The 72,089-nt window shown below is 35.3% G+C and overlaps 1 non-coding gene and 1 pseudogene across 1 annotated transcript; both read right to left on the bottom strand.

Annotated features, from left to right (window-relative positions):
• Positions 1-23,851: 23,851 nt before the first annotated feature.
• On the bottom strand, positions 23,852-23,954 carry LOC134365513 (U6 spliceosomal RNA). Its single transcript, XR_010022115.1, has one exon. It is a non-coding gene; the product is annotated as a U6 spliceosomal RNA (small nuclear RNA).
• Positions 23,955-24,301: 347 nt separating this feature from the next.
• On the bottom strand, positions 24,302-24,445 carry LOC134364861 (U2 spliceosomal RNA; annotated as a pseudogene).
• Between the last annotated feature and the right edge of the window lie 47,644 nt (positions 24,446-72,089).

A 72,089-nucleotide genomic window follows, 5' to 3' on the forward strand; every position in this document is an offset into this window, starting at 1 on the left:
GTAAGATGATCTCAGGCATGTGTCTTCAAATGCCATGCACTTAACTTCCATGTTATTCTGGCAACTCTAATTCAAGAAGTAAGTTTACTCTAGCATGGAATCAGTAAGAACTTGTAGTTTTTCTATTAAACCATATTCTTGTCCAGTTGGTTCTACAGACCAATCTTGAAAGCATCATTTCCAGTGTTCTCTAGGGTAATGTACATGGATAACACTTTTCATTTCAAAGTTCCAAAATCACACTAGTGACAACTTCATTAAAGATATCACTCTATAATGCATATCCACAGTAAAGATAGTCATCTTGTCAATTAGTGGTTCAGATTCCTAAAAAAAGTAAAACAATTAGCTAAATTGCTTTCTTTTTGTATTCTTCTGGATGTCATCTTGAGATGTCTCCTGGTTTCTGGAGAGGTGTAATTCAAATGACAGGTGAATTTTTTGCTACAGAAGAACTGAAACAGACCAATAGTTATTAACAGACTTTATCACTTTGTTAACCACATAAAGCTATCTTACACTAAAGATAGCTCTTCATTCTTAGCTATTTAATACATTCATATTCTAAAGCCATTGAGTATTCATAACAAAATACATCAGATACTATTTATTTTCTTATGGGGCAAACACTGTAGTTTATTAAAGTCAGGAAGAAGCTGCTATTCAACCAAGGTTGTAATCTAGACTGACTATCAGGTTCATAGTGGTAATCCACAATTTGTCAAGGTATTTACCCTATTCCTCTTGAGCAGCAGCACAGTTTAATAAGAAACACTATTTCCTCTGGCTTCTGTAGCACTTCAATTGTACCACAATTACTGATTTATATCCTGGGTGATTAAACTGCCAATTCCAGTCTTTCACTCTTTCCAACATCATTCTCTTTGCTATGTGACTTTACACTTACTCTCACTAGTAGTGGTGTATGTTTCCCTACCTCACTGATGCTGGATGCTGTGGTGGACTTGATCACTAGAATATGAGTAAAAATGATTGTGGCAATTCCAAATCTAGACTTTTAGCAACATTGAACACTTATGTTTATCCCTTTTGCATTTCTGCATTGCAATTAGAAGAGCATGCCTCTGCAAATCCAGTGATCCACGGAGGATTAGAAACATATGGAATAGACTTTCAATCTGTAGCTTGGTTCCAAGCTTAGCTGAGTCTAACTGCTTAATCCAACTTCCAACTGACCTGCAGCCACAAGAACAGAAATAAATGATTGTAGAAAACGTTAAATGTAAGCCACTAATTTTTAGGGTGGGGTTTGTTGTACGGCATTGTTGTGGCAATTGATGGTTTATATATACACATTCAGAAAATTCCTTTAGGACTCCTATCTGTCAGATAACTCAGCTTGATGGTGATAAAATAGTAGACAAAAGAACAGTGATATATATTCCCATAAACTACAGTCTAAAGAGTGATAGAGATAAGTAGATGGATAATTACAATAAAACATGGCCAAGTGTTTTGATCAGAACATGGTGCTATGGGAGTATATGAGACTGATGCCTCATGTATGACTGTGGGTTTGGTGTAAACTCTCCATAGGAAGTCATGACTATGTAAATAGTAGAAGTTTCTCTTGCAAAAAGTGTATGAAAGAATGACATCTATTCCAAGCGGAGTTAACAGTATAAGTGATCAGAGGATGCTGAAAACTCGATAAGCTGAAAGAAGATGAGTGTGGCTATGATGAATGTTGGATGAAGGGTGGACGGGGGAGCTTATGATCTATGTGAGCTTTAGTTCATGTAGCACCCTGTTAACAGTGCTAAGGTGTTCAGACTTGACTCAAAGAGCAACGGCAATGTAGTGTGGGTAGGAGAGAGTATTAACATACTTTTAGTACACATTTTATTATTTGTTTTTTCAATGAGAAGATGAGAATGTTTATACCTCAGTGACTGACAAAGTGCTTTTTTTCCTGGGGAATGTACTTAATGCATTCAATGTGGTGTTAAATACTATTCGGATGCATTACAGATTTTTATGTGCCAGTTTCAGTTTCTGGAAGGCAAATGCGGAAATGGTTAGTCATGTTTAATACAAGTTTAGGAATACACGATGGATCAACTTATTAGATCATCTTGCATGTCTTCCCCTGCCAATTCAGGATGGGTTAAACTCTGGGCAAGCCATTTCCTGGTAGTTTATCTAGTCTAATTTAAAAATAACCAAATGAAGGGACTTCAATTCTCCAGGGAAATTATTCCATGCTTAATAGATTTTGCTGTTAGGAGATGTTTTTCTGATAGGCTGACCAAATTTTTTCTTCAACAATTTTATCTCATTACTTTTAGTACTGATTTAAAACCATCTGAACTCTCTTTTCCTTTTAAATGCTCACGAAAACACTTAATGTTAAAGTCAGTATTTTGTTTTTGTTGTTTTCTTCTTTCACTTTCCAGACCCTGTTTTTTCCACACATATTGAGCTTGAATATTTTCTCTCCAGATTTATTAGCTCACATTATTTTAGGTCCATTTCATTCTATTTTTCATCTGGGCTTTAAGCATTTATATCCCTTTTTATTATCATCTTCCCCAGTGGTGTTTGCATCACCTCCCTGATGAGGGTAATTAGTGAGCTGTTTGTTCCCTTTCACAACCATGAATAAAGATGTTCTGTAAAATAAAGCTCTCATGCTGATCTTTACTGGCTCCTCTGGGAGACTTCCTCACAGAAACGCACTCTGCCATTATCATGAGTTACTTTTTCCTTTTCTTCCACTTACCAAAATATGTGCACTGCAAAATATGCAAATCTAATGAAAAATTGCAAATGTCTGCTTATAAAATATTCAACAAAAAAGAATCAATTAAAATGTTTTTCTATTTAGATATTACAGAGTTTTAGTACTCATGATTTGTAGTTCTTTATTGTACTCGCAAGAAAGACAGTAATTTCATGACAAATTGCACGTTCAGCAAAACTGTCAAAAGACTGGGTCTCGGAGGTTTTGTTAATGGCGGAAATGTTAATAAGGATTTGACTTTCCCCAATGCTAGGGGTATTGTGTTAGGAGTTGAGGCAGAAAATGTTTTAGGGAAGTGTTTTTGAGTATACATGTCTGGCTACTCCTGACTTGGAAGAACCATTTATTTGATGGTGATGAACCCATTTGCTATGCCCTCTGGATGGTATTGTTAGCCATTCTTCCCTTCTGAAGAACATTTTCCAAAATTGCTTTCCTTTGTGGTAGAAATACAGTGTTATAGGGAAGGGTGACGATGGGGTGGGAGTAGGGAAAGCTAAAAGGTACAGAGTATGCTCAAGTATTTATCTATTATACATATCATATGCATATATATACTTCAAAAAGTTTGTGGAAAAAAAAGAATTAAAAGATCATATGAATCCTTCCATGAACTTTTTGACATATGCTCACGTATATGTATGAAGATGTTCTCCTAAAATGTTAGAAATGGGGAAAAACTGCAGTTCAAGACAACTGTATTATGTAAAGTGTGTTCTGTCCAAATGAACATACACTCCAGGTATAACCAATCATAGAGGACAGACTAAGCAAGATCTACATACTTTTAAAGCTGCCTGGATCACTTTTCTTATACCTTAGGTCAGCCCAGTAAGGGTAGGTCTAGTGGTATTCCCAATTCTCAGATTAGGAGAATAAGGACTTGAGAGTTTGACTCACTTTTCAAAGGACCACTTATGAGTAAATGCTATAGTTAAATTCAAAGCCCGGATTATCGAACAGCTGAATCTGATTTTAACCACCATATGTACTGCACTTAAACGAGGCAATCCATGTAAAATGTCATACCTGGCACATAGTCAGAGCTTATTATTTGCTGGTTATTATTACTAATTTGGATAAATGCTGTGACTTCTTGTTTCTAACCAAAATCCAAGATTATTTAAAACAGTAGCTTTTCCCAAAATACTAAAGGAAAACTCTTCCAGGGTCACTACAGATGTACAAATGTGAAAAAAAAAAATACATCTATTTCCTGCACAAATAAGTTAGTTTTTATTTAGTTAAATAAAAATAAAAACTATTAAAAAATGTTTACAATGGTTTTGGGGTAATCTTACTTTGCCATTAATTAGCTTTGTCACCTCTGTGATGTAAGTCTTCCGGCTTCAGTTGTCTTGTACAATGAGGAGGCTGTGGTAAGCTATAAAATGAGAGGATCTGAGTAAAAGCACATTCAGGAAGATAATGCACTGCAAAACTGCATACAAACATTATTATTACCAATGTAAACTTCCCGCCTAGACTTTTAGGTGTTGAATAGTGGCCCCAAGAAAGATACGTTAATATCCTAATCCCCAGAACCTGGGAATGTTACTTCATTTGGAAAGAGGATGTTGCAGATGTAATTAAGTTAAGGATTTTAATATAAGGGGATCATCCTGGTTTATCTGAATAGAGCTTCAACCCAATGACAAGTGTCCCTCTAAAGGAGAAGGTGATGTGAAGACAGAAGTAGAGCTTGGAGTACTCTACAAATCCAGGAATGTCAGCCACCACTAGAGACTGAAAGAGGCTTTTCTAGCACCTCCAGAGGGACCATGTCCTGGCTACTACCTTAACTTTAGACTTTTTTGTGTCCAGAACTGTTGTTACAGTACCCTCAGAAAACTAATCAAAAATCAAAAATTATATGATTCCAATTCTTCTAATTTTATTATTTAACTAAAGTTTCTAACTTACACATAAAATGATAGATTAAAATGCATGACTCAACTATTACACAATTTTTTAAAAAATTACTAATTTAGCAATGGCATTTTATTGAGTTATTGAACACATTTTTGCTGATCAATAGTGTATAAGACTGAACTTGAAGAGGAACAGGTAAACGGACACAAAAATCAATGACAATGTATATTGAGAAGTTAAAATAAAAAATAAAATAAAAAAGACAACTCATTAGCAAGTATTTTATTTAGGGATAGTAAAATATTTTCACACTGAATTAAAATAACTGAGCAAAAATTGCTTTCCCTGTTAATTTAGATTTGCTCTAATGTGCTAACCCAATAGTTTAATTTTTTGACTCCCAGCCAGCAAAGTTTTTAATGTGTGACATGAAAGCAAAATAAAACAAAACAAAGCAAAAACCAAATACCTGTTAAAAGTTATTTCAGATGACACAAGAAGCCAAGGACAAGAGAATTCTGTGCACAGGTCCTATTCCCTATGTTCTGTTTCCATCTGGAAAAAATGTGAAACTTCTAAGACAAAATTTAACATGGTGGTTGTTTAAGAATAAAACTAATTCTAGTTGCCTGTCTTCAAAATATGCTATTAGAATGCCAAATATTTACTTATTAAAATTTCAAACACAATTTGTGGTAAGGGGCATGCTGCCAGTACAAATCTGGCCTTCATATCTTGGGCACATGGGATGACAGTCACCTCTGTATCTCATGAATATTCATAACCAATAAAAAAAATAAAATTTCTTGTGGATAGTCATGTTTGTCACTTAAGTAACAACTCCTGCTTTTGGATTCTACAATTGATGGATAATAGATACATTGCCAAAAGATTATTTTGATTGGTTGGCAGGTTTATTAATTATTTATTAATGAATTTATTTGTTTACATTATACATGTGTTTTTATTGAACATCTGCTATGTACTAGACCCTGCTGTAGGGGCTAAGAATACAGCAGTGACAAACAGAAGTTTTTGAGAAGCTTCCACTGCAGCAGATGTGCTCACACATAAAGAGATAAGCAAATGCCATTTGCAGCAATATGGATGAACCTGGAGAAAATTATGTTAAGTGAAATAAGACAGACACAGAAAGAGAAATACTGTATGTCCTCACTCATAAGTGGGTGATAAAAAAGAATGAAAGAACAAACAAATGAACAAAAGAAAGAAAGAAAGAAAGAAAGAAAGAAAGAAAGAAAGAAAGAAAGAAAGAAAGAAAGAAAGAAAGAGAAAAAAGACCACAATAATATGTTGATTTTTCAGAAGGAGAGAACAAATCTATGGTTACTAGAGGTGGGGTGGGGTGGGGTGCGAGACGGATGCAGGGAGAAACTGGGTAAGTAGCATAAAGAATAATTATGATTTGTGATAATGAATATTCTAATAATATTGATTTGATCAATTCATGTTGTACACAGGTGATGGTAGTTGATGGTGTTCCCCCCAATTATGCATAATTAATTATGCTTGAATTTTAAAAAAATATATAAAATAAATAAATAAGCTTGCAGAAAGAAAGAGATAAGCAAATCATCACAAAAGCAATGGCAGAGAACGTGACAAGAAGTGTGACTGGGTGGTGATGAGGTAGGGAAGCATAGTGGTGGGTGGGGTGGGGGAAGTAGCTGGGGCTTAGATCAGGGCTTCCAGAACAGGAAATGTGAATTTATGCTGAATGCATTGAGAAACTAATGGTGAGATCCTAAAACCTAAACATAAACTACTATGTATTACAATTTTATTTTCCTGAAGTCACCCCAGCATGTGTAGTGTTAACACCACAGGAAAACAATTATCTTGATTGCAAGGGTTAGTGGGGGCAAGATGTTAGAAAGGAATGAGTTAAAGAAGATCACACACCACCAACCTTCAACCAGAATGTGTATCTTCCCTTTGTGTATCTGTAGAGCAAACTTCAGGTAATCAATTTTATCTCCCAACTATGTTTGGTGAGAGTTTAGCCTTTTTCTTTCTAGCCACATCATTACCTTTCTGTATTTAAATAGCCACATGCTATAGAAACTGCAAATTGGCCTCTCAGGCTCCCTTGATAAACTCAGCAGTTCACACACAGCTCTAAAGACCCCACTAGAATGGAATTCAGGATGCATTTGCTGTGTCAGTTCAGTGAGCACTGTTCCTTTTGGGGGGACAGAGGGCTTGCAACTGGTCTTCTAAAAGAGTCGGCTTGCAAAGGAAAGACACACAAGGAGTCTGTGGAGTCTATGGAGACAGAGTTGGTGAGCAACTAGATGATATGTGTGACAGGCAGCTTCTGAGATGGCTCTCAATAATCCTGCCTCCTGGGAAGCCCATGTCCATACTCCTTGATTGTGGACTGGACTGAGAAACTCATTTATAATGAACAGGATATAGTGAAACTGATGAGATGTTTCTTCTGAGGTTCAGTTAAGGCCAATTATATATTCATATCTTGTGAATTACTTCATCAGATTTCTTCTTAGCTTACATCTAGGCAAATCAGTTAAGCAGGAGGGTAAGTATTCTTCATAGTGTGAGAAAGCTCTATTTCTCTACTTCAGTGAGCACAAAAATGGCTAGGCAACACCTATTACTATCTTATCAACGTACATTGAACCACGTGCACATGCACACACACACACACACACACACACACACACACACACACACACACACACACACACACACACACACACACACACATTACTTGTGGTGATAAAAGTAAGCAATTCTCAAAATACGCAAAGAATTTTCTGTTCACCGCTACGTATTCTAGAAGTAAGCAAGTAGAAATAGATAACTACCATCTCTGTTTATACAAGGCAGCTTCAAACTTGTGATTTGTGAGGCCTCCAATGAAGAAGACCAATAGAAAGTGATCTAAGCAAGAACATAACAACTCATGGCTATTCATTTTCTGTTCATCGCACTAGACGAGCAAGCATGGATATTGTCCCTAATGACATGCGTGTTTCAAGATGAAAAGTAGAACTAAAAAACTCTCATGTTCTTACATTGTAAAAAAATCATATCTTGAAAGAGCTGCTTTTATTAGTTCTTCTGTGATTTACAGCATCCTGATTTGAAATTATGTAGGGGAAGCTAAATAAATCAACTTTTTGTATTCTATGACTTCCTAATTCTTTATGTATGAAACTCAAAAGTAAGACATCTGAATTTGGAGTTTCTCAACAAGTAATACAAAAAAGAAAAATTTCATGGGTAAATTATTAATCTGAGCTTGCTTGCCTTCCTTTCTTTCTTTCTTCCCTCTCTTTCTTCCTTCCTCCTTTCCTTTCTTCCTGTTTCTTTTAGTTGAATTGTAATCATCCATTTTATTTCTGAATATTTTTCCCATTAAGGGTTTTACACACATAACACAAAATGTCATTAGGAGGCAATTTAATTCCCCCAGCAGGAGTAAAACCCTGTGTGATAGGCATTGTTCAAGACAGAAAGACGTATCCTCATTCTCTGGGTGACTACAGTCTACATAGAGACAAAATGCAGGGCACGTGCAATAACACATGGTGTAACTGGGGCACCAAACAGGGCTCGCCAGCATTTACTGAAAGTTGGTATTATTTCCAGTTTTGGAAAATAGGAAACTGCAATTTGAGATGAATAATTGAATGAAGAGCCACATTTCAACAAGTATTAAGGAGGGAGCGTTTTTAGTCTGAGAGCAGAGTAGGAAATGAAGGTAAATATGATGTATTTGAAAGCTCAGTCAATAGTGGGTGACAGTCCAATGATATCAGGTCACAAAAGATGATGTGTGCCACGGGACATGGTGTGGAATCCATCTGGGAATGAGATGGATTTCAGGAAGGTAGCAATGTAAAAGATGAATTAAAGGGTGGAAGGTCAGAAACCTGTTAACAGTCTTTTGTGATATTCCTCACAGGAATTGATAAAAAACTAAACTAAACAAGTGAAAAGAGAAGTGGACAGTGAGTGGAATAATGAATTTGAGAAGTATTGGAGAAATAGAACAACATGATTGACTGAATGATTTATATGAGGAGGGATGAGATGTATTTCTGAAGACTTAGGATACTAGATTGGTGATGATACTGACGACCAAGATAGAAAATATAGGAGGAGAGGCATATTTAAGGAGAAAGTTAACTGGAAACATTTTGGATATTTTGAAGTACCTCTAGAATTTTTCCATGGAGTTATTGCAGTAGACTGATGTCTTTGTTTCTCAGAAGTCATAGACAAAGACTTATGAAGTAGACATATAGATGCGGCAGTCATCGTATGCTACATAGGGGATAGATGACTAAAGAACAGTTACAGAGAGAAGGTGGCTGAGACTAGAATCTTAAATAAGAAGGAGAGAAGATCAGAAAGGATCATCTGCTATGTGGTAGGTTTTTAATTTAATTGGACATGGGAGCAGAGCAAAGGAATAGAAGAGCCAGAACAAAACAATTTAATGAAATCCAGAAATAGATAAAGCTTTAAGAAAGAACAAGAGATCAGTAATGTAAAATGCTGTGGAGTGGGCAAAAAAGAATATGACTGAGAAAACACTATTAAACTGAATCAAAGGTGACTTTTAGTATGTTGGTCTCAGTGGTAAGATGGTCGTGAGAAAGTTGGTGAAGGGGAACCAAATTGCAAGGGTTTACAAAGTGAGTATTTGGTTAAAGTGGAGGCAGACAGTACTGGCTTATTTCACCATGTTTATACATGAAACCAAAAGAGACATAAGCTTAAGAGAAAGCTAGTTAGAGGATATGGACATTTGAGCATGTTTGTGTCTAAAGAGTATAAATCTAGTAGACATGCTAAAAATACAAGGCATAATGTATAATTGGTAGAACATTGTCCCAGGCAGGAAGGTGTTAAATTAAAACATGTAGACACTTGAATTTTGGCATTTATAAAAGGGACAGTCTTCCTCCAAGGAGTCTGGAGTGAAGGAAGAAAAGTCCTGTGAAAATACAAAGAGATTCGTAGGAGAGAAGGGAAGTAGAGAGATCACATGCCAGGTGGTCTTGATAATTTCAGTGAATTGTCGGTGAGATCATCTGTTCATCTGTTAAAATTTATCTCCCAGGGAGGCTGGAGACTTCAAGATGTTTAAGAAGGTTTGCATCCGTTGCTATAGGGAGTGAAATACAGAGTCAACAGTGAAGTTTGAATCACTTGCTTTTCTAATAAAATCAGTAAGTTGGAAGACTTTTTTCCCCCTAGCTATGCATTTTTGTACAGATAGGAGTAAAGGAAGCAGATGATGAGCATTTCTCAGGGCTGGGGTGGTGGGGGGGGGGGAAATGTGGACCCTGCAGGAGTCATTATAGATACATTGCAAGAACTTTCGCAAACTGTTTTAATAAGAAGTTGCAAACTGGGTTGAAAGAAAAGTGAAATCAGATACATACGATGGACTACTATGGCAGGGAGAGAGCAAAGACACGAGGTCAAAACAGAGACAGAAATTAGAGATTCTGCATGCATTCAGGTTGAGACGGTGGTCAGAATCTTAGGACTTGAGCAGAAGCAGTTTCAAGGAATGACACAACTAGGGTGTGGGCATGCTAATAAATGCTTGAGTTGGAGTGGAGATGGAGGTCATTGGAGTTCAATAATTTTAAGAAGTGTGAGGCCACAGTGTGAGAGTGATGACAGGGAAAGGGAGAGAAGGAGGCTGTGAACCAGGTGATGAAGCCAGTGAGAAAACTTTCATGAGAGTTCTCCATGCAAAAAGAGAGCTAGAGAGATGAAAGAGAGAGAGAGAAAATTAGCTATTTAATTATACATATTGGAGTGGGGGATGTTTGGGGAGGAATTATTAACCATGTGAAATATCTGTTTTGATTACTATGCTAAGCCAAGGCCAAGTCCATGAGTTTTACACATAGACATATTCAATGTGTCTTATGGAAACATAGGGTCATAAATTAGAGCATAATGGCTACCAGTCCAATCTAGACTAGAGTATTATGCTCATGTCTTAGAGCTTTAATTTCAGGTAGACTTTTCTTGTTGAAACATATCCAGTATAAAGGAAACAAGATAGCATAGAGAACCCAAAACCATATTGTACTGGGTAGGTAATTCTCTGGGGAAAAAAAAAAAAAAAAAAGATTCAAGGGGGATACATTTCTTGAGTTTAATCTTTCAGGTAAAAGAGAAATTAGATTTAGTTATTGTGATTTTGGAGGATCAATAGATGGATGTTATTGAGAAGCAAATTTTGATTTCATGTAAGGAAATAACAGCTTGCAGAAATTGCTTTTTCTTGAAGTAATGAGTTCCGTGCCATGGAAAGTGTTCCCAGTAGACTAGTTAGATGATTCTTGCGTATACTGAGGTCCACAGAAGGTAGAATTGGTATAGTCTGCGAGCTTATAAGAAATGAAGAATGTCAGGCCTATAGTCTCTTCCTGTTTTGTGACTTTTGTCATATATTCCAATTTTAAAAGCAATTCTCTCTTCCCCAGTTTATCTCTGTCTTTTAGAATTTTAAATCCCAGATGAAAAAGCTTATTGGACTTTGATTCTTCATATTAAGTTTAATATTGTAAGATTATTTTCATATGACATACTCCAAATTTTATCTACATCCTAAGAAATTTGAAATGCTACTTTTTGAAAATAATTTTGTGCCTTATGAATGCTATAGCTAAAATACGATTTTAACAATGCTTTGAAAACAACAAAAACAACAATATCTGAAAACCCCTGCAGCATCCCTCCTGTACCACAGCCTATTCTCATCACTCAGTGTTGAGTATTTGCTTATCACTGTGGATTTTTTTCTTTACTAAGAATTCATTTTAACTAGCTAGTGAACTATTGCTTGTGATGAGTGCATACAGAAGAGTTGTGGCTTTCTTACCTTTGTCTTGTTTTTGCTCCATTTAAAAGCAAGTTGACTCTCTTATTTTTATTACTCAGTTTTGTTTAAGGTCCTGGAATTTCCCTTTGGAGACAACTCAAGCCTTGTTTTAAGTGCCTGCTAAAAGTAACAGACAGTGATTCATTTATCAACATAGCAAAGAAATTGATAAACTGTGGTAGTGATTACTTTTATTTTTTGCTCAGAAAGCACATTCCTTGAGGTTTTTTATTCCCTCCAACTTGAAAGAATTTTTAATTAGCATAAATCTGATACAGCTCCTCTGTAACAGAGAAATCACAGAAATGAATAGAGCTTTGAGCTACAAATCTCTCTCGTGGCTTGATACTGTTTTGTTTGTGTGTAAAATAACTGGGCTTTATAAGAATCTCAGCTGTCAGCAATGGTACATCACAATTTATAAGATCTCCCTTCCAAAGGGAGTATTATCACAACTTAGAAAAGTAGCTGATTTATGGCAAGTGACAACAAGCAAGAAAGCATGGATTTTATAGTGAAAAAAAAAATGGCAGAGTTTGTTGCAAAGTTTCTCTTTGTTGAATTGGAGAGAGATTTGCTATTTGGATGACTAATATGGTTGGCAACCTAACTGAAGGCTTGCTAAGTCAAATTGACTTTTGTCTAATGGCAACTGTGGTATGCACAAAAACATTTAAAGTGTGTTTCTCCTTGCTTTGCAAATACTTCAATAAGACTTTTACATGTGAAGCCCAAATATGAGAGTGATGCCAAACAGTTTACTTTTGTGTCCATTTAATAATCTTAAACCCTACTCACTGATTTTTCTTAATTTACCACTGACTCCCTTGTCTGTCTCTTCCTTACTGTCCCCATTGACACATCTCTAAAGTTTCATTTTTATTCCTTTTTTAAAAAGTAAGCCCAGTGCTGTGTTTGAATACTATGAAAAAAATATCAACACAAATCTCTCAGCAGCATGGAATATTTTTTTTTAATGTTTAGAAAACAAAAACCAAAACACATTTTAAAAACCTGCTGTTTCAACTGGCATTTGTTTAGGTTCATGGGGATTTAAAGCATTTTCTTGTTTGTTTACTTTCTCAAGGGTGAATCTTTTTGAGGTCTTTTGTTATGCAATTCTTTGGATTTGCAACAGGACCCTCTTCTTTTGCTAATCCACTTTTCCAAACATATTTCTCTTTCCTCCTCCTTACTTAGGTCTCTTGCACTCCAGTGTTTGGGGGCTGCTGAACTGGCACTCACATGCTGGCCTACTTCACCTCAGTGTCTTTGCTGACAGTGTCCCTCTTCATGAGGACCCTTTCCTTATATGTCACTTGCCCATAGCATATTCATCTTTCAAGGCCTGTGTCCAATATGTGTTACCTCCCTAACTATTTCAGTGATTTTCAGCTAGAGATTCTCTTCTGCTACTCTCAGGGCTTATTATTATTTCTTTCCCAAGTAAGCCCTCAAAACATGAAGATCCAGCTGATAAGCTCTACTCTTCCACTGCTATGTGTCCATTCATTCATTTATTCATCCATGGCTTTTTTACATATTCATTATTCTATCCATTATTGTATTGTTATATTATATAAGTGCTGAGAACTTTGTGGAAGTCACTCTCTAGAAGGGAAGAAAAGCGTTTGCACAATTAATCCCTGTAAAGTGCAGTGAATGTTACGGTAGAAGATATATGGGTAATCCTGCCTAGTGGCTCTGGTAGATGATACAAATGAAACAGAAAAATATTTACCTGCCATTGATGGGACATGTCACATCTTTTACTTATAAGGTAATAAAACCATGCAAACCAAAAAATGTGTGAGGTTGGCCTATTAGTAATTTTCTCTTTTAATAGGTGTGCTTTCACTTTGCTAGAGAAAGAAATAAGAGGACATAAACCACATCATGATGCAATATGAGAAAAGTGAACTCAAATAAAGGCCAAGTAATGTCCATTTCTACTCTTCTATCTGTGATCTTATTCCCTCAGAGTTGTAGAAACACAAAGAATGTGGCCATGGTCAAAGTAAAAAGGGTGTTGGTGTGGTTTACTGATCAAAGGTCTCCCAAGAAATGACAGAGGGAGTGTAGGTATTGCTTAATCCATAGCAGAATTGACATAAGCAAAGGCATAGCATTAGTTGATCTCCTGTCATGTCAAGACTTATCACTGATTCCCCTGAAATAGTTAAAATATGAATACATGGGATGTGTTAATGTCATTTCACCTCGTCAATAGCTGCCACTGTTGTGATATTTCAACCAAGTGGGGGTATAATTATAAAAATATTACCATTTATTGAGTTCTGTGTATTTCACACTTTTCATTTCTCTATATATATCACGCCAACTCTTAAAAGTAGGCATTATTCCCATTTCATAGCTAAGAAAGTCAAAATTTAGCAAGGTTATGTAAGTTGCCCCGGACTACATCATTAGAAAGTGACAGATTGGAAACCCAGGACTGTCCAATTTTCAGCACTAAACTTGGCATTCTTCTTTACACTGCACTGACTCGCATAGGAAAATATATCACTTAATGTCCATGAGACATATGAGCTAATCCTGTAGGAGCACTGAATATCTTTGTACAGTTTAGGTGTAGTTTACATGTATCATGTAAGATCAGCATTTATAGAAGCTTCATAAATTAAAAAAAGAATTCTTTTGTAAGTTTTTTTCCAAAATTTCTTACTCAACGAAGTAAATTTTTTTCCCTAATAAAGTTCCAAAGGCTTGCCTGTAAAGCAAGGTATTCCTGTTGACAATTTATACAAGTCTGTATTATACAATGTGGCTAGGATCTAGAATGATCTTGTTTTCCTTTAGCTCTGGTATAGCCATGTTTTTTATCATAAGCTCAAATCAGATTTTTAAAATTTTCCCTGTTGGGTAATGGGATTCCCAGTAATATTGATTAGAGTTCATACTGTGATCATAATGTTGACTTGTAACAATTTAACAGGTGTTCTTAATATTAACTCAGGGTGTATATGCCCAATTTGTTTGCATGTCTGCAAAAATGTGAACTCTGCACTTAAAATAAAAAAGAAACTGAATTGATTGTCATCTTCGTCATTGTAAGGCATATAGCTGGTGTAGTGAGAATCGCCTTCTACTTACTGAAACGAGGATAGTAAGAGGATTATAAGAAGGAAAAAAGTGAGAACAGTCAATATGTTAAGCCAAGCAGACAAGGTAAGAGTTATGCAACCCACAGTAACTGAAGAAATCTGGGAAGAAAATAGGTAAGTCAATAAAAGTCTCTTTCAGCCAGAGAGGCCCATGAGTAGAATGGAAATCACAAACAAAGCCAGCTGGGGATTCCCTATACATTTCCTATTAAGAGAATAATTCTCATTATTCTCTCAAAGATGAGAATAGGTAGGGAAAGGGATTAGCTATTCCTGGAAGGTCATGAAAATACAGAAACCATGTTCCAACTTTCCAGGTCCCAAAACTGTATCTTTTTTTTTTTTTTTTTCAGCTTAGCAGAATAGTGTAGATATATACAAGCAAAATACCAACATTTTAATTCACAGGAATATTTGGCTTACACTTAGACCATAACACCATGGCCAGCATGTTCCCTTCCTGCAGTAAAATGTAAATAAAAAGCCAAATGATAACCTTAGAGTTGGTTGAATGCAATGGCAAATGAGACAGAAAAGGTCTTGAGCTCATTTCCTTTAGCAGGGTGAAACTAACGAAAGAAAATATATCATCATATAAACAAGATAATTTTAGATTGTAATGAAGGCTATAAATGAAATAAATTGGGGTAGTATGATAGAGTTAACCAGGATAAAATATTTCTTATTTTAATTTTTTTTTTTTCCTAGAGAAGGCTTCTCTGAAGAAATGTAATTTTACCTAAGACCTGAAAGGTGAGGATGGCCAAGCATATTGACTGCAAGAAGAGAATGCCTAGGCAGAGGGAAAATCAACTTCTCTTCCATAGCTGTTGGTGTTGTATTGTAACTAGAGTTTTGAGGAAATGTTTCTGGCCCTTTCCTCCTCCACACCACCGTCACCATCACCACCATCACTGTCCCCCATCCTCACCTCCATACCAACTACAATAGTAACAATACATCCATTTTTAACTTGTACTGAAGAAAATTTACAGCCTAGATAGAGTGTCCCTAGGATAAGTGTAGCAGGAGCTTAAAAGCTACCTGTAGTGCTCAATAGCTTCCAAAACAGTCTAGACCTTCTCGCAAGACTTGAGAGTCAGCAGGCAAAAATCGCTGATAGAGATGATTATCTGTCATTTTGTTGTGACTTATGTATGTGTCAACTCTAATAGATGAGTTATGTATGGACTTCAAATCAGAGTTTCTTAGTTTGGTTCCTTATTTTTAAAAATTGCTCTAAATAGGATCTAAAGTTACCTGAAAGTAAAGTGTTCAATATAATTTAAAAATAATACATGTTAAATATGTATAATACATAGTTGAAAAATTCTTGAATAGATAGAACAAAGAAACATTTAAGGTAATAATGGATTTTTTTTAAATAAAATGATCTGCAAGTTGAGAAATATGAAGAGTGCTGAAATGAAAATAGCTAGGAACTTTCACTCATGACATAATTTGTGACTATTCACATACTTTCAAACAGTCTGGTATTTGGAGATGTTTTTGGATAAATGAATGATGAGCTATTTCAAATGCTATGTCAATGAATTATGAACATTCACAAAGAGAGATGAAAATCTTGGAATCTGATATTGATGCCTTTATGATCATCTGAAGGAAAATTCATACCAGCAGCAAGATGCTTCTTCATTAGGATTTCAGAACACTTTTTTCGCCTTGGAATTTTTCCCTTCTTATTTTCCTCTTCTAGAAAATATGCCTTTAAAACATCTCTCAACTTTGCATTTTAAAAATGAATGATTACAGCTGCATCTTTTCTACATGTTTCTCAGTCCAAAATTCAACCTGATTTGTAACCTAACACATTACAAAAACATTAGAAATATTAAACCTTTATGAATAGCACACATTTTCAAAAACACTGAATACATTCTAGGACATTAGTGGCCAATAATTAATTTTAAAATTATATTAAAGTGCAAAGTAACTTTTTATGTACATTTTTGGTGCTCTGAATATCTACTGATGACATTTGCCATTGAACCTTTAAAGAAACCATCTCATTGGTTTCTAGCTGAGTGGAATAAATGACTCTTTAGAATTAAAAAATGTAAGTTCTAGAAAATGTTAAGGAGTCTAGAAATACCTGAAAGGTAAAAATTTTAGGTAGAAATATTAACATTTTAGGTAAGGAAAAACAAAAACTTAAAATTTCATTGAAAGGAATAATGTGTTATATATTCTATATTAAATAAACTATTTTCTATTTAGTAAATCACTTGCTATATTTTATGGCATTTTGCTCATGTGATTAAATTACTGGTGTGTTTTTAGCAGAAATGACTCAGAATTCACAGTCAAAGGATTTGGTTTATAATCTCAGTTAGCCTGATAAATTTATCTAATGCAGACCTTGAAATTCTTATGTAAAAATGAGGAGGTTGCATTAGATGACTGCTGTGTTCTCTGTAAGTTTTAAAGCCTATGATTCTGAAATTGATGATGATGAGCAAAAATTCCAGGAATTTGGTTGGGTGTGGTTGGATAACATTACATTTGGCATCTCCCTGCTGTGTATGAGAATATTTCATTTTAATTAGCATCTTTAATAGAGAAAACATAATACACTTTAGAACATAAATGTTATTAATAAATTATACCTTTAAATACTGAGAAATATTAGCTAAAGTACTTTGAAATTAGAAAAAGAAACAAAAGGAGGCTATTCAACAAAGATAAAGAAAATCCAGTGCATCTAAAGAAAGAAAAAAAAGAGACAAATCAGATAATAGAAAAATTCTTGAAAATATTATTGGATATAAAAACATAGAAGTAAAAAAGAATAGGTTGCTTATGAATTGCTGCAAAATATTCCAAGGCAAAGGTACTGCAATTTTAGGCCCAAGAGAAAGGTCCTAATAAACCTGACAATTTTTATAACCAATAATCTCTGTGGTTCAGAGTCCTAGGAAGGCAAGTTTAAGATATATAAACAGATAATAGAGAATTCTGACTTTTGAGGGTTATTAATCACAAAATTATCAATTACTCTCATAATTTCCCCCCAATACATGCCGTTGCATCAGCTAACAATTACTGAGACTGAAAAAATACTATGTGCCAAGCATTGTTTAAACATTTTCTATGCATTCACTCATTCAATTCTACAGTAATACATATGTGTATTTTCACTATAATTATTGCCATTTTTCAGATAAAGAAACAGAAGTTATACAGCCAAGAATTGATGGTGACAGTATTTGGTCTCACATTCTAAGCAGGTTGTCTATGATTCCTTATTTGTTGTGTTTGGATTTTGTAATTACCATATGTTAATGAATAGAACCAGAGTTGCTCAGCATTGATCAAATTTTGCAAAGCAGGGCTTTCTTGGGGTGCATCTCAGATGTACTGCTCAGAGAAAGCAAGTGTCCCTTGGATTTTATATTTAGGCTCAAGAAAAGCATTATTTTTCTAATGAATGAGTCAGAAGGATTGCTCTCTGTGCTGATATTCTTCATTTCTGATTGTGATGAAAAATCTAATTTTTTAGTTGCTAACATTGCATAAAGAATATTGTCTTTTCCAATGTCTTATCATTCTGAGAAATTCTGGCATCACTGAATAAGCAATTTTGTTAAAATATGTTGATCTTCTTACATGTCATTCAATATTATCTTTAAATGTGTTTCACATTCACTTAGAGGCACTTGGCCAATTCAATCCAATCTTTCTTGATTCATTTTTCAGCATGAAGTGATTTTAACTAATAGCAATAGGTATTGAAATAAATATTTTTAGCTCTGCAGAATATTAAATGTGTTAGTGTTACTTGTTTAATCTTCATTATAACTCATAACTATTAAGATAATTACTTCTTATTGCATTTCAGAAACTAATAAGCACCACTCTTCTCTTTCTCACTATTTAATTCTAATCATGAATTAGTTTCAGAATGTTAGGTGCAGAGGCTACGTAAAATACATTTGATTCAAGCTCTCATTTTCAAAGAAACCAGACTATGTAAATTACTTACTCAGATGATAAAAGTAACTATTTCTATTGCAATTATAATAGAAACAACACTATTATTAAAAAACTAATATTTGTTTGATTTTTTAACTTACAAAACATTTTTACATGTGTTATTTCATTGAGGTCCCTGAAAATTCTGTGAGTAATAGAAGAGGTGTGATTATTACAAAAGTGTACAAATGAGAAAAGTCAGGCTTACAGAAGTTAGGTGATTTTTCTCAGGTTCATATATATAGGAGACAGTGATTCAAATTCAGGATTTCTGTTATTTTCATCTTACACTAACGCTCTGTTTTTATTTTTTAAATAATTATACAATATTTCAGTATTTTAAAAGGGATAAAGAATGTAGAATGAGTATTCATAAATTCAGTATTCAGCTTAAGAAAGAAAATGTGACTGAAACCATTGATGACCTCAACAGGCGCTTCCACAATTGATTTATTCCTTCATCTTCTAATGAATATTTTGCTCTTATAGCAATGCTGCAACAAGCATTTTTTGTCTCTATATCTTGATTTGAGTATATATATATGTATATATATACATAGAGACAGAGAGAAAGCAAGCTCACAGAATTTTATTTGATGCACCAACTTGCTGTCAAACTTGGTTGACCCAATTGGCACCTTCATCAGGCATGCATGAGATACTCTGTTGCTTCTTGTAATCAGCCACACTCACAGTAGAGTGTATATGCATGTGTGTGTGCATACGTGTGTGTGTGTGCATGTGTGAGGCAGAGGAAGAGAGAAAGGGAGAGAGGGAGGGAGGGAGAATTTTTAATCTGACCAATTATATGGGGGTATAAAATTATTTTTCTCTTATGATTTTATTTTAAGTGCCTCTGATCACTATAGAAGTTGAACACACATTCAGATAAACACACAGATACACACACACCATTTGGACTTCCTCCTATAGGAATTGTCTGTACATAATCTTTACCTCTCTTTTTTGATAGGCTACTTTTTATCTTATTGATCCATATGCTTTCTTTACATATTTTGGGTACAAATTTTTACAGATTATGTTTTACATATTTTTTTTTTTCTAGTGTTTGGCTTTTATTTTTACTTACATATTGCCTGTTTTAATGAGATGAACTTTTGAAAATGTCTAATTTATTATCCTTGTTTTTCTTGTTTTAGCTATTTAGATCTTGTTTAATAAACATTTCCCTTCCCCAAGATAGAAAGAATTATTTTTACACATTATTTTAGGATTAATGTGACTTGAATTAATTTTATGGGTACTTATCCTGTAGGAATGGATCCAATTTAATTTATCACGTGAACAACTGTCCCAGCACCATTTATTGAATAATGTGTCCTTCTCTCCTGACCTGGCCTCATCTACCACATACTATGTTTCCACTGATTCAGCACTCTGATTCTGAGCTCTCCACTGTGTTCCATTAGTTCACTTATCTGTAGGCTAGAATTTAAATGTTCATTGTGTAACTTTAAATAAAATTTCATTTAGAGAAGGGCAGTTCTTTCTCTCCTCTCCTTAACCCCTCTTCTCCTCTCCCTATTTTTTCTCTTCCTCCTCCTCCCCCTACCCTTTGACCTATGAAATTATCTTGTCAATTTTTAACCATTTGCCTATACAGTAGAGTAAGAAAGACTTACATAAATGTACAGAGGCTACTCCTTTCTGAAAATGGCTTCTCTCTCTATTTACACAAGTCTTTGTAAGTGTCTTTCAATAATTCTACATCATGTTCACCCTACAGGTAATAAAGGAATGAAAAATTTATCATTATTATGGATCCATTGTATCCCTAATAATACTTTTGGATGTAAAATCTGTTTTATTAATATCAATCCAGTTACAATATCTTCAAGTTATGATTCACTTAATGTCTCCCTTGTAAACAACAAAGTCACTTTTTAAATCCAGTTAGATTATACTTGCCTCATAAGTGATGAACTTATTCTACTTATCCGTTTTTATTTCTTCCTATAAATTTTGTGCTTTCTATTTTTCTTTCTTTTGCCCTGTTTTAATTTTCTACTTTACCTCTCTTCTTTTGCAAGTAAAACATGGTTTTTTCCTTTTTTCTTAGTCCCTTTGGGTTGCTATTTTAAAAGGCCGTCTGGATAGTTTATAAACAAGAGAAATTTATTTCTTACAATTCTGGAGGCTGAGGAGTCTAAGCTCAAGGTGCTGGCAGATTCGGAGTCTGGTGAGGATCCATTTCTTGGTTCATAGATGGTGTCCTCACGTTGCAAAGGGTGAAGGATTTCTCTTAGGCCTCTTTTATAAGGGCATTAATTCCATTCACAAGGGCTCCACCCTGATGACTTAATCACCTTTCAAAAGCTCTGCCCCTGCCCCACAATACTGTCATCTTGTGGGTTAGGATTTTAGCATATGAATTTTAGGGGGACACAAACATATAGATCTTAGCACTCTGTTTTCAGGTGGTTACTGAAATTTTAACATGCTTTCTTAAGCAATCTGAAATAAATCATTTTTCTATCTTCTTTCATAACAACTCTCCAAACATATATTGCTCTCAATGTAATTATTCTCTTTAGTGTTGTATATCGTCTTGCTGTCTAACAGTTAATTTAGATTTACTTGCATGTGTACCAATTTCTTTCCTCATTCCTTCTGTGATCATTTTAATTCAATAATTTGAAGAGTGCTAGCCAACTGTTGTGTGGAATGATTATTAATTTGAATTTGTTCAATATTTCTTGATAATTTATTAAGATTGTAAATTTTTGGCAATACTACCACAAAAGCGATGCATCATTTCAGGTGGCAAATACTTACTGTTTGGATTTCTCACTACTGACAATGATAAATTTATCATTTGGTTAAGTCAAAAGGAAGTGTCGTAAAAGGCAAAGAGTGACTGAGAAATTGTCCCTGATTGGAGTAGACTAAGGAAATATAAATGAATGAACTATGTGATCCTAAATTGAATCCTGGACCAGAAAAAGGACTTAGTAGGACAATTGGTGAAAATTAAATAAGGTCTGTAGATTATTTAATAGTGTTGTATCAGTGTTTAATTATTGGTTTTGATAATTATATTGAAGTAGTTTAAATAGGAATTTAAAAATTAAAATTGTGGGCCGAGCCCGTGGCGCACTTGGTAGAGTGCTGCGCTGGCAGCGCGGCGACGCTCCCGCCGCGGGTTCGGATCCTATATGGGACTGACCAGTGCACTCACTGGCTGAGTGCCGGTCACGGAAAAACGACAAAAAAAAAAAAATAAAAATAAATAAATAAATAAAAATTAAAATTGTAAAAATGTCCTCATTTAACCTCTATCCTATGATTATTAAAGTATTGTGTATATATGTATATATTTACATATAAATTTTCAAAAACTAAACACACTGATTGCTTGAACCAAGGTAAATATGCAGAATATTTTGAGCATCATTTGACTCTCATTCTTGAGTTATTGTTTATTTGGGTAATTCTAGATTCGTACATATTTTCTCTCAAAACTTTGAAGTATTTTTCTACTTGAGAAATTTGCAGGCCAATCTAATAGCTAATTTGAAACACATCTACCTTTTCCCCTTTAAAAATATTTTTATTTGATTTCTGTAGTTTTATTATAATACACATAAATATGCACTTATTTTTATCTGAGTGGGAATGTTTTGGGCTTACTGACATAAATATCTGTTTTTGGGTTTTTGTTTGTTTTGTTTTCAAATTAGTTCTGGAAAATTGTCAGCTAGTATCTCTAACTATTAATACTTTTTTTTCTATTCTCTCTATCTCATGCTTATGAAAATCCAATTAGATCTTTTTTCCTTTTTATTGTACTCACTATATCTCTTCAAATCTCCTTCATATTTTCCACTTGTTGGAATTTCTGTGCTTCAGTCAGGCTACAGGCCTCAATCTATCTTCCAGTTTATTGATTTGATGTCTTCACATTCGCTTCATTTGTTTGATTTTTAGTCCATCCATTGAGTTTTCAGAATACCAGTAGTTACATATTTTATTTCTAGGACATTTTTGTTTGCCTTTTTGTTTCATGTTCTGTGCTTGTATTTTAATTAATTTTTGTTCTTTCAAAAATATATGTTGCTTTTTCATATTCTGCATCTAACCATTTTATCCTCTCAAGTCAATGGTGGCCTCATTATATACCACTTCTAGTTTTTGTGGCTTCTTCTGAAGGGTATAGCCCTTATGTGTTTGGGAACTTGAGATTGCCAGTTCATATTTTGCTGGACTTTGTCACTGAGAATCATGTGAGAACTGGTTTGAGGGTTTATCTCCTCAGTAGGGATTTCCATTAGTTACTACCAGGAAAACCAGAATTTTTGCAATTTAAGGCCCATTTACATTAATTTTTTTTGGCTCAGTGTGTCCCAGACAATTCCTTAAAATCAAATTCCAACCCTCTATGAGGACAGGCTCTGTTTACAAATTATTGTGGCAGACATCTTTATATCACTTGGAATTTACGCTGCAATATACAAAATTTTTCGTCTTTGCCATTTTTCATACGTAAACATTTTTTTCTAATTCATGATTTTACTAATGATGTATTCCTCCAAGAGTTTCAGCTTTATGCAGGAGGATCTATTTCTATTTTATTTAGTGGAAGACCACATCCTGAGCTCTGATTTCAGCACATGGTCACTACGTCACAAACATTATATTATTTAGTCTTAACAGCAATTTTCATTCCTCCTTTTTATAGATGAAGAAATGCTCAGAGATGAGACAGAAGGTCATTTGTTCAAATTTGCAAAGGCAAAAATTCAGACCTGAGATTTAAATTTTTTTCTGAAATGCTTATGCTATCATACTGAGTTTTATATAATACATTCTTATGTATGTATACGTATGCATACATACACACACACCTGTATATATAATATACATAATATAATATAGAACAAAAATTGTCAAACAAAAAATAACATTGAGGTTTCCTGTAAATACACTTAAAAATCCACCATCTTTCTTCTAGCATTAACATTTTACTATACCTGTGTAGTCATAAGTTATTTTATTTATGTATTCTTGTATTAATCCATTTTACCTTTGATGCATTTCAAAGTAAATTACAGACATTGGTACATTTTCCTCTAAATGCTTCAGTATGCCATTAGTACTTGCTGTTTTTTCTTTTGATATAAAATATATATACAATGGATACAAATCATGAGTGTATTTGCTGATTTGATAAATGCATAAAATTTGGAACACTTTATGAATTTGCATGTTCTCCTTGTGCAGAGATTATGCCTTCTCTGTATCAATCCAATTTTAGAACATATACTGCCGAAGCAAGCATTCACATACACTTTTTTAAAATTTCAATTCTTGTATTCGGTTTCCAAAAAGATTTGAGGTTACTTACAAGCATACATGAAATACAATGTGATGTCTTTATCATGGGCTGAAAGTCTGTAGAAGGCTTAATTTAAACATGATGATATGTTTTAGGCGGAGTTACAGAAAAGACTAGCATGCATATCACGAGGTGTTTTTATGTAAATATTTATATTAGTACTCAGAATTGGTAGTAGGAGAATGGAAACCTTGGTGATGTGTTGGTGTTACAGAAGCCAGCTTCCCCCCTCCAAAAATAAAACCAAAAAAAAAAAAAAAAAAAAAAGCAAAACCTCCATTTTTGGCCTCTTTTTGAAAACTGAGTAAAATGGGCCTAAATGTGCTAATTTTAACAATCTTATACTCTACAAAGTAAAACATGGCATTTCAAAGTGGAGGAATTTATATATATATATACTACACTTGATCTTAGCCAAAAGGCCGAGAAGCGATATATATATATATATATATACATATATATTTATACATTAGAAATAGTATAAAAATTTCTACGAAAGAGGACTTTCACAAAAGTCTCACTTTACTATATCCTTGGAGAGTCTTTGGGTAAGCACCTCGGGATGGCTGTACTTCCTCACTATTTTGGTAACCTCAGGGCCCACATCTGGGAGTCATAATGCATTTTTATTTTTGTACCAGTTCTCATAGCTGTATTTTCCTCCTCTTTACAAAAATGATTGGGCTGTCAATCTTGGACACTGAGAAAACAGCCTTGGTTTTGGCTATCGAGTAAGACTTGGACATTGTGGCCTGTCTTTGGGTCACATTCTTCAGAGTAAATATTTTCTCAAATCACAAGTTTTAGAAAAGTAACTAAGATGCTCATCACATCTCACATTTTTGTCTCAGTGTAAATCATTGTATACCTTCAGGATCATAGCTATAATCAGGGAATTTAATCAATAACCTGTAGAGGACTAAATTATATAAATAATTAAATATAGGTAAGTCTTGACATTTCTATGCAAACACTGTGACTTAAAACCACAGAATTTCCTTGCTTCACAGATTATGTAGTCCAGAAATCTGGAAAGGCTTGACTGAGTCTTCTGCTTAGGTTCTCCCAAGACACAAATCGTGTTGTCAGTAGGGCTGCTTTCCTTGTTGTAGACTCTAGGGATGAATCTGCTTCCAACCTCATTCAGTTAACAGCCAAATTCAGTTCCTCATGATTGTAGGATCAAGGTCCCTGTTTCATGTTGGCTCTCAGTTGTGGACCAACCTTTGCTTCTAGAGACGGCCAACATTTCTTCTCATGCTATATAGGTGACAACTAGCAACATGGTCTCATTCTTTTCCTACTTTGAATCTCTCTGACTTCTCCTTCCATCTTGGTATCATAAAAACAGTTTTGATATCCCTGGACAACACTGCGAGAGCTGCTTCTTTGTATTAGTGGTTGCTGATTCTATCATTATTCAGTGATTTTTCTCTTTTACTTCAATATCTTATCTGTGCCGTTGCTTCATATTAATGCATGTTGCTAACTAGCATTTTTCACTGCTATATAATGTTACATTGCATACATACATCACAAAATAGTTATTCTGTTTATAGAAATTTGGATGGGTTATTTTATTTTATCTTAAGCATTTACTTATTTTTTTCTACTATAACCACAGTGGTTATATATATCTCTTCATATATCTCTTCATACTTACAAGAACATGTAACACTTTCTTCAGGGCATGAGACAGGTCTCTCTGTTGACTCAAATGATGTAAGCTTATACAATTTTGAAAAGAATATAAAATTATTTTCTATGGTGTTGGTGCCAATTTATATTCAGATCAGCAGTGCATGTGAGTTCCTGTTAGCCCACATTCTTGCAAATTTGGTGTTGCTATTCTTTTCTATTTTCACAATTACTAGTGATTATGTCCTCTAAATTCTAACTTCAAAAATAATTCAAATCTAACCAAAGAAGTCTGATCTCTCACTTGGATAATAAATGAGTATAGACTGTCAGCTAGTCTCAGTGTTTTCGTTCTCATCACAAACTGTCACTCAATTCCCTGTCAAGCCTAGTCCCTTAGGCAGACAGAGCAATCAATTGAATATCAGATCTTGAATATCAGATCAAATCAATATCCTTCCTAAAATATCAGATCAAATCAGTATCCTTCCCAAAATCCTTCAGTGACTTTTCAATGCACTTGGGTTAAAATCTAAGGCCATTCTTTCTACAACCCAAAATAATAAGCTCCCGCTGTAGAAATTTGTTGTTGTTTTTTTAAGTTCCTTGGACTGGCCAACCTTTCTCCCATCACAGGGTCTCTGTACAGACTGATCCTTCTGCCTGGAATACTCCTTTCCTCACTTTCTTTTTTGGCTCATCCTTATCCCTCAGATACAAGCTTACAATATATCTTCTGAAAAGTTTTTCCTGACTGCACTATTTACATTGGATTCCACCTCAAAATACACCTTTGCTATTATTTTTGTCTTCATATAACATAATAATTGGGGATTGTTTATTGTCTGTTCAGTTTTTCATTTTTTTCTTTACTAAACTGTAAGCTCCATGAATAAACTGTGCCTGCCATTTTGTTCTCCTTTGCATTTCCAAACCTAGTACAATGTAGGTGTTCAATCTTCAGATCTTCATATATTAGATGAATAAATAAATATAGCATATGTAGTTTTTCATAGTTATAGCATTGCTAACAGATACACCAGTGGCAATATTTATATTTAAATGTCTTATATTTAAATATCTAAAAAGATATTTTTCTTTATATGAAGCAGATAAAATAACTTCAAATAAAATTAGTATAATGGGGATTGTCCTATAACTATTAGAATATACCGAAAGTAAATATTAAGTAAATTCATAATGTTGACTTAATTACTTAAATACTAAAAGTAGAAACAATTGTAAGGCAGTTTCTCTGGCATGGATTTTCATGGTTTTTTAAATAATCAGACTGATTTACTTGCAATTGGATAACATCTTCATGTTAAAGATAATATTAAAAATCATATGTCCCTATTATATATCACTACTTTCACTATTGGAATTATTTTGATGGTCTTAATTTGTAAGACATTGTGATAAGGGCTCTATGTGCATTATTTTATTTAATCTTCCTACTAATCTCATGAGTTAAACACTGTTATTATCCCTCTTTTATACTTGACTAAAGTAAATCTTAGGAAATTTTATAACCTGCTTAAAGCTATATGGCTAGAAATGGTATAGCTGGGACTTGAACTTGGAGCTATCTTAAGCCAAAGTCTATGTTTTCAAACATTGCACTTGTCTAGGGCCTTCTTTAATTAGCAATTTGAACTCTCAAAACCATGTTATTATTTGAGGGTCACTAGGTGCTCAGTGCCTTTCAGCTTTTTTTCATGTACGTTATCTTGATGATGGTATTTCTTACAGTACAAAATCAGAGACAGAAAGAGTACTAAAAAATGGAAGCATATTAAATGTGCAATATATGGGTTGCAAGGAAGTCGGAGGTTAATAAAAGCAACAAAAATTAGAACTACAAATCAGAAAGCTGTATAGACTATAGTTCTTTTGGAAAGGAGCAAATCTCCCTGAATAATTTAATGCCTGTAATGTCATAACTATACTTGGGAAAAATAATGATTGATGTCAATTATGGTGTTCCAAATCATGAAAAATAATATGCAATGTACTTAATATTTTAAAAAGACCCTTCAAAATCAAACATGTCTGTGAGCTGAAAGCAGAAGCTCGACTTCCTGGAAATTAGCTATAACTGAAATAATTTGTAGGGACTAATAAAAAAAAGTAATAGGAGTCTGTTACAGGTAGAAAAGAAATGATCTCTGTTGTTTATTTCACAATACTGCTCTCTGCCCTAGAGGGTAAGGTAGACATATATTAGATTCTCATTTAACTATATGCACTCCCAAATATACAAACACAGAAAAGCACATGCTCTTCCTTTAAATAAACAATTCTTGTCCGCTGTACAATACCTAATTCCATTTTCCTACCATTGCTCAATTTGAATCTTCTCCTTTTTGGCTCTGAGAGGGTGGGGTTCATATGGAGTTTCTCTTTGCTTTCAATCTTCTGTTTTCCTGCAAGTTTCTGCCTTGTTCTTCAATTGTCCTAGCTGTGAACAAGGTGTTTTCTGCCAACTTGTAGTCAGTTGAGTAGAAATAGGCAAATTATGGAGCATCCCATCAAATTGCCAGGCTAGACTTAATGTCTGTCTTGGATATAGCTTTAGCTAAGATGCAAACCATGGCATGTGTTCTAGCAAGCATGCCAGCAGAGGCCTCCCTCCAGCAGGCCAGAAGGAGAGCTAAGTTTTTACCAATCAGCAGTTGTTTTTAGAAAAACAGAGCCAAATTTGAACAAGGTCCTTTAATGTATGTACTGGGATGGCTTAGAAGGTGTAAAGAACAGCTAGCAAAATAGTGCCCCACTCTTCACTTCTCTGTCTCACATCTGTCCTCCCTCCCTCATCCCCAGAATACTTTCCTATGGGTCTCTATTTCCCCTGTCCAGACTTTCAGGGTGGGAAGAGAAAATGCATTCAGATTGGCTTGCTTATTTACATGTATTCCAGAGTTCATAGACACTAATATATGTGTACGTCATCTGAAAAAAAATCACAATTAGAGTCTACTTTTTTTTTTAATTGGAAAAAGAAGACTAGGATCATTAAAAAAATCCATTGAAAAGTCATTATTGGGAGATTGTATTTATTTTAAAGGTTAAAAACTAACAAAAATAAACAAAAAGGAAAGAAAAAAGGAAGAATGGAATTGTGTGTGTGTGTGTGTGTGTGTGTGTGTGTGTGTGTGTGAGAGAGAGAGAGAGAAAGAGAGAGAGAGAGATAGCAGCCCCTGGGATTCTCAATATTGTTCTGATTCTCCATTAAATAATAGTTCAGACAGTTGCCAAAGACTATAGCCATTTTCTAGTAAAAGATTATGCATCTGGACTTAACTGTGTTTACTCTCTGTATTGGGTCAACTGAACTGAAAAATTGTTTTGAGACTTTAAAAAGGTTGGCAAATCAATCAAACTCATGTGGTAGAAACATCGTAACATTTGCAGTCAGATACAGCTAAGTTTGCTTAGAACTTAATATAATCTTGGGAAAATTACTTAACTTTTCTGATTCTCATTATCTGTAAAATGGAGATTTAAAAGAACTTATTTCATGAGACTTAAAAACAAATCAATTAGATAGCTTACATATGTACATAAAGATGGCATATTATTCATGCCCAATAAGTGTTTATTCTTTTTCCTTATTCTCTTCTCTCTCTTCTGTAACTGCGTACATAGGTGCTTTGGGGGTGTGAATGGCCTATATTGATTTCTTTCACCTCCCAGCTGAACTCATCATTTTCCTGATTTTTCTCTTTCATTTAAAAGTGGACCAAGGACTTGCACTTGGTTTATATTTTAAATTGTATATTATAATATTATTTCACATTTTGCTAGCTAAATTTTATAGATATTCAATAGTGATTGCTACAGTGTTTTCCAAATCCAGGAAAAATATGTAACTTTGATAGCCCCAATGTGCCTACAGATTTGTAGGTAGAAAGACTGATTGTTTTATGATTGAGGGGCTGCAATAACTTGTTTTTAATTTATTTAACTTGCAGGTTGTTAATGATTGAGCTAAGTAATTGAGGAAAGATCAACTTAACTTCATGACTTAACTCTGCTATGAGTTTCATAAACACATTTTAACAATTTTGTGAGAATTGTTATTATAGCCTAAATGTGTATGTTCCTAAGAAATGTGTAATATTCAGTATAAATTTTATAAAAACCCACCAAAACATATTTTTCCTGTGATGTAGGCCCTTTAGCACTCATAAAAAGTAGATTAAATGTTCTCTTTATTTCAAAAGGATATTATTCATAATATCAGGTCAAATATAAAAATTAAATATACCTAAAATATAGCAGCAGTTTAATCGTGTAGCTCAGTTTTGTTTTTGGAATTGTTTTGAGTAATGATGTAATTCTAAGACTGTAGAAAGTTAAGGGAATATATGTAGATAATGCGTGGTGGGGGGAAGGTCAGTTGCATGAGATCGGAATCAACAGGCTGAAAATAATTTCAGGGCAATGAATTGAAGTTTACAGTTTCCTGGCTGATGTAACTAGTGGGAATAAGCTTTATGGAGCCATGTCTGGCAAAGACCACTTGTTCCTCATGATTAGTCTTATGATTTTGCTACCTCTTTTAAAATAAAGGGATTTATTCCTACTAGTTTAATACAATTGCTCAACTCAGCTCATACTTGAATACCTTTGGAGATTTAATTGTATTTGATTACATTTGTAAGGTGATGGAAAGAGTTTCAATTTTCACTCTCATTTTATTTTCCATTTATTTGTAATTAGAGATAATACCATGTAATTCAACTACATCTCTCTGGAGTACATATCAGATCCTGCCACCTCCCTGACTTATCTGAATCAATCTTTACTAGAAATGATAACAATCTGACAGGGTTCTGTAAAAGAGAGTATATCCAGCAGTCAATCTCTACTACAATGTCCTATAAATAGAAGTTAAGCCGATTTTGAAACAAAACTGCTAGTGCTTCTATTCTTATTTGTTCAGCCTGGGCCCAAACACCTTATATATAAGGTGTTAAATATACCTCAAATGACGTTGCAGTAAAAACTATTTTAGGAATTTCCTTGTCTGCCACTAAGATCCCCCAACGCACTACTGGAAAACATATTCTTGCTGTCATAGCTACTTAAAGAGAAACTTAAAGAGAAATACTTTAATTTTCTTGTAAACTCTAGTTATATGAAAAATTGTTTTGTATGCCTGTCTGAAATACAGTTTTTTTTCCCATCTGTACCAAAATTACAATAGGTTTAATAATATCTATAAAGAATTGGGGCTGAGATGGTATCAGTACCTAGATTTCTTAAGTAAATGGTCTCTGACCTATACAGCATTTCAATGTTTAATCAGCATATAGTAGGGTACTTCAAAAAGTTCATAGAAAAATAGAATTTAAATATAATACTAATCTTTCCATAAACTTTTCGAACTACCCTCGTGCAGATACAGAAACAACCCAAAAGTTTATTTTAAGGGAAATTGAAATATTCAATGAAACTTTAGTTGATTCCTTCAGGATAAAAACAAAACAAAAATAACACACCTTTGTTTTAAATGGTTTATTGCTATTTTTAGATTTTTGCATTTTACTTAGGTTTACCCCTCAGTCCAAATAGCAGTGGGCAATAACATAGATAATTACGATTTTTTCAACATGAATTTATGATGTGTTCATTTAATAATTTTAATCACATCAGAAAATACAGGTTATCCTTTGAATTTATGAACTGATATATTTAGTCGTGAAAAATGGTTCCTGCTTATACTTTTTATTTTGTTTCTTTTCTCCTTTCTTCTTTTCTTCCATCTAGCCTCCTTTCCTCCCTCCCTTCCTTCCTTCCTCTTATTTATTCCTGCTCTGCTCCTTATTTTTCTTCATCTCCCTCTCTCTTTTATCCATTCAGTAACTTAACTTATCTGAACCTCTTTCTGCAGGATGGTATTATAGGAAAATATTCCCCTTTCTGAAGGATCTAAAATTGAACTTACTATTCATCCCATTTAAAACTATTGAGCAAAGACATTGGATTTTGACTTTCTCTTCTATTCTCATGGTTAATCACAATTCCATACCAGGAGGAAGATAATTTTCTTAAGGTCCAGTTCAAATAACATATTTCACTCCACGGAGTGACAACACTTAGGCTTGAGAGATTTCTGTATCCAAAGAAAATAGCTCAACTAAATTGTTGTCATCACTTGTACCTAATGGAATTTGTGCATTTTTTTTCTGTGATATGACTTTTAAAAATTCACTCAATGTGATAAACTGCCCTTCATTGTCTATGTTATGTTCAGGGAAAATGTAAGGTGTTTCTGAATCTGGTTAACTATTTTATTATTTTGAAAAACAAAACAAAACAAAAAAAAAGTAACCCCTTCTCAAACCTGGAAAGCATGCATGAGTGTGTGTGTGTGTGTGTGTATACACCAGTGTGAAGTTATTTTCATGTCACTAATTTACTTCACTTATTGTTTAAATTTATACTAATTAAAATAATAACTAATCATGTTCTTCAGTTTATATTAAGGCCTTTATATCATTCTATTTGTTTCTCACAATTGTGTGGTGAACATAATATTATTATCATTATTTTAAATTTGAGGAACCTAAATCTCAGATAAGATAATTTTCTACTGCCGCATGAAATAGTCACTAGAGCAAAGATCCTGGAACCCATATTTCAAGATTCCTTATTTAGTATTTCTTCTATAGCTACCTCATAGAGGTATGGCAAGGTGCCTACTTCACTCTATCTCTTGTCTTTCTTCAATTTGTTCTTTATACTGTCCCTTTAACAATGCAAATCTGATCATGTCACTCTGCTGTTCAAAGCCTGTCTTTGGGCTCCCTTTGCTCTCAAGATCAAGACCAACGTCATTATCATGGTCCATAAATTCCTGCAGTATTTTTTTCCTTCTTTCCAGACCAACTTTCTTTCACTTGCCCTGGTGTTCTCTGCACTCTAGTCACACTGGCATTTACTCAATATTTGGATTTCACCACAGGGATTTCCAACATTGTGGTAACACTTTGTAGAATGCTACCTTAAGCCATTCTCAAATTGCCATCACTGTCTTTCTCACTTCAGTCTTCAGTTAATACCACATTGCTGCATCCCTGAAATTCCTTCATAGCCCTGGAATCTTTCTACACAGTGTAGATGGCCTACTTCAGCCACACAAACCATCACTTGGTTTATTGTTTCCACAAAGTGAGTTTTGAAGAGATGATGTAACCTAATTACATACTCATATCTTATCATTTTGAGTTGAGGTCCACCTCTTTGCCTCTGCTACCCGCTACCTGTCTTGGTACTGGTGAAATATAATTGAATACAAGCCATAGGGTATTCTTCAGACATGTGCCCCTTGCAGGGTACAATGAGACACTTCTGTTTTGTAGTAAAATAAGCTATACTATTTGTTTATTTTGCTCTTTCTTTTCATTAAACTGATATATTCTCTCTATAACTTTCATGTCAAATATTTTTTTAAAGTATGGATGTAATTGATAAATATTCTGTCTTTAAAAGCACTAAAAATTTATGATATCTTACGAAGATTTTCCCACTCTGTAAACAATCACTTTGATTAGCTACAAGTGGCTACTGTTTTATGGCATGAACTTATACATGATTCTGTGCTCCACTGTACAATCCTGTTTGGTAGGAATTTCAGCACTGTTTTCTAGACTCAGTAGACATTGTATTAGAGTTTCCAAGTGAGTTTCCAAACCTTGTTGACTTTAACAATAAATCTCGTGAATAGCTATTTTCTGGAAAGAAGATTTTCTTTACCATTTAAAAGTATACATCTGTTTTTCTCAGTTTGGTAGACTTCATATACATTGTTCCCCATTGTGTGGTGACTACAAACTCAAATGTAGCCAAGGGTAAAATGAACACTAGCCAAGTTGGTCAGCCAAAATCTAAATGCATTTACCAAATTGCATCTTGCGAGGAATTTCAAATGTATTGGCTTTTTGAACTGGTTTTCAATTATTTACTAAGTAGTATGTATGAATACTCAATAAGGGACATTATTAATTGGGATATGGGTTGCCAGGCCAATAGTAAGTGATGAATTAAAATTTGTTTAATGAAACATACCAGCATGAAATAGAGGAATCTCACAAACAGTGCTGAGCTGAAAAAAGCTAGACACAGGAAAGTGATATTATATTATGACTTAAATGAAGTACAAAAACAGGCTGAACTAATGTATGCTGGATACAAGATATCAATTAACCATTGGGGGAGGCAATGTCTGATGAGAATTACAAGGGGCGGAGGTAGCCTCTATGGGGCTAGTGACTTTCTGCTTCTCCATCTGCATGCTGATTACAAGGCTGTGCTCAGCTTATGAAAATTCAAACAGCTGAGCACTTACAATATGAATATCTACTATAATTTTATAAAAATTGAATGACTAAATAAATAAAGATGTGATATTTTCTATAACTGTAGTGTCAACAAAGAAATATATGTTAGGTTTATGATAAAAGGAATTAAATGTATCTTTTCCCACAGCTGAAAAATGCAATGAATTCTTGCATGTTGCCAATTCTCTAAAATCAAATATGGACATAGATCATTAATTGACTTTATTGACATTTGACAAATGTTGTTGATTCAGTGGCATAATAGTTTCTGGATGACAATAGCAAACAAATCCATGTTCAGTTCTACTTTCCATACTTCGCCAAATATCTATAAGAACACATTTACTAATGATTCTGGCCCTTTGGTTCCTTGATGACAATAAATTGTAGATAAGGTAATCTGACACCAGTTCCTGGGGAAATTTTGTATACATTTTTTGGGTAAGAATTATATAGATAACAAAATATTTATTTTTTTAATAGCACATCATCTTCCAGCATAAAATTCTATTTTCATTCATCTCTTAATAAAAATGAAACTACTCATACGGTATAAATGATCAAAAGCCTAAAAACTGTTAAAAACTTACTTGTTTAGCTGAGGTAATGGGCATTGCTCAAGAGGATGCACATAGAAATAAAGATACAGCCAACTCTGTTAAAAACAACTGTAAAATCAGGTATCTAGGAGGCTGAGATGGAATTTGAGAAAAGAAAACTGGTTCGTAATCATAGGGAGTTTGAGGTGGCTACTGTGGTGGCTTTCCAGATTCGCCATTTGGGATGGAGGCAGTCACTCTCCCAGCTACTGGGAGTGTTGTCTGTTTTGGTTCCTGGCTGAGCTGCTCTCCAGAATTTCCCTCAGCTAAAGAGAACTGCTTTGCCCAAAGTCAGGGCTCCTCAGGTTAAAGTATATCTCATGTAATGACTGATTGAAGCAGCATATGAAGGTCTGTCTTCTTTAGCTTAGTGAATGTCAACTCTGTAGGGCCAGCTCATCTCCAGAGCTCCTCTGGAGATTGTCATAAATGCATCACTGTTCGCCTTTGTCCCTTGCCCAATTCTATGCCCTCTACCCCCCACAGGTGTTGTTCTTGCAATCATTCCCCAATACCCTGCGTGCAAATCTCTGTCTCAGAGTCTGTTTCCTGTGGACACAATGTAAGGCAACTACTATGAGCAATATTCTGAGAAAGAAGGTTCTATAATGGGATTTGGGAGCTGCGTCACTTTATTTCCAGCTGTCTCCAAAGTCCTTATCACAGGTTGTATGAGTTTGTCTTCTGTTGCTCATAACAGAATATCTGAAACTGGGTAATTTACAAGAAAACAAAATTTATTTCTTACAGTTTTGATGGCTGGGAAGTCCAAGGTCCAGGGGGAACATCTGGTGAGGGCTTTCTTCTTGATGGGGGCTATGCAGAGTTCCATCACAGCGCAGGGTATCACATGGGGAGAATGGCAAGAGAGCTTTCACATGCTCTCCTTATAAAGCCAAAGGCTATGCCCATGGTAGCCCATTAAATCATTAACCCATTACTACAAGAATGGATTAATCCATTCACAAGGGCACAGTCCTCATGATCCAATCACCTCATAAAGGCCCCACCTTTCAAATACTGTGATCAGATTTCCCAACCTATAAGCACTGTTACAATAGGGATCTAGTTTCCAGCACATGAACTTTGGGGGGACACATTCAACCCACAGCACAGCTGTTAAGTAGAACATGGATCAACCCTCCAAACTGTAATGGTCCAATTGTTAAAATGCCATGATTGTGAAATGGAATGTGATATTGGTGGAAGAGATTGCACTGGCAGGGGTAATAGGCTAGGTGTTTGAGAAATGCAAGTCAATGGCTGTTGCTGGAGGAAATCGATCCATAAGAGAAAATGAAAATCTGAGGGTGATTAATTCACAATTAAAGAATAAGTGTAAAAGCTAGAGGCCTCCTGGGTGGGATATGAAGTGAAGAATGGATTGACTGGTTGGTCAGTGGCCTGGAAATAGAAAGATTGGAACATTAGGGACAAGGAAATCTAAGAAACAGTCATTTATAAATGGATTTATGGGAGAGAGAAAGAATTATGAAATCTTTCTTGCATGTTAATACCTATCAGAGAGCATCTTTTATGAAGTCTTAGTGCTTATTTTGCTATCATTTCCCTTCTGTTTAGAGAACTTTCTTTAACCATCACTTAATGATAGGTTTGCTAGCAAACTATTTTAGTTCTCTTCCATCTGAAAATGTCTTTTTTCTCCTTCATTTCCTAAAGATATTGTTGCTGTATATAAGTTTATGGTTGACAGTCTTTTTTTTTTTTTTTCATTACTTAAAAAATGTTGTGACTTTCTTATAGCCTCCATAGTTGCGGATGAGAAGATTGCTGTCATTTGAATTGGTGTCCCTTGATAAGTAATGCTCATTTCTCTTTGGTTGTTTTTAGTATTGTCTTTAATTTACAGAAGTTTAATTATTTATGTGTTTTGGCCTGGATTTCTTTGGCTTTATTTTATTTGGGATTTGATTGGCTTCTTGAATCTAAGGTTTATGTCTGTTCCTTTTTTTCTTCCCCCCCAATCTATTTTCTTTGGATTGCTCAGAATAAGGAAATTCTATTGACATGTTCTCAAGCCTACTGGTTTTCATGTCCACTTTAATATTGAGCCCATCCAGTGAGTTTTCTTTTCTGGTTATTGCATTTTTCAGTTCCATAATTTCCATTTGGTTCTTTTATATAACTTTCATTTCTTTACTGAGGTTTCTTATTTTTTCATTTTTTAAGAAAATTTATATTTGCTGTCAAAGCATTTTTATGAAGGTTGCATTAAAGTTCATATCAGGTCATTTCAACATGTGTTTCATCTCAGTTTTGGTGTGTGTTTATTTTTTATTTATTTATTTTTTCGTGCAAGTTGTGATTTTCCTGGTTTTTGTTTGAATATTATTAGGCACCAGATTCTACTTAATCTCTCAAAGTGTAGTGCGTGTGTATAGGGTTTTTATATTCAGCTTTCCTCTCAGCCCCACTGGCACTACCAAGAAAAGGTAGAGAGCTGACTCACACTGTCTTGTTGTGGAAAGGTGGAGCATAAGCTCAGCTCCTTTCTGAGTCTCACTGACGTCACAGGAGGAATAACGTTGCTTTTTGCTTCTTGGTGGGAATGGAAGCTCAGCTCCTCACCGAGTTTCACAGGCACCAGCGGAGGTGAAGGAGGAACTGAGGATGAATTAGCCTGGTCTCTGCCCACCTTGTTCTGCTTCATTGATGCTGGTTAGAGGTGAAAGCTCATGTCTCCCCTGGAACCCGGATGATGCCACACATAGGGACAGAGTGATGCACAGTTCTGCTTCACACCATCTTGTTCAGTTTCTCTGCTGCCATCTGGAGATGGAGATTCAGCTCCCCACTGGGCTCCGACAACACAGGGTTGGAGGGCAGTGTGGAACAGATGATGCCTAGTGGTGAATAGCCTACCTCTGCACTACGTTAAGTTTTATTGCTGCTGACTGGAGGTGGAGGCTGTTTGTTGTTGGGCCCCTCTGACACTACCTTGGAGGGAGAACTAGAGCACCCCCTGCTTCTACGTTCAGGGGGTTTGGTCCCTGCTATGCTATCCCAGCAGGTGGATCAGATTACGGTCATCTGCTTCTACCAGGAGAGGTTTGGAAGATAATCTCCCTGCTCTGCCCCATTGACAATATCCAGGTGGGGAATGTAATCTCCACATGCTTCTGCAAGACTGGGAATGGAAGATTAGCTGTCTGATTAGCTGTCTGCTCAGCTCTGCTGAAATGACTGGATGGGAAAACTGTAGCCCTGCTGCTTGCTTCTGCATGATGGCTGGTCAGTTCCCCACTCAGCTCCACTGAAACTGTGGAGTTGGGGGAGGGTATGTTGACATATTTTTTTGGTGTTTGGCTGGAGTAGGGTAGCAATTGCCAAAATGCTTTTCTGTTTTTTGACCACCCTTTTACTAGTCCTTTGGCTAAAGGGTAACAGGATTTCATTAGATTTTGGGGGGTAGGGGGACTGGTGGGTTGGCAGTTCCAAGTTAGAGGATTCTGCAGCAAACACCTCATCTGGGATATATGGGAGACAGTAAGAAAACCCAGTAAGAAAACCCAGCAAACACCTCATCTGGGATATATGGGAGACAGTAAGAAAACAACTGCCATGTTGTTCCTCAAGTCCCAAGATCCCTTGGTAGTCCACCTTTGTTAATCTTTCAGACTCTAATGCTTGTTTGTTGTGTTATAGCCAATGTTTTAAGTTGTAAGATGTATTGGGATTATTTCATCTTGGTTAGAACCAGGAGTCCAGCTGGTGATAAAGGAGTATTAAAGACTGGCCTCTTGCCTCAGGGAGTCACAACTCTGAAGGGTTTGCCCAACTCCAGAAATTGTTGAAATTGTGACTAAATAAAATTTCAACTCCTCCTTCTGTCTAATCCTACATCCTCAACTCCTTCAAAGGAGCTGTTCTCAAGAATACTCTTCAGGAAACTACTTGAAAGCAAATCTGCATCTCAGAGTCTGTTTTCTATGGAGCCTGAGCTAAGATAGAGACCTATCAACTTGTTACATCTCCACAGGAGGAGCTGGTCATGTGACTTTCTCCACGCCACAAATAAGTGTCTGTTTCTTGTCAGCCTAAGCATCTGACATTTCTGAAGAGACTAACACTGTCACGTTATACTCTGTGTATTCTGTATATCTTTGTTTACTTCCCGACTTTTATTTAGTCATTGTTTCTTCTTACTTATTATTTCTATTACTTTTTTTCTTTTGTTTATTGGCTTCTCCAATGAACTTCTAGGAATCTTGGTATCTGACATTAAAAATATCTGGAAAAAAATTATTAATACAATATTCTTTATCAGGAATGGATTTGTATATTCTAGCTAAGAAATGGACAAGAAACCTTTTTCAAACTTCTAGATGTTTGAAAATCTTCTTTTACCATGATATACTTTCTGATTCTGTCTTAATTCTTTTTTTTCCCTCTTTAGTCTTTTATGTGCCTCTTGTCTCCTGTGTCTTTCACCTACAGGTCTTTCTAATTGTGTGTGTGTGTGTGTGTGCGCGCGCGCGCGTGTGTGTGTGTGTGTGTGTGTGTGTGTGTGTGTGTGTGTGTGTGTGTGTGTGTGTGTGTGTGATTTCACTGCTTTGGGTTTGACATTTCTTTTACTCATAGTCCCAAGTGCATTTCCGAGGCAAAGTAAGACTTTTACTATGAGAACATGGATAGAAAAATTAAACTAAAAATTTCTTATACCAAGAAATATTTCTAGAGTCCTATTTCCTCTGTACTTAACATAATAGTCTCAAAAAACTATTGTAACTTTGATAAATATAAAACTTATTTCCGAGTAAGTAAGGGCTTTGGCACATGTTACACAAAAACTGGATAGCCTCAAGGGTCCCTTCCAACTTCGGGCATCATTAACAATGCTTTTAAAATACCATAGTACCCCTTCCCCCCTTTTGTTCTTTTTAGAAAGATAGCTACTTATAAATCCAGCAAAAGAAATATACCCAGAGAGAGGGATATATCAAACTCAAGTGCTGATAAATGCTGAATTTAACAGTTCATAATAGAGATGCAAAATATTACCTCACAGAACATTTAAAAAATGCCAAGCTTTGTCTTAGAAAATGTTTGGCTTCAAACACTGGCTTCCAAGGATCAACCATTGTGTAGAACAAGATACTGACTATGCCAAGGGTGTTTCAGTGGCATGAGATATTCAATACATTCTCATCCAGAAGTTGCAGGAAGCTATCAATTTTTTTTTTCTCAGTAGATTTTAAAATAAGTAAACCTAGATTTTTCAAATGGTTATACCTAAGTGTCTTCCCATGTAACTTTGTAAACTGGAGATGAAATACAAGCTCACAAAAGTAAATTATATGTAAACTTGTATCACTGGGTTGGGGAATGATGGGGTCAAGGTAAAAAAGGTGAGATTTAAGAATAACATACCTTACAAGGTGGATTTTGAAAATATTTCTTTTTGTTTTGAATAAAATGACTAATATTAAGTTGTCAAAAATAAAATCAGATCAAATTAAAAATTGTAAAAGTTGGAACCAGCCCAAATGTCCATCATCCGATGAGTGGATACGGAAAATGTGGTATATCTACACAATGGAATACTACTCAGCTATAAAAACGGATGAAATACTGCCATTTGCAACAACATGGATGGACCTTGAGAGAATTATATTAAGTGAAACAAGTCAGGCACAGAAAGAGAAATACCACATGTTCTCACTTACTGGTGGGAGCTAAAAATAAATAAACAAATTCACACACACGCGCACACACACACACACAAATTGGGGGGGGGATGGGAAGAAGACATAACAACTACAATTCCTTGAAGTTGATATGACAAGCAAAGAGAAAGGACATTGCTGGGTGGGAGGGAGGAGAGGGAGGAGGGAGGGAGCTTTCGGTAATGGGCCACAATAAGCAACCACATTGTATATTGACAAAATAAAATTAAAAAAATAAATAGTAAAAGTTTATGGTACATAGAAAAGAACAGTTCACAAACCAGGAAAGATAAAAATGAAAGCATTGAGAGGGAGCTCAGGTACTTGGCATTACAGGATGGCTTATAGAGCAAAAATTAGAAAGTTGTTTAACTTTTACAATGATCTGCTATTACATTGGGGGTTTCAAGATGACGAATGATTGATTTGAAGTGATCATCTTATACCATTTTTGGAATAATTTGTGATTATCAGAGTCATTTACAAAAAATCACCTAAGTTAGGGATCACTTATGTGGCCTAACTGGTTTTATCAGCTCAGGGAATTTTCATGCCTGCTGTCCATTTTCTTTTAGTGATTCTCCCCTTTTGTCGTCCTTTCAGAAAGCTATAGCATTAGAGTATAGCATGACTCTGGAGTGCCTCTGTTGATGTACCACTGGAGGTATGCCTTACTCCATTTTGAGTTGCTATAACAGAATATCATAGACTGCATAATCTATAAGCAATAGAGATTTATTGATGTGGCGGCTGGGAAGTCCAAAATTGAGTAGCTGCCTCTGGTGAGGGCCATCTTGCTGCGTCCTAACATGGTGGAAGGCGTCACATGGCAAAGCACACAAGAGAGCAGTCAAGACAGGGACAAACACATTCACAACAACACACTCTTGCAATGATGAGCCTACTCCCAAGATAACAATGTTAATCTATTCATGAGAGCAGAGCCCTCATGGCCTATTCACCTAATAAAGGTCCCATCTCTTACTAGCATCACACTGGCAATTAAATTTCAACATAAGATTTGGAGAAGACATCAAACCATAGCAGAGGGATAATCATGCAGTCTCTGCTACTTACAGATGCATAGTCATCATAGATATGGGTGGTCTGGGTATTTAGCTCTTCAAATTATATGAGTACTGACGGATATAATTTGATGTGTGAGTGGCTCCCAAAAGGCACTTAAAACTCTTGAGAGAATACAATCCATGAGGAAAATTATTATTAATTATAATAACAGTAGTTTTTCAGAGACTGAAAAATTTACTGAAACGGAGATTCCCAGGAGCCAAGATTTAATCTATGGAAGAAGTTTCACCTATCTGATAAAAGATTTACATCCAGTATTTAAGATTTTTAAAATTTTGGGTAACACTCTCTGATGTATTAATATTAAAAAAGCATTTTTCCTCCAATAAGAGTATAGTCTTCTTGTTGAGGAATTAGGTGCTTAAGAACTCTCCTGTTTTGAAGAAGTACTGAAGCTAAATTGTTCACTTCAGGAATTTAAGGTATCATGAGAGGATAATGAGAAAAGAATAAAGATTAATAGACCAAATTATGAATGTAGTTTTTGAGTCTGGAGGGAAGCTAGTTGAGAAGATTTCTAGATTTGAGTTTGAAGTACCCTTAAATGGTGGAATGAGGATGGCAGGTGCAATTTGATAGATTTTCCTGGTTTGCAGTTTGAGTGTCTCTGGTTATGCCAATGGATATTCTGGTGAACTTGCTGAGTTGCCCACATAGAGTTGCCCTTACATGATTTGTTATGGTGATTTTTCTAAAGTTCATATGAAATTGTCCAGTTTAAGTTTTCAGGGTTTAGGAAAATGCTAGTTTCAGTTTTAGTGAAATGGAGGAATTTAGGATAGTATCCAGCTTACAGGTAAATAATAAAACCTCAAAGACAATGAACATGTCAGAACCGTGTGAGGTTAGAGTGATCACGTGGCTGTGAGGAAGCTTGCTCTACCCAGACACTGAATCTTCTGGTGCCTTATTTTGTCCTTCCAGCCTTGACAACTGTGAGAAATAAATTTCTGTTTTATAAGCCACCCAGTCCATGGTATTTTGTTATAGCAGCCAGCACAATGGACTTAGACAAATATTAAATGAGAAAAAAATTATATCGATAAAACACAATGAGCAGATATAGACACAGGGAAAAAAGAAACACTCATTGAGTAGGGTGATAAAAACAATACTAATGAATGTTAATTTTCAACCTGCATTTTACGTACATTGTCACTAAACCAACATCATCTATCATTTGAAAGTTTGTCTGAAATTTCTTTCTTTACAAAATAAATAATTTCAAGCAAATTAAACTATGTGCTTTTACATGTTCAATGTGGAAAGTTGCAGTTTGCTTTTATATGATACTAATATTAATAAAAAGTGCATTGAAGTAAAAAGATAATAGCACTTAACAATGTCTTATTCTTTCTTTCATGGGAATATGTGAAACTACACTTCCCTAGTAGGCCCATGTGATTAGTTATGACAAAGGAAAAATGAAAGAAAATAATATGGCTCATTCCTGGGCTGCAGCAATGATAATCCCATGTGCAGTTCTCCTGTCTTCCACATCCTCCAAGAGAGCAAGTGTGGAGACCATTGTTAAGGATACAACATCAAAAAGATAGAGCAGCCCAGTGCATAGAGTCAACCAAACCCATTTTGGACTTACAGACATGAGAAAGAAAGAAATTTTGCTGTCTTCAGCCACTGAGATTTTGGGTCTGTGGCATAGCCTGATCTATCCTGATTAATATGGGAAACTGTTAAGTGATAATAATCGTCTACCATCTGTAAGTCTAAATAACATCCGAAGTATCTATGTGCTAATCGCACAAAATAGAAAAAAGCTCATCTCAAACTGAAATTTGTACTTGAATTTAATGATAAATCAAGTAAACCATGTCACCATAATGTGGTTTATGTAGACACTTTCACATGCCTACTGGTGATGATCTGACTTTGTCCACTGTCCTCCCATGAGACTCAGTAGTAAATCTGATCAAGTTGAGACCACACGTGGAGGCCATTTTCAACTCGTTAATGAACTGTTTGGTAGCAATTCATTTTGTAATGAACTGTTCAGTAGTCCTCATCAGGCCAATGTAAAGCATGGTTCTGGGAGATGACAAGAAGTGATACCCATGTTCTCATATAGAGTGGCAGGGGCAGAAATATCTATCAGAAATGTTCTGATAGACTCCGGCTTGTTTGGAGAATGTTTTTAAAACTGTGATCATGAGTCGAGTTAGCTTCAGAAACAAGCCAGCTAAGTAAAAATGGCAGAAGAGGTCTTCTCATGCCTAGCCATAAATTGTCTATCTTCTTGTTGTCTATCTTGTCAATTGACTCTTGTTGGAACCTTCATTATGCTGATTATTGCACCAAGCACCATGTTATCAGTGGACAATGTCATAGGAAAAATGGTTTAAAAATGGGGGACATTTCATCCTGCTTTCCAAAACATTGGGATTTCCATATGATTCAGCAGTTGTAAAACATGCAAAATTTTTTTTTCCTTATTTTTTTTTTTTTTTTACCATCCTTCCCTGGACACATTTAGTTTATTTGTAAAGAAAAACAATTTCTTTCATTCTCTCACTGCAGGACTTCCATAGTAATCACTAAATAACTCTACACTTCTGGGAAGGAGATTTGTTTGGAAACCCATAGCTTGTGGATATTTTTCTAATGATTAAACCAAAATTTTCCCCACCCTAAGAAGCTCTAACCAGCTGGGTAAAGCATAATATATATTGCCTTTATTCTCAACTAAAATGTTTTTTTAAAAAGCTCTCAAACTTCATATGTAACTGTCATGTAACTAATTAATTGATTAATTAATTATAGAACATTCTCTATCTTGGTATGGAAACATTTATTCATTGTCTTTTGTTGCCAGTAGTTCACCACCAAAGGTTAACATCTGAAGGGACATATAGTGACTATTTCTCCTTAATTTGAAACAAACAAACAAACAAAAACAAACTCAAGCTTATATTCTTTCTGCTTCAACACTGCATAAAATACATATCTTTGCCTTATAATAATTACATTTATAATCAGATTAGATAAATTTAAAACAAAGATAGCCAAGAATACCCATCATAAAACAAGCACAGAAAAAAGGAAAGATAAAATCATGCAGGGGTAAATTGGTTAGTCTTGGGGCCAGCATAAGTGTCTAGTATTGGCAATTAGACAGAAATCACATGCCATTATGTTTTGCAACAATGTAGTCAGAGTCCAAAACAGGAAATGGAGTAACAGCCCTTATGGTCTGTATAAAATATTCTCCTTCTGACCAACCTCATTGCTCATTGATTACATAACATTTTTAAACAGTGACTGACAAACCAATTGGAGATTCTCACTAGCTCTTACTAGAAAAGCTTTACCCTTATCCCCAAAAGCAGACTGCAATAGCTTAGCATTAGATTATGTATGGAGGTACCCAGAAGACAGTGGTGTGCTGATATATTAGATCTCTGAAAAAAGAAAAAAAAGTACCCTAATTTATAGTATTTGTAGCCAATTTCTGTGGTGTAAATATTTTTACAATGGCCGATTTCAGGCTACCAACTAATTTGCAAAATTCTTGAACATTTAACAATCAGTTCTTATAAAACCATATGAAACTGTTAGAGCATACTACTGGCCTAGGCAGGGGTCTTAAGAGAGGTCCCAGGACTCTGTCCACACTGCAAAGCTGTCCCTCACTCCACTTCAAGAAGTCGATAGTGGCTAGGCACCACTGAAAACCATTACTGCCTCTTTGTGTCTGTCTTTATTTTTCTATCTATATGTTTGAACAAAGAAGTACATAAACTTACCTTTGGACATAAAAAATTGGTGACCCTAATTCATAGCCACCTTTTCTCCCAGAGGTGGAACATAATATAGTAAAAATCAAAATGCTGATGTCACTTGGGGGCCCTTTTCCCACTCTGCCATAAGAATTATTAATAGATCCCATAACCAAGACGTGGTGAAGTGCAGAATTTGGGAGGGAACTTGGTGTAGCTTTTGGGAGATGTTTAACAACTACCCTATTTAGAACCTGAATTAGTGTACAACAGAAATATTTATTCCCATTCCCAAACTGAGACATTGCTTGTAAAGTGCAGGGGCACCATCAGTTTTTATTGTTTTTTTCCTCTAATCTCAATTTTCTCTTTGATTCCCACTATGAGAGGACTGACCCTTATCTTGTTCTCTCCTTTGCTAACAATTAAGGCTCCATCAGAGATTGCTAAAATCCCAACTGCTATCCCAACATATCAGCTCACTTGGTTCCACAGAAGATATGTTTGAAAAAGTAACTTGAATCGTTCATGTCCCTGAATTTACAGCTATTAAGTGGGAATTTTAATAGCTATTGTTCACATGAGCTGAGAATTACAAAATACTAGTTGGATTTATTCAAGCTCCATGTCTAAAATGTCTTCCAATCATTGTCTTTGTACTTAATTAAATTCAGTTGTTTTTCATTTTTTTAGCCAACCATACTGAAGTTGAGGTTGAAATCTGTTTTTATTTTTATTTGATGCCAAGGGAGCATGATATCAACATATGTCAAATTTAAAGGGAAATATATCTATCAGTACATACACATGATTTTGCAAGATGTCCCAACTGTGCACATTCCTCAAGAGGAGCAAAAAGACAATCTACAAAAATGACTTTTGCTGCAAGAAGAATATAAACAAGTTGAAATCCTTTCGTGATAACAAAAGTCTTACAAAAAAGGACTGGACTTGGTCCATGTTTTAGGAATTTGCAGATATAAAGAGTTAGTTATCTTCTACTCTGGCTCTGCAATGTGTAATCCAAAAATATTTGCTGTCAGAAAAAAAAAAAAGAAGTTGGAATGCATAGATTTCACTGACTGGGAAAGCCCAACAAACCCTTTGTCTCTTGTCTTTATATTTCTTACTTTTAATCAATGCTTGCAATATGACAAAAGCATTGATTTTTATCCATCATTCCCCCAACAGCCCCTCAACTTTCTCTGAATCCTGCAGGTATTTCATTCCTTTGGCATGAAATTCACTATTAAGGCATGTTGTGAGGGTTCTGCTTGTCTATATTAATAACACTAAGCAGTTTGACATAACATAACTGATAGGCTACTCTTTTCTATTCTCTTTTCCTTTAAAAGGTCATCAAGTTTTAAGCAGAGAAGCATATGAGGTAATATAATACACATGCCAATAGGATATTAATTTCTAAAGAATGCATCCCAAACATTTGAGAGTGTTACAGGAACGGTTTCTTAGTTAACTCCCTGAAGGGTGTAACAAAAACTGAATGTGTCTGTAAAAAGTAGTTTATAAAACATGTGCTACATTATGTTCGTGTGAATGTGGTTTTAGGAGTGTTTTGGGGCACAGTATGCAAATCCAACTCTCTCAATCTCAGTATTTTTCATGAAGGTCCACTCCTCAAAAGAACACATTTCAAACATTCTAAATTGTGTCATTCAGGTAGTGAGATAACTGCAACTTTTAAAAAATTTATGTCAGCAGAAAAATACTTCAGTCCCATGCCTTAACTTAGTGAACACAGCTTTCTCAATGTTCTTATTAATTCATTCTACACAGACATGGAAACTTAAGCAAAACTCATGTGCAGAAAGGGTTGAAAAATCTTGACTACATTAGACAAATCAATTTGGTAAGTTATGTGACTAGTTGCTTCTTAGCTCTGTTGTAGAGCCCATATTTATTTAACTTTGAGACACTGAATGGTGAAAATTGCATTTGTGGTCCAATGAGAAAAATGCAAGTTAGTGATGTTGAGGGAGGGGGTGGGGAGGAAGGGACCTGGAATTATCCACTGCTGTCTGCACAGATGAGCTAGCAGGAGAAATCAAATGCCTTGGATTGCATGGGCACTGCCTACTAGCAGAGTCCAGCAGCAAATTATGTCACACAGAGACATTTCTTGAAGTTCCAATCTAATTTCAGGTTGACTATTTTACTCTCCCACAAAACCTGCAGTTTCCTCTGATCTCCTGGAGCCCGACTTGTCCTAATATCTATAGTTATTAGGATTTATTTAATGATTATGTCTTCCGTGTTGAAACTGTGAGAACGACAAGGAAGGGCTGACCTTCATATTCACCACCATGAACCGTCCTTGGCTTTTTCATTACCCTAAATCTACCCCTATGCTAACCAGTTCTCCTCTGCTGCTTTGCAGTCATTTTCAAGGTAGTTTTCCAGAAAGGGGATGTTATCTCTTCTCTTTCACCAGCATTCAAGGTTTTTGACTGCTGCTTTTGAGTTAGATGCTGACTTCTGGCCCAGGTAGGGGCTTTCAGAGAGAAGTGGGGTTATGGCAGTTAACACTCTGCTGAGAGAGTCTCCCCTCTATTCAAAACTCTCTGACCTGGCAATTTCCCTTAGACAGAAGAGTAGGCAGACACGTACTAAACTTCTGTAGGCTGGTGTGTACTCTCCTCTTTTGAGGAATTAGGGTTTTCAGGTATATTTTCATGCATCTTGAAAGTACAGGACTATATCTGGCACCTGAAAATTTTTAACAAAGTTAGGTAATAATTTTTCACTTCTTTATACCAATTTTACTGGTTAATTAACTATAACATACATTTGAGTTCAAAAAGTTTATGGAAAAATGGAATTAAAAGTTACCACAAATCTTTTCATGTACTTTTTGAAGTACCCTTGAACGTAATTAAAAACATTCTTATTAAAAATATTTATTTAGCAATTACTATGCACTATGGAATATCACTTACTGGCACTTATTACTTGATATACCTATTCTTATAAATTTCTGCGTATCCTATTTAAGAAAATATTGGATATTTTCTTAATGTATCATCAAGGATGTTACATTCCAAGGATAATTGTTAAAGTGATCTTCATGTACATCTATGACATCATAATAAAGACTTTAAATTATAAGGGATGTTAACGATTTTCAATTTCATTAAGCAGAATGCTAAATTTTTTCTTAGCAATTTGCAATAACTCATTTCATAATCTTTGATAAAAATAATGAATGCTGTAATGCATCTCTCTAGAATAAAATTGTTCTGCACTATATATTTCAGACAAATATTTTCATATCTTACATTCTATATTTAAGAGATTAAAATATGAAAACAATCACTTATGTTACAATTAAAGTGTCCTATGCAATTAATTTCAGAGTTAACTGCTACATTATAATTATTTTTTCAGGTAGAGGTGTCTAAAATCATAAAATTATGGCATTATTGAATGATAGTAAAATATGCTATAAGGTTAGTTTTAAGTCAAAAATGTCCTACTGCCATGAAAGAATATTTTTATAGATATTAAATTATGTAATAATGAAAATAATTAAGCAAAAACCTAATCATAGAATATAAAAGTAAGAACTACACTAAAAGCCTGTAATTGATTTTATACTATAGAATGATTATCTTTCATTAAGTATACAGTAGTTTAAAAAATCTAGCAAATAGTCATGTCATTTTTAATTCAAAAGGATGTCTTTACAAAGTTTCTTAATTTAAGGTGGTAGCTTCTACTTATATGTTTAAGGTAATGTACCCAGATACCTCACTTTCAGAGAAGACTTCATATTTAGCGTGTAGTAATGTATTTATGTTTTAACACATACATTTTCAGCTTATTAATAAAATTTAATGTCTCTTCACTTCAGAAACATTATATTCAAAACTTTTTTAGAATATACAGTATTCTTTTATTTCTAAATCTATGCCAAATGTCATCACTGCCATCGCAATAAATTATTCATGATGTCCTATAATTCAAGCCTTTTTTATTGAACTTCTTTATTATTTTGGTAGTCAAACACTCTTTTAAGTACAGTATACAGTATTTATTGTATGTGTACAGCAGTTTTTTTCATGATTGAAAATGTTCTTTTTAAAGAACTGAATGAAGATTTTATGTGTAGATCTTAAAATGGCTTTGCATTGAGTAGTTATTAACTTTCACATGTAGCAATTTGCTGAAATGCTACCATTTCTATTTAAAATAGTTGCTTTGGGTTGAATGTTCTCCCAAAACTTAATCCCCACTGTGACTCTTAAGAGGGTAAGAAATCTAATTATGGTAATTGTAAGGTGGGGCCTTGAAGAGCTGATTAGGTTGTAGGGTCATGCCTAGTGAATGGATTAATAATGGTGGTCATGAGTATGGTTCTGAGGGCTTTAAAAGAAGAGTGCAGGAGAAGCTATCTTTCTCTTTCTCTGCTCCACCATTTCGCAGTGTGGTACCCTGCATCATTGTTGCCACCAAGGCCCTCACCAGATGTGTTCCCTGTACTGTGTGGACTTCCCAGCCTCAGAAACTGTAGGCAATAAATTTCCTTTTCTTATATATTACCCAGTTCCAGGTATTTTTGCTATAGGCAACAGAAATGGACTAATAAATGTTGATGATGATGATGATGATGAAAAAAAGATGAAGCTTTATCAGTCCTAAGTCTGAAAGAATCAATCCTTGCCTCTTGTTAAGACTGCCCTCATATCACCTTAGGTTATCAAATCTCATCTTAAAAATTAGCAAAACTTGGAGAGGGTGTTAGGGAGAAATGGTAAAGGCCCACAAAAATGTTTACGTTGTGTAATGATAAAACAAAATAAATAAATAAATACATACATACGTGTCAAATGTGAGGAATGCAAATACTTTTGTAAAAATTCAATTAAAATTTCACGTATTAAAAAAAAAAATTTCCAGGTTAAGGATTTCAGTGACTTTTAGATATTGTCATATACATTTATTCTTAGAAATCTTGAACTATTTAGTCCTGAAGAAGTGATATAATTCACTTATTTATTCTCCTTTTTTTCATAATACTTTCATTGGCAGATTCACTAAACAATTATACTTGAAGGATCTACTCTGTGCTAGGAACTGTCATATAAACGAGGCCCCATTCCTCTCCTTAGAAGCTTTACAGTGAATGGTAAAATCAATAAACGGAATTCAATGTGATAAGTGCCCCATCAGAGAAGTGCACTCAGTGCTATGAAGGCCGAGAGGAGAGATAATTATGACATCACAATTTGAGATATAAAGGAAATTAGGTGACACATAAATTGAGTCAGTCAGCTGGAGTGACAGTTGTGGAAAAAAAGGACATCTTGAAGAGAAGCTATCTCATTATCAAATAGAGGAAGAGTTACAGAGCATAGGCTGTTCTGGGCATTGAAAAGAATTCATTAACTGGAATACAGAGTATGTGGGAGAGAATATTAGAAATGAGAGTGGAGAGAAGAGGTGGAGTCAAATCATAAGGGTCATGTATGTCAAGTTAGGAAAAAAGGACAAATCAGAGATGATTCTCTGGTTGCATTTCCTTATGTGGAATATCAGAGCTTGGAAGGAATTACTTGGAACTATTAAGTGACGGTTCTAACTGAAATTGTGCACCAGACTGAACTTCCATTAGCAAAAATTTGAAATTTTTTTTATAGTAATGAGCACATGTAGGCTCTTTTGTAGAAAAGAAACAGTCTATTTCAATTTTTTGTAATCTTAGTCAGGTTTGTCATCTAAAAATGTATTAGTTTTCCAAGAAGCAATTCCTTGCTCTGCCAACCAAGAACCCACATTCAGATAAATTTCCTATAAACCTAAGTTTTCTTAAAATTTCTCTGCCCCCTGTATTCTTCTCTTCAAATATAGAAATAAATTGGAAGAAATTTATGGTGAACTCACCTGTAACCACACATAAATTTACTGTACTTGCTTTATCACATAATTGTTCATGTATCATTCCTCTTAATATCCATCAAACTGTCTTTTTTACTTGATGTATCTCAACATAAGTGATGACATGATTATACTCCTAAATGCTTCAGCATGCACATAGGGTTAATACTTTTAAGATATTAATAATTTCTAATTAATTTCAATGTTGTGAATTTAAAGAATGTCATAAATTGTTCTTCTTAAAGTTAATTTTTCTTAAATTAGTAAAAATAATAATGCATAATCTTAAAATTTCCATGATTTCTTAGAGGCTTTTAATTTCCTTTTTTTTTTTTTATTACCACAACCACCACACAGTTTGTTGGAGACTATTCATGGTGGTGCAAAAATCTACCAAAGACACTCCCCATTGCTTCAATGAGATCAAAGAAAGTACTGTTCTGGTTGATAATGAGTCTAGTTAGTTTCACTTGGACCATAGGTTTATTAGAATTATTATGAGTTTTACAAACATACTTATCTTCAATGTATGAAATTGCAATGAAAAGTACAAAGAGCTATATAAATTTTATGTTATCCTTGTTATTGACCTCTTGAATTTTTCAGTGCTGTTTTATTCTAAAGTATTTTAAATTTACATTTGGGAATACAAGGGTACTTGAAAAAGTTTCTGGAAAAATAGAATTGAAAGATCATACAAACCTTTCCATAAACTTTTCGAAGTACCGTCATACATTTCTGATCATTACAATCTGAAAGTGTGTGTATATTGTGTTTATGGCACATATTGTTCCAAAACTATTTAGAGAAACTTACATGAATGTCTTAATTTAAATAAACAAATATTTTGGGTACATGTGCCACGTGTATTAGACTCTAGTAGAGTCAGGAGGATGAATATGCATAATCCTTGGAAGCTCAGATTAAAGAATTTGTAGTCATGTTAGTGGCTTATGTGAAAATTCTGAAAAAAATTTAGGAGAAAAATTATGTGATTATAGAAGGGAAATGTTTTAGGAATATAAGATGGAAAAGTATGTGCTGGATTCAAATGAAAAATAAACAAAAGACCGAAGAAAATGTTAAGATGCCATTATAGCAGTTTTTGTTTTTGAGTCTTATTCTACTTCATGTGCCAGTTTAAATGATTTATATTTACTAACATGTTAACATATTTAATCCTGCCAACAATTGTATCATGTTGGTTCTATTATCACTGACATTTTACAGGCATAGACACAGGTCCAGTGAAGTTAGGGCATTAGATGAAGATCACAAACATGAGTGACTCCCAGAGGTTAAAACCTAAGAAGTCTAGCTGCAGAACATATGCATTTAGCCACAATCCTAAAATCAAAGTCAAGGAGATAAGAGCTTAGATCTACCCTGGTAGCAGTGGGAATGGAAAGAAAGTTATCAATGGAATAGAATAGAACTTTACCATTTTTACCTATACTGTCAGTTGATAATAAAGCAGGGGTTGAAAGAGTATAAACTAATATAGTGTCTGAGCCTGTTGACTAACAGATTCATCTTCCATACAAGTCAGGAGAAGAACCTGGCTTGGGGAAAATGATTATAATTTTTTATTTAACGACTTGTGAAGTGGTCATAGAGTACCAAGTTAGAAAATAGAGACAGTTTTGGAGGATTTTTAACATTGAGAGGCATAGACTAGAAAACAGGTCCTAGTAAGTGGGAGAAGATAGAAAAAGTATTTAATAGATTTTTATAGCTACAGTGAAGCATGTCCATAATAACTCAAGGATCCTGGTTGGCCAAGCCTCCCACACACTGTTGTGGAAGATGTGCCCTGTATAAATCTAGGGCTTGTGTTCACAACGATACTCATCTTTTGTATATTGATTACATCAGTGATCAATCAAGTTTTCCAGAAGAGCAAAGGAGGCTGAGTTTAGGAAGATGTACTAAGATAAGGAGCCTTAACTCAAGTAGCTAATATACAACAGTACATAGTATGGCACATACGAAGCACCCAGTATATATATTAATTGCTTGAACAACCAAACAAATGAATAAATAGCAAGGTATGGGACCACGCCCTTTTTCTAAGCAAAAACAACAGATGGCCTAAAAAGATAAAAGGTGGCGCCCAAGGGAAGTTAAAGGGGAGGGCTAAGCATAGAGAGGCAAGGCACGTGCACATTTGACCTTTTCAAGGATTAGCCTAAGCTTGGAAATCCCCGCCTGCTAAGCATATAAATATGATCTTGTGTGTTACAATAAACGGAACTTCCTGACAGAACCCCCACTGCGTGTGTATGTGTTTGTTCCCTATCTGGGAGAGGAGCGGCGTGCTCACCCATCTCTGGGAATCTCTTTTTGCCCCACGTCCTAAGGGGGTGGGGGGAGAAAAGGGCAATCCCTTTGGCCTCAACCCTCTAGGGAAAGGAAAAACCTGTTGGGGTCCCGTGCGGCCACCGGAGATGCCCAACAGCGAGGATGTGGAGAAGGGGGAACTCTTCTACATTGTTGGTGGGATTGCAAGTTAGTACAGCCATCATGGAAAACAGTATGTAAGTTTCTCAGACAACTACAAATAAAACTATCATATGCTTCTGCAATCCAACTACTGTGTATATACTCAAAGGAATGGAAATCATCACATCAAAGGGAAACCTGAACTCCCATGTTTATCACAGCTCTAGTCACAATAGGCAATGTATGGAACCAACATAAATGTCCATTGATGGATGGCTGGATGAAGAAAATGTGGTATTTGTACACAGCTCAGCCATAAATGGAATACCACTCAGCCATAAAAAAGAATGAAACTTTGCCATTCTCAGCAGCATGGATGAAGTTGGAGAAAATTATGTTAAGTGAAATAAGCCAGGCACAGAAAGAGAAATACCACATATTATCACTTATAGTAGGAAGTAAAAACAAAAACAAAAATAAATAATAAGTTAAACTGTTAAAGGAACAGAGAACTATGGTTACTAGAGGCAGAGAGGGGAGTGGGAGAGGGATAGTGAGAGGCTGGTTAATTTACACAAAATTATAGCTATATACAAAAAGTAAGTTCTAATGTTATACAGACATGCCAGGAATCTGTAATCAACAATGATTTACTGCACGGTATCAAATGACTATAAGAGAGGAGATCAAATGTTCATATCACAAAGAAATGATTAAGTTTTGTCATGATGAATATGCTAGTCACCTAGATTAGATCTTCACACATTGTGTGTGTATACACACACACACACACACACATATATATATACACACACAGAAATATAACTCTGTACCCCATAAATATGTACAATCAATATGTCTCAATAAAAATAAATGAAGGGATGAATGAAAGATGGATGGATGGTTAGACTAGCTGAGTGCTAGATTACAGGAATATGTTAGTGAAAAAGAGTTTACCAAGTAAGCATGCATAAGTACAAAGCAAACCACAGACCTTAACTTCAAGAAAATAAAATTGGAAAAATGTAGGATCAATTTGTATTCAGCCCTAGTTACAGAGATTTTCAATATGATAGTTTTTAAGCTTAATCATTTCAATATGTTAAAATAATAGGATTGCATTTAGGAAATAGTTAGTTACAGATCTAAGATCTCATTTATTTATTCTTCCCTAATTATTTCTCAGAGGACCTGAATTGTATTTCCATTCCAACCACTGCCTCTCTTGGTAATGCTTGACTATACATATAATAAACCATTTAGCCAAGTGTTTAAAAAAAATATTTTGTAAAAGTAATGTGTGTTCATTGTAGAAAAACTATTTACTTTGTAAAACCACATATTCCAGAAAGAGGAAACTAAAGCAATATAAAGCCATAGTTGAAATATTCGTGTTGTCAAAATCTTCTCTATTAGTACAACTTCAGTGAAAAAGCCAAACAATTAACTTTGGTTGAAGGGTTTGCTTTCTATTAGCAATGAGATCCTAGGGTTCATTCAAAAGTACTATGGCAGCAACGTGTCAGACAGTGTTGTAGGCGGTTATATTTTTCATAATTTTGTGTGTGTTTCTGATAGAAACAAACTTAATTCTCTCTTTTGGAAGAAGAAAAATATATATGAAGTTGTGGTGGAAGCAAGACTGGTTTCACAAAGGAAAGAAAGACCTCTTTCAAGATTTTACATGACATATTTTCACTTATTATTAATTCAATTTAGCAAATGTTGATTGGATATTACCTGTGAGCTAGGCACTCACTGAGTAGCTAAAGTATATCCTACTTTTTCCTGTATCAACTCATCCAAATTCCAATCTCTGTAAAACATGCTAAATTATAATTTGATTTATTTGATGTTTACCTTCAATGTAATTGCAGCTTGTATTCTATAAAAGTTTCTTAAAAATGAAAATACAGAATATCATATCTATTCCACATATATTTTACAAATATAGTATATAATATCCCTGTCTGTCTGTTTATCTATCTCTATCATCTACCATCTATCTTGATTATGTATTCCAACTTAAAATAAAGCTGCATTTTCCTTTTCCCAAAGAGAAGGCATTCTGTTAATGAGCGTGCCTTTCCAAATCTTTCTTGGTAGTTGATTCAAAATGGGCAACATTTTATTAACTAGAGTAGCTACTGGAAACCTCATTTAATGCAAAGGCTAGACCAAAAAAAAAAAAAAAAAAGTCATGCTCAATGACCTGAATACCTTCCATAGTAGAAAAATGCACAGTCTACAAAAAGAAAATATTTTAAAAGTCCTTGAAAAACTTGAAATTCAGGGAAAATATCAACCAAAGTTTTCTACATTAGGGAATCCATCTTTGATTAAGCATATCTAATAGTCCTTACGCAATGGTTTCTAAATGCACGTCCAAAGCCTATAAAATAATTAAAGGCTGGAGTACAACATTCCATGACACTAAGTTGTCTTCACTGAAGGAAGCATCAAAAACTTATGTTAAATTCTCAGGGGCCAATAATATTCTTTCATGCAGCTGACCTACTTTCCTTAGGACAAGTCTCCAGTTTTTCCAAATGATTGTCATTTGGATTTCAGAAATAATAAAAAGTTACTTCTGCTTTCTGTTTGTGGTTAGAAACAGAACTAACACCACAATAAATTTTTTTTTCTTTTTGCACATCTGCATTTATAGAATAATGGTGTGTTAGAAAGTCAAACATTAAATTAATGGTGAAAAGTTTAGAAATATTACATTTTACATATTTAAAGATAAGAAAAATAGAATCACAATAATGCGATAGCTTGTTGGAAAATGGGGGAAAAATTAAATGTTATCTTTCATACATACTGTTGGAAAATTTGACTGAGAACTGTTACATTGACATCATTGAGAAAGATCCAAGACATAGTCAATTACAATTCTGGAATATGCAGGAAATGGAGATCTGGAGGAAAATATACATAGGGTTTTTTAAGGTGAAGGCTACTACTGCTAGCACCATGTATAAACAACCTTTACTTCGGGCTCCTGATGTCTCAACTCTTGGTCATGTTGAAGGCTAATTAGATGTCCTGAAGTGACATCACAAGAAGACTTTTTCCTTTATCTGTTTTTGCCAAGTGCTCATTATCAAAGAGGGATAGATTATTTATTATAGCTTTTTGCTATAATAAATATAGCCTTGCTGCATTTCACAATGTATTTTGTTTAGATTTTTTCCAGAAGTTATTTATCTAGTAGTTTATATTAAGTTAGAAAGAACTCCATGAATTAGCCAAAAGTGTAATTCTGTCACCAGCAATGATTACATGACTGACTAAAGTCTTAGGGTTTTGCTTATTCTTGCAGATCATAATTCTCTAAAAGGAAAAGCTTGTTCTATTGCTGGATTTCTATAATTCTGTTTGGCAGCAATATTTTATTACCCCTGCTTAACTTGGGAGCCAGATAACTTAGAACTGAGGATATGATTCTTTAAAAGTATAGTTGGAAGGTAAATATTAAATGCATTTAAAAATTTCTGCTTATTTTCTGGAAGTGGTTGACATAGTGAGGTCATTTGAAATCCCATTTAATAGAACCCTGATGGAATATTAGGAAATCAGTACTGTCCTGCTTTAACACTGCTCTTGCATTAGTAACAGAATTAACATTGACCTTAAACATAGTTCTTGAAACGATAATGACTAAAACAGGAAGGATATGCATTTTCTTCCAGAGTGGCAATATTTCACTTCCTAATAATTGTGGCCTAATAAAGGATATTTACTATACACACATGATGCTATAATGACATATACTACTGCCAATGTCTATCATGTTTTAAAAACAATGTTTTCATGTAACACAGCCATGAATATCTATTAGAAAAGCAAATTGGAAGGATTAATAAATGGTTGGCACAGTGGAAGGAAGCCAAAGGAAGGTATGCAGGAAAAAAGGGCCTTATAAAAGTGTTCCTGTCTAGTTCTTTGATGAAAATTTAACATTGGTGAGGAAATCAAAAACTCCAGTCTTCAACAAAAAAGACTAAAAAAGGGGTCGGCACTATTGGTAAGTAAATTTAGACAATCAGAGGAAAGACAGTCCTTTGAGTTAACATGTGATGGGAGACACTGATGTTTCTCAACAGCCTCATAGTAGGCCAACAAAAATCATGGAGGTGTATCATGGTATTTCTCCATCCGAAGCGTTGTCAGTAATTCCTCCAGAGGAGGGTTATCCAGTGAAAGTGTAACATGTAATTTTATTTTTCCTCAATGCCACATTAAAAAAGCCAAAAAGAAACAAATAAAATAAGCTATAATAGTACAGTATTTTTAGTCAATATATTCAAGAAAATTTCATTTCAATATGTAAACAATACAAAAATTATTAATAGGATATAGTGCATTTCTTTTTTTGTTGTAAATCTTTACAATCTCGTGTGCACTTTACACTTACCACACATCTCAGTTTGAAACAGTTGCATTTCAAGTGCTTGGTAGCCACAGGTGCCTAGAGGTTACTGTATCAGTCAGCACAACTAGAGACATCGAATAAAAAATAATTTAATATTAGTTCGTAAAATATAAAATTAAGAACTTTTCGGATATTTAAAATAGTTTAGCAATAGAAAAGTCAAATTAGTGCAAATGAGATTAATAGGGTCAAATTAAAAGGAGACAGAGGTTTAATCTAACTACAAAACAGAACTTTGGAAAATACAGTTAATGGCGATGAATGGCTCTCCTAGGTTATGGCAGTATGTAGTTAAGTGGTTATGATAATAACTTTAGAGTAGTATGTAGAACTGTCTTTCATTTTATTCCACAAATAACAATTGAACACCTATCACAGGCTTGGTCATGACAATAAAATGTGAATAAGTAGTGGTTCTTCCCTCCAGGGAAATAAAGTAATATAAGTAATGAAGGCATTATATGAATAACAAAAATATATTGTATTTTTGTGATAGATTAAACTTATTCTGTAAATGAGTGAAAGAGCAAGATAAATCATGTGGAAATTAAGGAAAAACAGATTTTATTAAGCAAATCTCTGTTATGAACACAATCGTTCAGAAATGGACCCTGTAGCCCTGCAATTATCAAAATCCTCTTTGACAGGACTGTTCAAGGGAGCCTACATGATCTCATGTTAGAGAGAAGACAAAGGAGATTCCTGAGTTGAGTATGAAAGTGCTTTGTATGAGATCTAAAATTCTTTCCAGTCATATGATAGTGTGAGTATATATAATTATCGTGAGGAAATTTTTACTTGAATTATTTTTACATTGTAAATGTACGAAGATTTCAAATTATTTGAAGGCAATTAAATATATATAGCATTGATTAATCATTCAATTTATAAGGAATTTATTCTTAGGTATTATTTCAGCATCAAGAATTTTAGCACACATTAAAAATGCTTGTCAATAGGAAGTTCATGAAAACCTTTTTTTTTTTTTTAAACTCTTTCCACCTTGATACCATACACTAGACTGACTATTTCTCTTTCACAAAACAAACATCCTGCATCTTTATATCAATCCCAGGTTTAGCCAAATGAACAATGAGCACCATCCATTGTTAAACCAAAGGGTGATATAGGGAATGCTATATGTCTGGCTCTGCTAAGGCCTGGAATCCTCACAGCATCAATTGTCTAGCTCTTAATCCTGTTCGTGACACCAATTGTAAAGCTACTCGGCCACGCTAGTTGGGCTCTTTTACCTGCCTGTAATCCTGCCAACTGGGCTGATTATTGAGCTAGAGCTGGGTCTGGAGCTCCCAGACCCCTCAAGCCCATTCACAGACTGGGTCATAAACCCTTCATACGCCAGGCTGGGTCACCAGACCCCTTCCCACAGGTCTGTGAGCTAGGTAACCAGCCAAAAAGGTCCCTGGAGCCATAGATTGGAAAGCATGGCTGTGCAGGGTGGACGCCCAAAGCAGAAGCCCAAGGCAGACGCCCAAGGCAGACGCCCAAGGCAGACGCCCAAGGCCGACGCCCAAGGCCGACGCCCAAGGCCTACGTCTGCCGGGCTGCTTCACTAAAACTCCTCTCTTTCTCTTTTTCTTTCTCTCTCTCTCTTTCTCTCTCTCTCTCAAGAACACCAGAACAGCAACAAAACTAAAAAGATACATTTGCATGCATGCACACTAACTCGACACACACGCACACGCACACACACACACATACAATTTGCTTACAAAGGATGCTGAACCACACCCAACTGGACCCTAGGTGAGGGCTCTGACCAAACTATTCTATTTTCCCAACAATCCAACCCTTCAGGGTCCTGGCTGTACAATCTATGTGTTCAGAACCTTCCGCGACGTCCCCTTAGCAAGGATAAATTACCCTCACATTCACACATTACACATTCCATCCCAGTCCCAAAAGTCTTTAGCTTGTGGTAGCAACAACTGAGAAGTCCAAAGTCCAAAGTCGCATCTGAGACCAAAGGCAAAAGTCCTTCCAGCCATGAACCTGTAAAGAGTCAAAAACAAATTTATCTACTTCCAAGATACAGTGGGACAGACATTGGGTACACACGCCCATTCCAGAAGGGAGGAATAGAAAGGAAAAACAGTCCCCAAATAAATCCAAAACCCAAACAGGGCAAACATTAAGCACACTGGGCACCTGGACCCCTAAAGCATTGGGCAACCTCGCTCCTACAGCTCCACCAAGTGCAGCCCATTGAGCTGCCTGGTGCCTGTGGCTTTTCCAGGCCAGCGCTGCACACTGCCAGCAGCCTCACGTTTCTGAGCTCCTGGTGGCAGTCCCGCCATCCTGGCTCCACTAGATATCTCCTCAGTGCGGGTTCTCTGTGGGGACTCCGACCCCACTTTTCTGCTCCACATTGCTCCATAGATGACCTCTGCAGTGGCTCCACCCCTGCAGCAGGTCTCCACCTGAGTCCCCCAGTTTTTTCATACATTTTCCAAAATCTAGGTGGAGGCTGCCACACCTCCACTGCTCTCACATACTGCTGGCCTGCAGACTTAACACAACATGAATACCACCAAGGTTTTCAGCTTTTTTTCTTTGCAGGTGCTGAGGTAGGATTGCTCCAGCCAGAGTGGCTGGGATGCAGGGAGCAGTTTGCCGAGGGCAATGACACCTCAGGTCTGTCCTCCGGGACAACTCAGTCCTTCTAGGATGGGAGGGGCACTCTCCCAAACTTCTCAAACGCCCTCAGGACCTGTGATGGGCGGGGCACCCACCAAGAATTCTCAAAAGGTTTCAGACTTTTTCATTTTCCCGGTTCTTAGCATCTGGCTGCCTCACTGCCAATATAATGTCTTTAGCAAACAGTTTATCTGCTTCACCCTTGCATTTTTCTCCTGCTCTCTGCTTTTTTTTACCGCATGGCTAGGCTGCAAATTTTCCAAATCTTTATGCTCTACTTTTACATTCTGGCTTTTGAATTACTTCAATCAGTTCGGCTTACACCAGCTACTCACTCAGTCTCAGGCAGTTCAGCAGCATTAACCCACACTTCAAACAGCTGCCTTCACCCAGTCCATCAAGGAGTGGCTGCCCTGTCCCTATGCATATCTGCGGCTCTTTTGCAGCCACTGCCTCAGAGACAGGCACATAGTAATGGAGACTAACTTTTCCACCTTTTCACCAGGTGAAAACATACTTGAAATTCTGCAGTGGCACTTGTCATCAGGTCATCTGCCCATCTGCATGTGGCACTCCTTTCTCTGGTTTTATGGCACCAGGCCATCCATCTGGTTTAAGTGGCACCCTCCGAGCCTTTTGCCTTCAGACAAATGCAACATGCATTTACTACATAGTCTCTTGAGCACATTATACCATCCAGCCCAGGTCTCATAACTGTAGCAGCCAGGCACTCTCCCTGTTTCTGCTGCTTTACTGTCTCAATTTCTCGTGCACAACAGGTCATGCCTGGAGATGCACAGTTTTCCCCAACTCATCATTGGGTTGGTCTTCCCTGGTGTGAGAGGCAGGAGTGGCCAATCACTGCACGCCATCCTCTAGGATAATCATCCTTGCTCCCAAGGACTTTGCTTCCTGCCACAAATCTCAATCAGTTTGCAGCATTGTGAGCAGCAGCCAGGCTCCGGTCAGCAGAAAAGTGGCCACTAGGCACCACATGCTCAAGGATAGCCACATTTCCTCCTTGCAAGGGCTTTTGGCTCTTGTACCTGCTCAGAATCCTGTCACAGACTATGCCAATTGTAGCATAATCCTGCTGACTACGCTAATTGTCTGGCTCTGCTAAGGCCTGGAATCCTCACAGCACCAATTGTCTAGCTCTTAATCCTGTTCGTGACACCAATTGTAAAGCTACTCAGCCATGCTAGTTGTCGGGCTCTTTTACCTGCCAGTAATCCTGCCAACTGGGCTGATTATTGAGCTAGAGCTGGGTCTGGAGCTCCCAGACCCCTCAAGCCCATTCACAGACTGGTTCACAAACCCTTCATATGCCAGGCTGGGTCACCAGACCCCTTCACGCAGGTCTGTGATCTGGGTAACCAGCCAAAAAGGTCCCTGGAGCCATAGGTTGGAAAGCATGGCTGTATCGGGTGGATACCTGAGGCTGACGCCCACCCGCCTGCTTCACTAAAACTCCTCTCTCTCTCTCTCTCTCTCCCTCCTTCCCTCCCTCCCTCTCAAGAACACCAGAACAGCAACAAAACTAAGAAGATACATTGGTGCACTTGCTCACTAACTCCTCACATACACACACACAATCTGCTTACAAAGGATGCTGAACCACACCCAGCTGGACCCTAGGCAAGGGCCCTGACCAAACTATTCTATTCACAACACTATATAATGAATGACAGGGAAGAGTAATTTTCTACTTCTTCCCAAAGTAAAAATTATAAATGTCTTCTTTCTGCATTGTTGCAAATATTGCTTAAATTCAGAATATTAGATGCCTCCTAATACATTAGTGTAAACTCAACCATGGGTCCTTAAATTGAGCATTTTCACTAGTTCACATCAATTTTTGTTTGATCTGTCGGACCATTGATCCCATTAAAATGGTTCATCTGTCAATGTAACTTTCCATTGTTATACTTCCTCAGGTTTTCCTTATTGGAAAATTATTTGTCCTTCTTCTTCCTTATATAAAACTAGGTATTTATATCATTGGTCAGCCTTAAAATAGTTCTCTAATCTAATATCCCATCTTTCAAAGTTTGATGTTTGTAAGATTACACAAAATAAGTCTTGTAATAGATATGAGTATTATGGAATAGAATGAGCATTTACAAGTTAAACTGCTTCAATAATATTAATAGTTTGTTCATATGAATAGGAAAAGAATGTGGCAAACTGCCTACACACACCTGGAAATGCAAACAATAAGACTCAGTTAGACAGCAATTATTCTTTCTTAGAACTGATTGGACAGATTGTGTGTATACCATGCAGAGGTGTTCAATGCAAATCACTAGCACCAATTGTTACACTATAGACATCACAAAGACCATAAACAACAACAAACATTAAGCATGCTACTGAATTGAATTGTTTTCCACCAACATCATCAAGCAATGACATCGTCTTGTCCGTGATAGTTATGTATACTGAGCTAAATATTGATATGGAGAAAAATATTGATAAGGCACTGAAAAAATATGAACAGGAGCAAAAATATTCAGAAGGTCATAATCTAATGTACTGTCGCAATTGAATTCCTTTATAAACCACTGAAGACAATATTTCCATAGTAAATTATATAAAAACAAAGTGTTTTTGTTCTATTTGTAAATTAAGAAATTAGCATGTCTTTTGCTGTTCTGATATGCTCTATTCAATTCTTCAGCAATTAAAATAAAATCTACAAATATCTAAAAATAATGGTCTCATTTATAAAGCAATTTTGTAATTAAGTAATTGTGAAAATGTAAATCAGTAGTTAAAATCAAACAAAAGAAGATTCATTCATTTTCAGATTAGCATACTTACATACAAAAATATAAGGTAAAATATACCTTACAAAGTACCAATCGTAGGTTTTTCCAGGTCTTTCAACAATTTCTGAAATAAACACTAAATTATTGAATCATTAATGAGTCACTGATATGTGTTCTCATTTTGGAAGTGGATTTTAGAGAAATTGTTATTCCAAAGTAGGTGGAGAGGATCTGGTGCTTTCTAAGGCCATCAGTGATCCTCATTCTATCTTTCTGCTCCACCATGCATATCTTGTTTTGTGGTTGGATTTCTTTATACTGGTTGCCTCATGACTGCAAGATAATTACTTTACCTCAAGATTGTGTTTGAGTTCTGCCATGTGTTAAATTGTGTCCTTCCCACCCCAAATGATATGTAAAGTCCGAAGCCACTGTTTTAGTTTTTTGGCGATACTATAAGAAAATATCATAAGTCGGGTGGCTTATAAATAAAAGAAGTTATTGCTCACAGTTCTGGAGGCTGGGAAGTCCAAGATCAAGGCACAAGCAGATTTGGTGTCTAGTGAGGGCCTGCATTCTGGCTTGTAGAAGAAGCCTTCTAGTTGTGTCCTTATATGGTAGAACGGGTGAATGTTCTCCCTCAGGCTGATTTTTATAAGGGTACTAGTCCCATTCACAAGGGCTCTGCTCTTATGACTTAATCACTTCCCCAAAGGACCCATCTTCTAATACCATCACCTTGGGTTAGGATATCAACAGATGAATTTGGGGTTGGGGGGGCACAAATATTCAGACCATAGCACCCCCAGTACTTCAGAATGTTACCTTCTGGAGACAGGATCTTTACAAATTAGTGACTAATACGATATGACTGGTGTTCTTATGTAAAGGGATAATTTGAATACAGAGACAGAAACACATGGGGCAAGATGATGTGAAGAGACACAGGGAGAAAACAACCATGTATAAGCCAAGGAGAGAGGCCTGGACCATATTACTCCCTCACAGCCTCAGAAGAAACCAATTCTGTGGACTTCTTGATTTTGGATTTCTAAGCCTCAAGAGCTATTAGACAATAAATTTCTATTGCTCAAGCTAGTTTTTGGTAATCTGTTATGGTAGCCCTAGCAAACTAATGCAACTTCAAAGCAAGAAGACAGGAAAAGTAGAGTAGTCTTGGCTTTTTCTGAGTGTACCTGTCTTCTTTCACCAAGAAACACATGTACTAGAGAACCCCTGTTGATTTCTGCATAGGTCTTATTGTCCAGGATAAGTTTATACGATCATTCCAAGATCTAAAAAAAGGTGTGAATGGTGAGGGGAGGGGAAATATGGTCAATCCATCATGATTTTTACCTTTTAAATTTTCAGTCAAGTGACTTTTTTTTTTCTTAAAAGTAAAAATAAAGTTTGTTAACAAATACAAAATGGAATGATAGCTTTGTCTGCCAAAGTAGAGATTTCATTTGTTTCACTACTTTTACACACCTTCACTCCATGTAGACTTTTGATTCTTCCGTGAGAGCTTGGCTATCTATATTTATAAAGATATATATTACTTAAACAGATACATAAGATTAAAAGAGAAGACGAATTGGAAAAGTGCTGCATTTAGTATTAATATCAGGGAGCTTGGAGTAAGGAAACTATGCATAATTCTAGATGTATTATTTATATTCTATACTTGGTCTTCCTAACAATTTTTTACACTTTCACTCAGCTTTTTTTTAAAAAAAACTCATCTATTTGTAAGACAATCTAAGGACATCTGTTATCAAGTACTTCTGACTATAAACATATTGTTTTAGTCCGTTTTGTGTTGCTATAACAGAAATACCTGATACTGGGTAATTTATAAAGGAAAGAGGTTTACTTGGCTTATGATTCTGGGACAGCTGCATCTGGCACGGGCCTCAGGCTTCTACTCATGACAGAAAAGCTGGCGGGATCACACAGCGAGAGGAAGCAAGAGAGAGACAAGCAAAAGAGAGAGAAGGTGCGAGGGTCTTTTAAACAATTAGCTCTCGTGGGAACTAATAGAGCAAGAACTCACTCATTACTCCCCCCTCCCCCAGGGAGAGCATTAATCCATTCGTGAGGGATCCGCCCCCATGACTCAATCAGTTTCCAACACTGCCACATTGGGGATCAAATTTCCACATGAGTTTTAGAGGGGACAACACATCCAAACTCCATCACATATTATTGTCTTTAACACAATAGGAAATTCTGAAATGATAATAGGAATTGTATTTGATACTGTAGATTTTTATAATTGCTTGACTTATGCTAATGTTAACTAAGTAATACAAAGTCATTTCAAAATTAATTTCTTGAATATTCATTCCAATGCTGGAATTACCTTTATTTGAGGAAGATGACTTTAACCCAATGTCCCAAAGCAGATATTTACCAAAGAAAATGTTCTTTAAGATAAGTCTAAAACTGGTCAGAAAAGAAATTTACTATGTGAAATAATGGTAATATTTTTGTATATTAAATATTTTAAGCTACAAATCTGTTTATAAATGATGTTTTCTATTTTACTCTTATTGTAGAGAAGTCTAACTGTTCTCTGGTCTCTTCTTTCATACTATAAAGCTGTAGCTGGAAAGTAGCTGCCAAACCAGTTGCTGTGGTTTGAATGTCCTCCCAAGCTTATGTTGGAACTTAACCCTCAATATGTTGGTAGAAGGCAGGGCCTTTAAGAGGTGATTGAATCGCAAGGACTGTGCCCTTGTGAATGGACTGATCCATTCATGGAGCAATAGTTTGATGGTTTAATGGGTTGTGTTGGGCCTGGTTCTGATGGCTCTATAAGGAGAGCAAGTGAGAGGGTTAGCTCTCTCTCACTCAAGCCATTCTTGCTCTGTGGTACCCTGGTTACCACAGGACCTAAACAGAGTTCCCTTCAAGAAGGCCCTCAGCAGATGTGTCCCTGGACCATGGATTTTCCAGCCTCCAAAGCTGTAAAAAATAAATCTTATTTCTTTATAAATTACCTAGTTTCAAGTATTCTAATATAAGTATCAGAAAAGGACTAATATACCCCTTATTGCATTTTTGCCTCCCCCCTTTTTGATTACTATCTGTAGTAGCCATTGGACTAGTCATCACCCAACTGAATGCAAGTAGAAATTGCGTGTGCCATTTTGGAACCAAAGTTTTCAAGAAGTGGAAGTACTCCTTTCTGATCTGTCCCCCTTCTGCTGGCTTATTGTTGATGACAGTGAAGGCCTAATGGGATGGGGAACAACAGAGTAAAAGGAGCACAGGTACATGCATGGCAGCATGGATAAAAGCAAATCCCTCAACCTGAACACCTTGCCCAAGATTAGGATATGAAGAGGATATGAACTTTCATCAAGTTGAGCCTCTATCTCTTTGGATCTATTTTTACAGCAATTAGCCTACCCTAACCAATGAGGTTTTACTATTTTTTTTTTCACTGTTCTTATAGAAGACTTTAAATTTTTGATTCAGTGTTTTCTAGACTCTAATTTTTATAGCAGCAGGGTTGGTGTGTAACTTGTTCACTGCTGAGAAACTACAGTGCCTGTCACTTTGCAAGTGCTTAATTGATGTTTGGTGAATGAAAGAAGCAAACATTTGACAATACACTAAAAAGAATGATACTTAGTTTTTGTCTGACTCATGAACAAACATATGGCTCTTATGTTCCTAGCAAATATCTAGCTTTTGTATTTCAACCAAACTCAAATGTTTCTCCCCATGGCTCTCTGACAGAACATTCCCAGCTGTTTCATTGCTACACAGCAAAGTTCTGACTGCTTTTAGAGCAAGAGTCAATATTAGTTAATGATCCATCTGCAATTGCAACAATTTTATTTCATCACAGTGACAACTTATATTCCTTCTGCTACTATTTCCTCTGGGATTAGTGCTGCTGATCTTTAATATTCTCAGCTAGTCTCAGAACTATGGCAATAAATCCTCTCATATTATTCATTATCAATTCCTGCTCAACTTGTTCTAATTAACTCATAATAAACTCTCCAAAATACTGCACATCTTACATTTTTCATTAGGATCCAGTTGGAAAGAAGTTACACCACTTTCCCTTCTGTTAAGCCATCTTTCTTTACAAAGGATGATGCATTTTAGTTTGACATCCACCACTTCCATCAATGATCCAAATGATATCCTTCATTCTATAACAGAATAAATTTTATATTTGGAAATGATGAAGCTGAAACTGAAAGACAGGGAAAACTACACATGCAGACCACTGTGTGATCCCTGAAGCCTTTTGGCATGACAGTATGTATATGTGTGTTTACAATAATGTGCAATCTATTTTTAAGCATATTATGTGTTCTGAAAAACTATCCTAGCTTCTTAATAGTCCTTCTTGTTTTAGACTTTTCATTAGCATACTGTGTTTTTGTTGAAGAAATTCTGGCATTGTTGTCTTAACTGCTATTTGTTTTCTGGAAAGAACCTTACTTTCAGTACTGAAGTAGCATATAGATGAAGAATATGTATGCTTGTTAACTGTTAACCTTGTGTGTTGTATGTGTGTGCATATGTGTGTGTTTGTTGTGTTTGGGGTCCTTTTGTACTGTAAGTGCTTTTAAAATAATTTGGATATAATCAGAGAATCACAGAACCTTATAGTTAGAAGAAACATTACAGTCCAAATAATCAAACCTCTAACTGTTAGAGATTCTTGTGGCCATGTTATAAAAAACTAAACAAAACATGTGGCAGATAAAAAGTGTCATTGCTAGTCTTTCTTTGCTGATGTTATTAAGTAGATGTCAGCATTGCCTTATTCCTCTATGATTATTGTTCTTCTGACTGATGTCTCTGGGTATTAGTCTGTTTTCTGTCCCTTATAAAAGAACTGGGTGATAGATTAAAAAAAAAAAAGATATATATTTTTTTACAGTTTTGGAGGCTGGGAAGTCCATGATCCAGGGAGTGCATCTCGCAAGGGCCTTTTTGGTGAGGCCTCTCTACAGAGTCTTGTGGTGACACAGGCAATCACATGGCAAGGATAACAGGAGCTCTTTCATGTGCTCTCCATATAAAGCCACCACTCTGTGTCCATGATAACCCACTATACCATTAAATCCTTAATCCATGAATGGATCAATCCATTCATGAGGAGTCTGTCCTCATCACCTCTCAAAGGCCCCACCTTTCAAATACAACAATCAGATTTCCCACCATTTTAACGCTGTTACAATGGGGATCATGTTTCCAACACATGAGCTTTTGAGGGACACAGTTAACAAATAACACTCTGCTTAAAAATAATAATAATAAAAAACCTTCCATGGTTGTTACAAATAATTTGGAATAGTGTAGTAATTTTCTAATTTGAAATGAAGAAAATGAATAAGTTTTGAAGTTGTGTTCAGAGTCCTAGAAATTTGTACACTCAAGATTGAGGCTTATATATAGATAAGAGGGCATATATAGATAGCAATTAGTGTTCCTGATAGTATGTGCAGTGCATCTCAGAGACTGGGGTCCTAAATTTTAGAAAGGTGGTAGAAAATATATTGACATAGCTGTTAAAGCTTCATAAAACCATTTATAAAGCTTTTCAGGTTTTCTCAAAAATTTAGAAATCTAGAATTTTTCTATTTGTCCTGTCTTTTTTGTTTTGTTTATGATATAAAGTATTTAGTTAGATATGCATTACACTCATAGCTTTGATCAATCCTTGATTTAGGACATCATAATATGGAAAGAACAAAAGCAAAGTATTTCTTTTATGATAGTAATGGCTATATATATACAGATCTTGGCCAGCCAAAGCTCTTACCTTGTTTGGTGTGACAAGTGTTGTGGTCAATTAAACTTACTTTTAAACCCTTCACATGGAGACTATTCCATATATTTCAATTTGTGTGCTAAAAAAATCTAAATGGCAATGTCCATTTTCAATTGTATAGCAGAGGATCTAAAAATGTCAAAATAAAGTTGAATGTGAAACCCTAAATGCATATTCATTATACATAGAATGATGTTAAAATTTAAAGAAGTGTAAAACAAGTAAAATGATTGTAGTTCTAAAATAAGTGAAAAGACAGTATTTCACCACCACTTCTCTTAAACCCTAGGGTATAATAAGTGATATATATTTGGCCTTCAATGATGATTAGATTTGAATCATTGAAGACGTGGGGCTTGAGATTTCAGGTGATGAAAAACATCTTAGACTATGGCTTTGAAATGGAAGTGAATAATGACATTTGGGATGTGCTTTAAGGAGATAATTTAGGTATAAAAGGATAAGAATCTAGACTAGAGTGACAACAGAGGGATGGGAGAGGAAATAATAAACCTGGAATCCTGAATTTTGAAAGGCTTGAAGTCTGGCTGTAACTAGGGAAGTGAAAAAAAGCAAAGAACTGAAGACAACAACAAATGAACTTAGAAATGGAAACACGAGAGTAACCTAAAGATGATAGAAAATGTGGTAGGACATTGGTCTAAGCTTTAAGAAAGCCAGCCGAAGCAAGTTAGATATTCTGTATTGAGCTAATAGTTGTCTCTGAGGAAATGTTGTGGAGATAACACAGGATTATCTCTCAACTTCAAAGTAAAATAGACACATTTTCTTCAAACTTATGAAAAATAACACTGTTTTCAACATTATTTATGGAGTCTGAAAAATTTTCACAACTTAAGTGAATTTGTTACTCTTCATAACAGTAGAGAAATTATATGGTATGTATGATTAGAATCCTAATTATTACCCTTGCAAATCAAGCAAAACTTAGCAAGTTTTTAATATTATGTTTTCAAGTAGCATGAATCTAAAATTTAAATGCTACATAATTTTACTTCCAGCTTATGTGACTAAATCAAGGAACAAAGACTTAGAGGGAAAAAATTAGTTATATTTTTTTATCTAGTCTATCCTTCTCTTTAACAGATATTTTTTAAAAAATCAGATAACCAAACAAAACCTAATTGGTTGAGTCTACTGAGATTTAGTTGTTAGCTTACTTCATTTCTCAAGTGCTTTTAGAATGTCATTTTTTCCTTCAACTCACTATTCAATTATGTAAAAGAAAATATGGGGACAAAAGAAAATTACTGGTTATTATTATGTCTAATAGATGATGTTTAACACATTGAGAAAAGGAATATATGTACTTATACAGAAATCCTGTGATTTAGGTCAATTATACACTTGGGAGGGGCAAATCCTGGTGATTTTTGAGTTTGTTGAAATGCTCAAGTTATTTTTCACATGTTGTGGGTCTGTTTTTTTTCCTAAAGGTTTTTCCCATTATTTGAAAACCCAGTGGGACTGTAATTGAACTGGGAAATGTAACCCATATGCTTTGGAACCTTTTACAATTAAATCATCAAATTACCATTCAAAATATTTTGACCATTTGAAATAAGAGGTCTTTTACAAACCTATACAGTCACACAAGAAAATAATAAAAAAATTCATTAGGGTTATTTTTAGTTAAACATTTTATTTCCAAATATTTATTTGCTTTTAAATGTTGAATGGCATGTCAATCAAATACATGATACTATGATATTGCTATTAATGTATGATTTTAAAATTACCAAGAACAATTTACTGCTAAGTAGGCAAAAACTTTTCTTCAATATTCACTTATCTATCATCAGTTCATTATCCAAACTTGTAAATATTTTGGCAAACAAATCCAGCCAGGGTTAAAAGACTCTTAAATGCACTTAAATCCGTTGCCATATTACTTGTGCTTAAAAAAAAAAAAAAAAAAAAAAAAACTTTTTAAAATAAAAAATATGAGCATTTGATCTTTGCTATCTTTGCTAAAATATCTATTGGATAAATTCTTCATTCTATCACATTTGACTTGGAAGTATAGTATTTCATACTGTCATGAAAATATTTTAGAGAAAAGTTGATTTTTCTTCATTGAGTAAGACCATCTTTTCCCATCTCTGTGATTTGTCTCTGGCATTGAAAAGGCTATTTAGGAAAAAAAAAATGTTATTGGAAAAATCCTCTGCTTTGTAATTAGCATTCATCATGGCTGCTGCTGGATCTGAGTTATCATTTTTCTTTTGCAGGTGCGGCCAGTTAAGCTCCATTCACTGAGTGTGTCATACCAGGAGTTAGGCTTTTCCAGGAGTCCTCTTCCTTTGCCTAACTACACCTGGGGTACTAGAACTTAACTTTTTCTTAGAAGACATTTTCCTTTCCTTAGCTAAAACTGAAAGAATTTTAATAAATATTTCTGACATTAGAGATTAGTCACTCAAGCAACTAAAAATTTGAATGCTGCAGTAAATTATAAATGGCGAAAGCGCATAGCAGCATTTGTTATTCCTGTTTAGCTACTTCAGTAGTAGAGAAACTTTGGCTGAAAATTTAAGACAATATAAATTACAGGGTATTGCTAAGGAAACATTTTTAGACATAGTGTGTTTGTTCATTTCCACAAAAACGTTGGTTTAATGTTTATTATTATGAATACACTTTGCATTTGAAACAGTTTTTAATTCTCATGGGAATTATTTTTATAATTCTGCTTCTATGTTATAATCAAAAATGGATAAGAATTTTACATGTTATTTCTGTGTAGATGTACTCTTATGGGTTTCTGTGTTGGAGGGCAAAGACCCTTGCTGTAACTACCGTAACGGCTGCTGTGCAAGTATGTAATTATATGTGTACTGCCACTATTGTGTAGAGATGACATGATCTATTTGTGCAAACATAGAATACAGCCATATGGCTTAGATTCCAGAATTGTGTATTATGAAATCATTTGCAGCCCTACCCTGAACT

The sequence above is a fragment of the Cynocephalus volans genome, chromosome 1 (assembly GCF_027409185.1).
Source record: "Cynocephalus volans isolate mCynVol1 chromosome 1, mCynVol1.pri, whole genome shotgun sequence".
Classification (NCBI taxonomy): Eukaryota; Metazoa; Chordata; class Mammalia; order Dermoptera; family Cynocephalidae; genus Cynocephalus; species Cynocephalus volans.